The sequence below is a fragment of the Fukomys damarensis genome, unplaced genomic scaffold (genome assembly GCF_012274545.1).
Source record: "Fukomys damarensis isolate Sample0158 unplaced genomic scaffold, DMR_v1.0_HiC HiC_scaffold_4, whole genome shotgun sequence".
In the NCBI taxonomy this organism is placed as follows: Eukaryota; Metazoa; Chordata; class Mammalia; order Rodentia; family Bathyergidae; genus Fukomys; species Fukomys damarensis.
In genome coordinates, this window is record NW_022900916.1 from 52,410,340 (window position 1) to 52,482,428 (window position 72,089).

General features: G+C 36.2%; 2 protein-coding genes across 9 annotated transcripts; both read left to right on the top strand.

Moving 5' to 3' along the window:
- Positions 1–24,807: 24,807 nt before the first annotated feature.
- On the top strand, positions 24,808–26,562 carry Smim30 (small integral membrane protein 30). 2 transcript variants are annotated; one of them, XM_033758218.1, is made up of 3 exons: positions 24,808–24,958; positions 25,293–25,384; positions 25,819–26,562. In XM_033758218.1, the coding sequence occupies exon 3, from the start codon at positions 25,848–25,850 to the stop codon at positions 26,025–26,027; it is 180 nt and encodes a 59-aa protein (XP_033614109.1). In that variant the 5' UTR covers positions 24,808–24,958; positions 25,293–25,384; positions 25,819–25,847; the 3' UTR covers positions 26,028–26,562. The 2 variants fall into 2 exon arrangements, with proteins under 2 accessions (XP_033614109.1, XP_033614111.1); XM_033758220.1 differs by lacking the exon at positions 24,808–24,958 and having other exon boundaries at positions 24,968–25,384.
- An 11,366-nt stretch (positions 26,563–37,928) lies between these two features.
- Gpr85 (G protein-coupled receptor 85) lies at positions 37,929–56,206 on the top strand. Of its 7 annotated transcripts, XM_033758233.1 has the most exons (6): positions 37,929–38,209; positions 39,245–39,377; positions 44,999–45,116; positions 52,417–52,558; positions 53,243–53,315; positions 53,659–56,206. In XM_033758233.1, the coding sequence occupies exon 6, from the start codon at positions 53,829–53,831 to the stop codon at positions 54,939–54,941; it is 1,113 nt and encodes a 370-aa protein (XP_033614124.1). In that variant the 5' UTR covers positions 37,929–38,209; positions 39,245–39,377; positions 44,999–45,116; positions 52,417–52,558; positions 53,243–53,315; positions 53,659–53,828; the 3' UTR covers positions 54,942–56,206. The 7 variants fall into 7 exon arrangements, with proteins under 7 accessions (XP_033614124.1, XP_010601970.1, XP_010601966.1 ...); XM_010603668.2 differs by lacking the exons at positions 37,929–38,209; positions 39,245–39,377; positions 44,999–45,116 and adding an exon at positions 50,942–50,956 and having other exon boundaries at positions 52,441–52,558; XM_010603664.2 differs by lacking the exons at positions 37,929–38,209; positions 39,245–39,377; positions 44,999–45,116 and adding an exon at positions 52,104–52,263.
- Positions 56,207–72,089: the final 15,883 nt, after the last annotated feature.

Here is a 72,089-nt window from a genome sequence, read left to right on the forward strand (position 1 = left end):
ACTCTGAATTAATGAGATACTTTTTCTATACTAGATTTAGCAAATCACAACTCTAATTCAAGGCCAAAATATTTAATTCTGTTATTTAAAAAGCAATCAGTTATCATAAGGTCCTATGTGTTTTGCCACTGCATCTGACAAAAAATATGACTTTAATTTTTATATATTTATATACAGGGCAGGAATATGATTGTAATTATGCTATAAAGCAGAACAGCTCTACTGATACATCCTTAATAAGGGTGGCTATATTGAACAACAGGAAAAATGCTGTGACAGATCATTTTTAAATCCTGTGGTAGACTGGCAAGGAGTTTATTATCATTTATATTAACAAAAAAATGAAATCTGCAGTTGATTTCCATGCCTTGGTTAGACAGAACAAGAATCCAATCTAAATTCTGTCTGCATGAAGCCCAGTGACCACCAACGTTATCATGGAAATTCTTCAGTGCCAGCTCCCATCTGGTCGTAGTGAAGGCTCCAGTTAGTCCAGAAGGTGTATCATTCCCAAATCAGACTCAGGAAACTCCCAGACCAAAGCAGCTACAGTTTTAGATGGAACAGCAGCTTTGGGGGTGGGTTACCAGGGAAAGCACCAAGCTGCCCTAAAAAATACAGCATTTATCATCAAGCTACCATTGGCACATCTTTACCCATTGGAAAATCATCCAAAAATTGCTTTCAATTCCAATGGTTCCTGCCTCGCTCATTCCTCTTGCTGTTTATCTGCTTTCCCATCTTGGGTACATGACTGCATCACTAAGTGATCATTCTGCAGCCCATTTCTGAGCTATTTTACAAACTTTCTGTTGTAAGAAGTTACACAGTATGTCCTCTGGATCTCACAACTGACTCAGGCAGAGTCCAACCAGTCACAGTGAATCTGCTTTGCTCCAAAGTCACTTTTGATGCTATCTTCACACAGACTCTCCATTCACCACACTGCCTTGGGCAGCAGTTGTTCATCCCCATTCCTATCCACACCTCAGCTCTTCCTCTAGGTGACAGAGAAAAAGAGGATGCTTTTTTATGGCTGAGTTTAATTTACTTCTTCTGATTTCCACTCACGGCACTCTGCTCCAAGTAGGAGTGGTTTCAGACATTTTTGCACTCTCAGCAGTCATCCCAACATTTCTGGTTCACCTACACATGCACACCTGATGTCAGCTGAGAGCACATAACACCTTCCAGAAGATTCCTACTCCTGCCAAAATGCTTAGCCATATCTGTCCTGAGTCCTGTTGGTAAAATTAGCATATGATTAAATTTCCTTTTGAACTTTGCTTACATCAGTGACTTTCCATTTGTCTAAAGGTTTTCTAAACTCTCTTGTACTTAAATCGGTGCCGTAATGTTGTAAGTCATTACATCAAAGTAAAACAAACCAACAGCTTTGGGATATTGTTTTGCAAACTCCTATAGGAAAAGGCAAAATCAGTTTCCAGACTGGCCCTCTGGGAGGAATCTGACATCTGGAAGCATGTGTACACTCTCATCCACAATAGCTCCTCTCTGCTGCCACTGCTCCCAACAACATTGCAATGCTGTCTGCTGCCAGGCTTTGCAAACTTGGAGGAGGACTCTGCCTCTCTAGATGTATTATATAGTTTAAATTAATCTAATTTCCTGCTTATGTATCTGAGGAAAATGTATGGGTTTTCCCCCCAAGCTTCTCTTTCCTCATTATCAAAAGTATTCAAACTAAATTATTTTTAAAGGCAACATTTAGTAGTCAATCAAATAATAAGAAGAATGTGTTCTTCCCAGTGGTTTAATAATAATTCTTGCATCATCAACTCTGAATATTCATGTTATGGAAATGTGCCCTACTTCTATAGATTTCATCACTGTCAGCTGTTGCCACAGCAGAACATGAGGACAGTCTTAATACATTCGAGATTTCATCAATTACCAAAATGTCTTCTTTGACTTACTATTAGTAATTAAACTTTTGAGGAATATAATACTGAGACACAGGAGGTTGACCCATACATATTCTGCTGTCCTTAGGAAAACACAGACCTAACCGCACAAAATTGTTATAGCACTTGCCTGAAGTCTTGCTTCAGCTAAAGCTGCATGACATAAAGACAATTGTTTTGTTCAGAGGGAAAATCAAATCAGTCAAGCATGTATTAATCATGCCTTCACCTCAATTCCATTAGTGGTATGACTTTGGTCTCGTCATTTAATCTCTCTAGGATTCAGTTTCTTCATCTGCACAATGAGGAATTCGGCTGAAGTTAGGGTCAAAAACCTTTCTCTGCCAAAGATAAGTATACTAGGTTTTCTGGAACAGATGGTCTCAGTTCTATTTTAATGCAAAAGCAGCCATAGATAATATGAAAATGAATGAGCATGTCCGTGTTGTCATAAAACATTTTTACATAAATGGATAGGTGGCAGAACAGATTTGGTTGTGTGTAGTAGATTGCTGACCTCACTGAAGTCATTTTCAAATCTATGATTCTATATTCTAGATACATTTTTTTAAAGTGCTTGAACACAAGAAAAACAAAGAAACCAAATTCCTCAATTACCTACAAAGAAAGGGGCATAGAAATGCTCCACTATAGAAGAATTCCTGTGAAACTTTTCAAAATAATTCTTACATAAACCAAGTTGATAAAATTAACAAAGATTATTCAGTTCTGGTCAGTTGGCACGCATCTTACCGGTAGCTCCAATATACATATCTAGTCATTTCTGGACCAGGGAAACGTATGATAGGGTTTCACTCCAGGTCTTGTTGCTTTTCAGAGTACTGAAGAAATTAATCTGTACTAATAACAATATATCAACTCACACTGTAGCTCCAAGAGAGAAAAAGAAGAAACATTTTTGCATTCCTATATAGAGTACCTATTTCACTGAGCAGCTAAGATGGAGAAAATTGCAAAAGTGAAAGTCATGTGTTACTCTTTGGGGATGCTCTCTGGAGATCTACAATCTCATTCTGCCTCACTATCTTGGAATATGTACACACAATCATGTACAGAGGAGCCATAGCTAGAGAATGCTAATCTCCAGATACCTAATGAATTACGTGTTGCTAAAAGATGAATCTATTATGTTCAATACAAGTTTGAAATATTCATAGTGGTATTACAACTGCTCAAGAAACACATTCACAATGACAAAGAATCCCAGGAGAATAAAAAGAATGGAGAAGTCACTTGGTTTATAGCAAGGTTTGTCAATCTAAGCACTAATGACATTTGGGCCAGGTGACTCTTCAATGTGAGGAGCTGCTATGCATTGCCAAATATTTAGTAGCATCATGGGTTCCACACACTAGGTGGAGTAACCATAACTCCTCTTCCTCTTCCCTCAGTGCCAACCAACAAAAATGTTTCAGACTTTGTCAAGGGATGAGAAGGTAAATTACACAGTAGGGAATCACTAGATTATAGATACTTCACTGGCCCTAAATCATTATTCATAACTCAGGAGTTAGCTACTACTCCAGACCAAACATTGACAAATATTTAATTATAATGATTTCCTAGGTCCTTTTCAACTAATTCCAACTAATCATTCAAACAACAAGAAGAAAAGCTGAGGGGTTTTTACTTGGAGAATGATTATTACCTTAGTTCTTTGTCCTTAGCAGTTTATAACTCTTTGTCAGTGACATTGTCATGATTTCTACATTTTATACACAGGAAAACTCAGAACTGACTCACTTATAATGTATCTCATGTCACTCCTAAATTATTATCCATTGTTTTCCCCAGTTATTAGTGAAAAGGTCTAAAGTGTCTTAGGTGATAACCATAGCTCAGTAGCCCAGGACCGCTTCAGCCTGCATGAGCTTGAGCTCTTAAATTCCCAAGCTCCAACTATTCCAAGACCCAGGTCTTTTTTTAATCCCTACTCTATATAAATCCTGTCTGGCTTCCTTAGAGAGTTTTCATCAAGAGTACTTCTTTTCTCCAGATCCTACTGCTGGCTCCCTGCTACGACTACCCATATCCCAGAGATAACTTGTAAAAGTTATTGGATCATTTCTTGCTATGTCTTTCCCCACCTACCATGTAGGTAAAACCTTGAGATTCTATTCCATCTCTGTGTTCCAATTATCCCTGTCTTATAGGGTCTCATTTTTGGATTCTGATCCTAAAATCTACTATGTATTGATTCATTTGAAGGAAAGAGTAGTCGTAGAAGAAAGAGGGAGAAGTAGTGGTTACTTCAAAGGTGTCCTTCCTTGAAAACCTTCCTAGTATAACCTGACAACCAGAACTCTGATTATGAAAAAGAAATATCCTCACAGGATATGCTGTTATACTATGTTACTGTAAGTTTTTCTAGCATTCTGAGCCAGGCAAGTACTGTTTTCTAATATTTTAAGTGGGGCAAGCAAAACCAGAAAGACATTAAAGATGTGATGAGCAATAGCTAACGTGACCCATAATTGGTTTGCCTCTGCATGGAAGAAGATAGAGAAGAAGTAGAAGAGAAAAGGTTGGAAGCACATTCCCAGTCAACAGCTCAAAGAGCACAGAATAGAGAAAGGAACAAGAAATGGGAGGTTGACAAGTTCTAGAATGACTGTCAGGCCTCACTCAGACACCCTGGATTTCAGAGGAAAGACTAGAGACAATATCAAGGTGAAACTAAAAATTTTGTACAAAGTTCTGTTTGACCTTGACTTGAGAAACAATAATAATTCATGTTTAATTGCAAATATGGACATGTCTATTAATATATTCTGTCAATTATCACATACTCAGGAAAAGATTATGCATAAAATTGGCCAGGAAAATTTTATTTAAACAGAATACTGAGGTAAGGTCAAGGACCAAGTCTGTTTGCTTGGCTTGTGCTGTATATAATGAGAACCAATGAAAAATACCTGAATTATAAACATCTCAAATCATGCAGTCATAATAATGAGACATATAGGAACTCCCAGACAGGAAGAGTGAAGAAATGATCCACAATCCTAGATGTTCTAAGAATATAGAGTTGGAGCAGATACAGAAGAATCTCACTGATCTGGGAGTCTAGAACTTGTATAAAAATGCTAATCACGAAGACAATCTATCCTAATGTTCAGGGTGAGGTTGATTCCATAAACTTATAAGGTAGTGAGATCCCTTCATCAAGGAGAGGCAATGGTAACATCATTGTCTTAGTTACTTTTCTCATTGCTGAGAAAAAATACCCAACACCTGAAGTTAAAGAGGAAGTTTACTGTAGCTCAGTTTGTAGAAGTTTCAGTTCATAGTTGGCTGGCTCTGAGGAAGGGTACCATGGCAGAAGAGAAACAATTCATGGCAGGCAAAAGGCAGCAAAGTAATGAAGCAGCAAATTATGACAGCAGTCCCTTTCTGTTGCTTATATTCTATCCAGGCTACAGTCCGCCACACCAAGAACTATGGCAAACCAATAATGAGCTAATTTAGTGGACTAATCACACACCCTTAATCCTAGCAACACACATCTAGTTCCAGCCACCTCTGAAAAACCTCACCTATGACTGCATGGCTGCATGAGGCTTTGAGGGAACATCTAGACTCAGGCCATTACAGCCATGGTTTAAAGATGGTCTATCTGGTTGGAAACACATTCCCAGTGAGCAGCTCAAAAAGCACAGAAAAGAGAAAGGAACAAGAAATGGTAGGTTGACAAGTTCTAGAATGACTGCCAGGCCTCACTTAGACACCCTGGATTTCAGTGTATTTAATGTATTCTACCACTATCAACTATGACAAATGTGACTCTCGTACCTTATAAGTGCTAACTGAATAATAAGTGGAGATGATGATGATGATGATGATGATGATGGTGGTGGTGGTAATTACAAGTAGTTATATAAATGTCTCAGACTACAGCCAAGAAACAAAAATCACACAGACTACACAGAAATAAATTAATATAAAAGTGTTAATTCAGTAAACGTTTTTAATTAGATATGAAAAGGCAAATAGAGAATGCTAAAGTACCACAATAGCTACTGCAAGATCTCTGAAAAAGGAAAGCCAGCAACTGGTGCAGACTCTGCCAATGTTGGCAAAATGACAAACTGGGCTCCACTGCTGCTGCTCTTGGAACAAACTCCTGCTGCAGAGGAAAGACATATCGACGAAGTAATGCTCATAAGAAAAGAAAGTCAGTAGAGAAGAAACAGAAGGAAAAGCAGAAATAATAGCAAAACAAGGAGTATGTTCCACACACCTCAGCTTGCTCACAAGGTTCCCTCACACCCCTGAATGACAGAGTTTAATCCACTGGCAAAGCAAAATGTAGACAGGTAGGTGGGAAGCTAAGAGATAATAGTTTAATCATCAACATAGTAATCTTATCATAGTAAAACCATCAAAAGCAAACTCTTTCTCTCTCTGAGACATTGTAAAATAAGGACAATAATACCTACCACCAAAACAAAAATCATTTTAAGAATTAGACAATAATATATATAAAGCAGATCAAGTAGTGCTTGACAAACATGCATTGTTTTGCAACAATTAATGATTTCCTTTCCTGATTCATTCTTCCAAGGACATTTGCCATCCCCAGTGCTTTTCTTAAACCCACATTGTAGAACTCAATTTGGGCTTCATATCTTGCTAGAATACATCTCAGCAGGAAGAATCTATTTATAAGGCCTCAGCCAACAGGGAATTCTTCTAAGTTGAGGGCCATATTTGGATCTTGTATTTTTCACTTTCACTTTCCCCTGTCCTTGAAAATATGGCAAAAAAAAAAAAACTACTCAGATCTCCCTCTGCCCTTTCCACCATCAACTAAATAGGCTAATTAACTGTGGCCCGTAAAGTGACAGTCAAGTTCCTTCTTCCTCCCCTTGACAGTTCTGACAAGATTTCAAACTTGACCAACATCCCTCACCCTAAAAATTTGTCTCACTGTTGGATGAAGGCAACCCCAAAAATGTAGACATAGCAACACAACACTGTTTTTATGTTCTCAATCCAGCAGCTATTTTCCTTTAATACTAGTCCAGCCAGCAGGGACCCTGTCTTAGTCATCTTCCCTATCCTGGAACAAAAATTTGACACCCACAACTTAAGGTAGCAAAGAATTATTTTTGGTTCATGGTTTCAGATGTTTCAGTCCTTGGTTATGGCTACAAGGAAAAAACATCAGAAACATTCCCTGCAGGGCCATGGGAGAGAAAAGCTGTTCACTTGATGGCAGCTGGAAGCACAGAGAAAGTAAGAGAGCCAGACAGAGAAGGAACCAGGGGAAAGAATACTTTCTTCTAGATCATTCCCCTAATTACCCCTCTTCTAATCAAGTCCCACCTTCTAGTAGCACATTTGCTTATGAACTCATCAATGGATTGATCTCCCATGGTTGAGTTACTTTCCAAAAACTCTACCTGTAAACACATAAGCCTTTAAGTGGATATTTTAGATTGAACCAGAATAAATGTCAGAAGGAGAATTTTTAAATAAGAGAAACATCAGGTGCTATATGGGAATTTTTAGAGATAAGAATTAACATGTCCATGAATGACCCCTTAAACCAACTCCTACAAAAAAGAAACATGTAGCTCTTTTGGTGTATAATCCGAAATTTTAGAGTATTAGTCTATTTCCTTTCTGATCCATGTTTCACCAATTCTGTAGTAATTAAAAGTTTGTGGAAAAATCTTCTTAACCTTATTTAATTCCTTATAAAATGACATATCTAATACTACCCCACAGATTTTTAATAGAGATTAGATAAAAGAATGTATTTCCAGGATGAAGGAAAAATGGGGAGTTGTTGTTTATGGGACCTCCATGAATTTCTAATTTCTCTTCCTCTGAACACTGTGGCGACTTAATCACATTCTGTCCAGTTCTGCTCCTTAACTGTCCTGTCTAGTCATGTTTTAATCTTGCCAAGTGGAGTATCAGCTCCTACTGAGAAAGTATGGTACCATATATCTCTTTTATGTTCTCTTCCATGTTCAAAGCAGTATTTACATTAAGTCTTCACTGGGATTCTACTTCAAATAAAATGGATCCTCGCAGATCCAAAGTGTTTTAGTTGCCACTGTAGCTTCTGGGCTCCCACTCATTGTTATCAACCAACATTTATTTATTGATCTGTTACTTCACAAAAAAACTTCTATAAGAAAGGGCAGTGAATTAAAGAGAAAAATAAAAGATAGATAATAAAAACAGGGAAATAGAACTTTTGCAAAAAGGAAGGGACCAAGAGATGGAGGGAGGGAGGAAGTAAGGGAAGGAAAAGGAAAGGGATTAAAACAAAAAGAATTGGTATAGGCTATGTACATGTAGAAAATGCCTCAAGATGAATGTAATCATTATGTACTATAAACATGTACTAACAAAAGCACATAAAGAAAAAGACATATCAGAATGATTATTCTGAAAGTGCACACAACATATTTGCACAAACAACAACACAAGGAAGAGACCACGAGGAAAAAAATGTCCAGAGCCCTTTAGTAAGAAGGACAAGGGTTCAGAAAGCCATGAGTACTTTAGAGAAATTAAACAAGATATTAGCTTTAGAGAAACACTAGAACTAAGTATATTTTCTTTAGAGTTAAAATGTTTCTTTTTTCCATTGTTTATGGGTACATTTAAGATATGCAGTACAGTTACGTTCATCATTGGTATCTTGTACCTTTACATGACCTATCTTGCTTCTTTTATTTCCCCATTCCCCTACCCTCCCTTCAACCCCTCCAACCTTCCCTACTTACAAAGATTTTGTTTCCATTTTTTCCACTTTTCTCATATTTTCTCTTTTCCCTTCTTTACTTTCCTCTATCCCACTCACTTTCCCTATTCTTTAGATGTTTTCTTCCTATGTCCCAATATTAATTATATATTTTGATCCTTATTTACACCTTTACTCTTTCACACCAGAGAAAACTATTGGGTATTTACACATTCGAGCCTATTTAAATTACTTTATGGCCTCTATATGCATCCACTTAGCTATAAATGTCTCTAGTTTCTCATTCTTTATGGCTGAGTAGTACTCCATTTATATAACACACACACACACACACACACACACACACACACACACACATCTTCTGTATCCAGTCAGTCTCCAGCAGATGGGCAATTGGGCTGTTTCCAAGTTTTAGCTATTACAAACTGTACCACTATAAACATGGGTGAGTATATATCACTGTGATAGGATTCTTTTGGGAAGATGCCCAGCAGAGGAATACCTGGGTCAAATGGGACTTCTCTTCCTCACTGTTTGAGGTATCTCTATATTGACTTCCACAGGAGTTGCACCAGTCTGCACTCCTACCAACAATGAAGGGTGTCTTTGTTCCCACAACGCCCCCACTCCCAGCATTTGTTATTGGTTGATTTCTTGATAGCAGCCATTCTTTCTGAGGTGAGGTGGAATCTCAGTGTTGTTTTCATCTGCATCTCTCAAACGACCAGTAATGTTAAACATTTTTTTCATATATTTATTTGCTTCTTTTACTTCTTTGTCTGAGAAATGTCTGTTCATTTCATATGCCCATTTTTAATTAGGTCTTTATATTTGGGGGATCTGATTTTTTGTTTTTTAGTTCTTTATATATTTTAGATAGTAGACCTTTGTCTTAGGAACAGCTGGTAAATTTTTTTCCCCAGATTGTAGGTTTTCTCTTAGTTCTGTTGGTAGTTTCTTTTGCAGTGCAGAAGCTTTTTAATAAGATGAGATCTCCATTGTTGATTCTTTGTGCTAGTTCTCTCATTACTGAAGATTTGTTCATAAAGTCTTTTCCTATGCCAATGTCTTCAAGAATTCTACCTAACTTATCTTCTAGCAAGTTCAGCATTTCTGTTTTAATATTTATATCTTTAATCCACTTGGATTTTAGTTTAGCACATGGTGAGAGATATAGGTCTAGTTTTAATCTCTAGCAAGTTAAAATCCAGTTCTTATCAACACTATTTATTAAAGAGACTATCTTTCCTCCAATGAGGTTAGTTGGCTCCTTTGTCAAAGATAAGGTAGCTCAGGGCCAGGGATTTAGCTCAGTGGTCCTGCCACCTGCTTTGCAAGCACAAGGTTCCAAGTTTGATCCCCAGTACCAAAAAAAACAACAAAAAAAGATGAGATAGTTGAGTACATCTGGAGTTGTTTCTTCATCTTCTAATCTATTCCACTGATTCTCAGTTCTGCTTCTTTCTCAGTATCATGCTGTGTTTATCACAGTGGCTTTGTAGTATAGTTTCAAGTTGGGGATTGCAATACCCCCTGTCATGTGTCTGTTGCCTAGAATGGCTTTTGCTATTCTCGGTTTCTTCTAGCTACAAATGAATTTTTGGATTGTTTTCTCTACTTTTGTGAAATATACTGTTGGGATTTCAAAAGGGATTGCACTGAATCTGTATAGCAGTTTTGGAAGCATGGACTTTTTCAATATATTGGTTCTTCCTACCCTGGAGCAAGGGATGTCTTTCCATTTTCTTATATCCTGTTAGAACTCTTTTTTTCAGAATGTTGTAGTTCTCAAAGTAGAGGTCTTATATAAAATATATATCTGTCTACTAACTCTAAGATAAGATTATTATACATTTTCTCATGAAATGATAATGGATTCCACATAGAAAAAAAAAGAACTATCCCTATTTAGAGATAAACAGTTTTATGAAATTGATCTCCTTGTCTATGGATGCAGAGCTAAGAAGTACTCAATTTGAATCCATCTGGTCCCAAAGCATGGATTCCTCCCATTATACAAGCTGTCCATTCATAAAGTATTTATTGATCACTTATTATAAGCAAGTATAAAACATAATTTCTTCTTTCAGTTTGGTGAGAGGGTAGTTTCATAATGGACAATTCTGCCAAAATGCAATTAATCCAGGAATCTATACCAGAAATTATGCCACAAATAAGAAGGGAATTTAGCATATCCTTGGGAGTTCTACATTTCTTAAAATTCTTTATAAAGTCTTAATGAAAAATATAAACATTAATAGCTTACATGAGCATACTTACAAGGCTGATACTATTGCTGGCCTCACTTAACAAATAAGAAATTTGAGGCTCAGAGAGAGTTTAAAAAGTCAATAAGTAATGGTAGAACCCATGAATGATCATGTTCTTTTAGTCTCTGGAGTATGCTGGACACAGGTGAAAGCTTACTGGAAAGAGAAATGGACTGAATAAAAACATTTTTTGGCAACAGGAAAATTCAGAACAAGGCATAAGATAGAAAATTTCACTATATGAAACTATAAAAATCCAGTATGACTGAAGCAGAAAATAATAGGAGATAAAACTGGAAAATTAGAGGCCAGATCATAAAAGTCCTGTCCTGTGCTAAGAATCATAAAAATTACTCCATAAACTATAGAGGAATATCTTCAGTGTGCACACTGACGAATGAGTATTCACCTATCTATGGGAGATGAATTGGACGGTTGAAACTGGAAAAAAGGAGTCTATTAAGAGCGGTTCCAATAATGCAGCCAACAGAGAGAAGAAGAAACCCAAATGTGGGTAGAGATGATGATGAAAAGCTTGGAAATGAGGCAAATTGGTAGAACTTGGTGATAAATTAGATGCATTTACCTTCCTACCTATCAGACTTTCCTGTTTTAAATAATTTGTTCAGGAAAAGAGAAAATATAAGTATGTGTATGCGTCATTTTAGAAGTGACTAGGCATGGTGCCAGCCAGAAAAGCATTAAGAATGAGCAAGACACAATTGTTATCCTAGAAGGCTCTGCAGTATAGTCTGGGATCTAGGTATAGAATGAGGACAAGTGCAACAAAGGCTATGTGATTGTGAAAGAAGTAGGAACCCAAACACTGAGGTTCCAAGGCAGGAGTGGTTATCCTTAACCAGGGGAAATCAGAGTAGACCACGGAGTTTAATAAAAAAGAAAAGTATTTTATAACAGTCACACACTAAAAAAATATGTATAGCATAAATCTTTTTAGCATGTGGTTATATATATTTCAATTAATGCCAAAGCAAAATAAAAGATGTTAATTATCAAAAGACCAGTTTCAAACTTGAAAAGTACACATTAATGAGAAGAAATTTTAAGGTAATCTAATAAGTACAATAAATGTCACAAGGAAAAAATATTATATTCTCCTTACCCAGGAAAGAAACATTTTCTGGTGACAAAGCCTATCTGACAATATTTTGGTAGTGGCGTTACTTCTGTTGTTTTAGAAATGTTATTATCCTGATGATTTCCTGAAGCATATTATTATTTTGCACTCTATGTAATCTATTCTTTTCTTTTTATATAATAACAGAAAGAAATCAGAAAATTGACTTTTCATAGCTATCCCTCAACACAGGCAATATTATTTCCATTGCTAAAAGTATTAAACATATTCACCTGCATATCTCATGAGTCAAGTGTTCTCTACAAGGCTTTGTCATCAAAGTGAGGTGTTTTCACTAGCAATAGGATTCAAAAGAACTAGTCAGGCCTGCTTTTGTAGGTAGCCCAAACATGATGGGAACTCTCTCTCCCTCTACATTTCAAGTTGATTGCTGCTAATAAGAATAACAACACGGGAGGACAGGGGTATGGGGAAAAAATGAGAACAAAGACCTGTCATGTAAAGGTACAAGATCCAAATGATAAATGCAGTTGTACTGTATGCTTAAAAAGTACCATTAAACTCAATGAGGAGAAAAAAGAATAACAATACTGCCTGCATCTTTTCAGTGTTAAAAGAACCTCCAAATGATTTCAAAAAAATAAGAGCTTTTTTTTTTTTTGTCAATTCTAATCAACCTTCCTTCCTTCCTTCCTTTTTCTTACCTCGCTCTCCCTTTCTTCATTTTTCCAGCTTGCTTGTTTATTTGGCCCATCAGTGAAAAATAAAAAAGATGCTAGTAGGCTAGATAGATTGTGTGTATCTCAATCCCTATCTTATTCCTCATTCTAAGGCCAATGGACAGTCACACAAGACAAACTGTTACCTGTCTACACAACCCAACCCTGACGGAGTAAAAACTGTTCCTATTTCTTATCAATCTGGCTGCCTATTCAAAAGCATAATGACCTCTTTACTTGTCACTACCTTGCATCCAATGGGTTACCAAGACCTGCTACTGATTTCATTTTCTTGCTAAAGCTCTCAAATCTGTGTACTTCTTGATATTTCCATCAAGGTCTTCCATAGCTGAAACATTTCAAAGCTCACCAGATTCTTTTAAAAAAATCATGTAGTCCTCCCAAGTAATACTTTTGTAATTAGATCACAAGCTTACCCCTTAGCCTCCCTTCTCCTTTTTTCTCACAAAACTAGCCTATGTTTTAGCAATCATATAAGCTGTAAACAGGTTAGCTAAGTCCATTATACCCATTTTTCCCTCTTGCCAGAAAACTCTTTGATATATTCCTGCCTTTACACTGATTAATTCTTATATAATTTATAGGATTCACTTCAGATTTTAACCCCTTCAAGATGACTTGCTTCCTTCCTGCCTTGATGCTCACACAGGAACTGATTATCATCAATTTGGTCACTTTTAGCTACCTCAGAAAGAGCTGAGGAAAAAATGAGGCAATCCATATAACTTTCTTGCATGACTGGTTTGGCTGTAACACTTGTGTAGAGAGACCCAAGGTATTACAAGTCAGCTTCACAGGCCACATTTAAGTCTTTGGATACCCATCCAGTCACGCCACTTCACCACAGTCCAGTCTTATAAATACAAAATGGATTCATGTTTTTCTAAAAATCCTAGACATGCATTTGCTAGGAGATCCCTCTATTTTTTATTAATATAAAAATCAGCCTCTATTGTTGCACAGCCCCAGTGACACATAATTGCCTAGCATTGCCTGAAAGCCAATCAACTGCTTCCTTGTCACAGTGATTAGCAAGTGTCTTCATACAGGCAAGTGGAGGATCACACAGCTTTAACATGCTTAATGTTATCTACATTTAAATAGGATAACGAAGTAAATCTAATCAAACGAAAAATAATTATTTTCTTAATGATTAAGACAAAACTAATTATAGGACAAAATAATTTTAGAACCCACTTATGGTAACTCAAGACACAGATGTTCATAATATTAACACTGAATTCTGTTACAAGCCAGCTGGCATCAAATCAAAGCACATAATCTATTCAATTTAGAAGAATTTCGTAAATAAGGAATCTAAGTTTCAACTTTCAAACATGACCTCTGATGGGACATGTGGAGGAAGGGCTAATATGTGAGTGTTCTCTGCATACCCTGGTGTTCCAGAGATGGTAGGTATGGTGAAAACAGTTCTAATATATCTTTCCAGTAGCAGAAGACCATACATACAAGGACTTGCACTCCTGCTGCTAATCTGCTATTCTATTTCTTATATGGTTGACTGCAGAATACTATGCCACCTTTTCAATTATGCTTGGTACCATGATGATCACCCAAATTCTTTCCTCAGGCTTCTGGGAATGCTATCTATCTGATACTAGCTTGCAGAAATTTCCTCATTTATGGTTAACTCCCTCTTAGGGGAGAGCCACAGTCTATGGCCAACTCACATAGAGGAACAGAAGTCAAATTACTTCAATTTAGAACAACTGTAAAGGGACAGACACTCCAGTTCCAAACCACTCTCCAGGTTCTTCTGAGGCCTCAGTTACATGATTATTCTGCTTCTCCCTCTGTCTAACCCTTCTCTCTTTATTTACTTACAAGAACATTTACTGAGAGCTCTTCTTGAAAACCTTTTCCATGAAATTTTTCACTTCAAGAATCTATTTTCAGGTATCTAAATCTAAAATCCAACTGAATAATTGCCTAAAGCAAACATAGGAGCATATAGTAATTTTGCTGACTTAGTAGCTGATATTAGTACCAGTCTTAGCCTTTCATTAAAGATGTAAGCTTATTCATTGACACAGTGACAATATCTAGAAAATAGCCAGGCATGGTGGCGCATGCCTGTAATCCCAACAGTCGGAAGGCTGAGGCAGGAGGATCCCTGTGAGTTCCAGACCACCCTGAGCTACGCAGTGAGTTCCAGGTCAGTCTCAATTACATAGTGAGACCCTGTCGCAAAAAACAAAACAAAACAAAAAATCTAGAAAATAATCAATCAGTACTTTACTCCAGTTCCATTTAACTGAGACAAAACTTAGGAAACACGTTAAAATTTAAAATTATCTCATTTCTACAGTTTATCCTGAATAATTTTGAGTGGTTGGCAAAAATTTTTGGATAATTTTATCATCCTAAGAGGAGTAATTAGAATTTTAAGTGAAATTCAAACTAAAAGAGCACAAAAAGCAAAAGACAATAAAAGTCATTTATCCACAACAGATTGACATGACTAAAAGGTATGGAAAATGCATTTAGTTAAACTTACAGAGATCCAGCAGGAGCTTCTCTGATCAGGATGAATGAGCACAATAGCATCTATTGTTCGTGTGCTTAGTCTCTTAAGATCACATTTGAAGTTAATGTAAGGTTGCCATGGAATCAAGTGAGTATTTATTCCATCTACTTCTACATTCACAGAGTCTCCACAGATCCTAGGTTTGGGTGGGGAGATAGTCGTTGTTGTTGCTGTTCTTGTTTTGACAGAACTATTTTGAAAAGTAGAAATTAAGTCCATTGGTTCACCTGAGGTCTCCTTTGTTTCAGTGCCAAGCTCAGCTTCTTTTCTAGAATGCACAAAGAAAACACAAGTAAACTTATAAATAAATCAAGGCACAGCAAGAAAAAATGATGATTTAAGAAAATTTAATCATTATATTTAAGTTAGTTTCCACACAGAAAAAAACAGAGGTGTGCCCATGAAATGAATCTTACTCCCTGTAAATGAAAAACTCTGTAAAGTAAAAATAAATCATTAAGTTGACAGTGGTTTCCTATAACTGACCCTACTCTTCTTCCGCAAAGGGACAAATGCAAAATGGGGAGGGGACCCACTGGTTTTGTTTCCTGAGCATAGGGACTTTGGCATTAAAGTGAAAGTTAGCTCTAAAGGCAGGCAAATTTTGAACTCCAGCTGTATCTGAAATTACCACGGTAAATCAGCTCCTGATTCACACCAGCCATAAAGAAGCCAGTGGACCTTTTCTCCCTAGATTCCTAACAGTATTCTGTTCATTCTTTACCAAAATTTGTAATCATGACAATCTTTTCTGCCTATTGACAATAGGAGGCGTCCTTTACAAGATGAAAAATATTTCATAAAATTCAACATTGGTGATATTTATTCTTTGACTATGTCTAATTTCAGGTTTTACTTCTCTCGGTAGCAAAGCAAATAGATAATGTGATAACCATTGTCAACATGCTTTAGAACTTTATACCACGCATATTTTGGTACCTATACACTCAAAAATTAAATATCCTTTTATTTACAACATTTAATGAATTTACTATTCCAAAATTAAATCAAAATAGCTAATTTCCTAGAGAACAGAAATATGAAAATCTAGTTTAACCTGATTTAATCATCTAGAAATGTATAGTAAAATGACTTGATTTCCAGGTCTGTTAAGTTCATTGTTACTAATAGTAGAAAACCTTTGATAGATATTCCATAAGAAATCTTTTCTTCAAAGACATATCACCTTCAACAGCTTGATCAACTTTATTTCTTGATCCTCAGATTATATTTTTGCTTATCTAAGTAAAATACACAGGATCCATTTCTTCTATTCAGTTTAGCTAACCAGACTGTTTATTAAATAGCATCAATTACACAGGATAATGGTAAAATATGAAAATATTACTATATCATAAGATATACATATAAATATTTCTGAAATATTAAATGTTTCCTTCCAAAATAAAAAAGGACCATTTGTCCTCCTACTTTGAAATAAATAAAGATATTCATTCTGAAATTCTAAGAATAAAACTTTAGAAAGATAAACAGCAGTGTTCAGATACTCTTGAAAGAAATCTTGTAATGAGCACCAGACAACTAACTTAGGACTTTTGGGTGGGTGAACGGAGGAAAGAGATTCAGAGACTACGAGATTCCCGAGGAATCTTTAAGAACATCTAATTCAACCATCTTTTTCAAGCTGAAATATTTCTACAACATCCCATCAAAGTGTTAATTAAGCCAATTTTCCTGTAGATCAAGAGTTCACTGCTCACCAAGGAAGCAAATTCCTTCTTAGAATATTAGAAAAATTTTCCCTTACATTGGGCTAAAAAAAGTGCCTAATACTTTCACCTGTAGCTAAAAGTAATCTAAACAAGTCTGATTCTTTTCCTTTAGGGTCTCTTCTATAAATGGAGGTTTCAAAAAATAGCAGATTTTTCAACGAGTCTTCTGGTTTATATCCGAGTCTTTCAACTGTATCTGGGCCTGTCCAAAATTGAAAAGAGCAATATTATACTCTATTTCTACATCCGATGATCACACTCACTGTTTTTGTGGTTATGTCAACCTACTGATCCAAAATGACCTCTTAAAACCTTAAACTTTTAGCCTTTAATGTATTCAAGACGTATTTATGGAATGCAAGACGTATTTATGGAATGCCGCTGTGTGGGTGCTACAGAACTAGGAGCACTATGAGGAATCAGTGTGACTTCACAAAAAAAGATAGGGCCCTAGGTTCAGGTCCTCATTTTTCCTAGTTACATCTGTGTGACAAAAACACTTGTTAGAGCTACTCAATTTTCCTAATAGGATAACTATCTTGCTATTTGCTGGTCTTGGTTCCAGAGCATATGGATGCACACTCTGCCAGCAATTTATAAAACACCAACACTCCAAGTCTTCCAGCTCCTTCCAAATACCTACCGAGGGAAGAAATGTTTAGGAAAAATAGGTTCAGTACTTACAAATTCAACCCTTAGTTAATGTTATTACCAGAAAAATAAACACTGGGAAACCACAGCAAAACACCTTTGATCACCTCTATTGAACTGCATTTAATTTTTTTCCTAATCGTTGAGAAAAACTTGTTAAAAGAAGTAACTATATGAAATTCATGACTGTACTGTTACTTTTTAATAACTGAGCATAGTGTCCATTTTGTTATTCAGAATATCTTTCAGTGTTATAGTTTGGTATTCTCTAAGGAATCAGGTATTTGTACCTGTCTAATGATGGAAAACATTACAATGATTTCATATATTTTAAAAATTGTTTTAAAGAGAGAAATGTAAGGCTATAAGAAATAATGAAAAATGTTACTCATGCTTGTACAAATAACATGAAAAACCTACACTTCTCACTTTATCAATAACCGAAAAGGGGTCCTTGAGAGGATTATGGGAAATTGTAATTAGATCTTAAATCACAGTTAATCAAGTTAAAGAACATCATTCCATCCTCTCTTGAGCTCCTATTTCCCAACAATCTGCCCACTAATTAATTTCTTCCCAAATAACAAAGGTTCTAAGTTCATATGAGCTTGAGAACTATCTGGAGAACTTGTTTTAAAGTTGTGTATTTTAAAATATACTTTCCATGTAATTGGGATGCAAGCAAACGACAGAATACACTTGGAAAACAATCTTGCAGAACCAATTTTGGATAACTTCAATCAACTCTGCCACTCCTTCCTGGGTCTCTATATATCCCTTTTGAAAGACTGGTGACAAAAAAGTAAGCAGAACATTTATTAAGGGTCTTACTGACCAGACAAAAACATTCTGTTCCTGCATTATCACGCGTGTTGACAGGCACACTCACAAAAGCAGTGCCTCACTCCAGCTCTCAGAGTGAGGGTGACCACTTGTTGTCACTCTTTTGACAAATGAGAGCTTACAATGCATTAAAGTGGGTCCAAATTGCAATCAAATGAAATTGTGAATAGCATTATATGGAACTTTTCCCTCAATTCAACCACTTGCAATCATTTTTTTTAATCCTCTATTTCACTTTTAAGGAATTTTAAGTGGAAAATCTGATGACCTCCTTATTTTTCCAGAAAGAAAGGTTTTTTTTTTCACATTTATTACTTATGAACAATTTTAATTAATGCAACACTACCTTTAGAAAACAAGGAGTCTGCTGTCATACTAAGCTCAGGGAATAAATGTATAAATAATTAAATATTACATGCAAGAGTGAAAAACTTTATTTTTATGTTTGCTCTCTACCTTACCATTTCATAGATTTAAAAGATAATTCCATGACACAGAAACTGACATTTATACCATAAAATTCTCTCCATGACTTAGCAAAAGCAATGCATTTAGAAATCACTGTAACTGAAATTTACAATAAATATCCACATAAAAGATTCAGATATTCATTCAACTTTCCAAGATCAATTTAAAAGTCATCACTTTGCAGATACTATTTACCTATAAAAACTCGATCCCCAAATACATTCCACCACGTCTAAACTGGCTCTGCAAAAAAGGCATTATCAACTGAACAAGATGAGGTATCCAAAGTGAAAATTCAGCCTTTCAAAAATAAGCAATTTTACTCAGAAAATGGCCAAATTTCAAACGTCTTAAATTTAAGGAAATCAAGGTATGACCACTTGGGGCATGATTCATTTTCTTATGTTATTTGCATTTTCTATCTAGTGTGTTTTTAATTTTATAAACTTCATGCATTCTGTCTCCATGCTCTTTATCGTGATGAACACCTGGTCTATACAGAAAAATTAATATTTCCTTCTGACCTGCACATACCAAATTGTTAATAACCTGTATATATTTTTCCAGTGACTAACTTATGTTTTTAACTTCTAGCAACAATTTTCAAAGGGTCCCTGTGACATTTACTCACTCACCAAACTCAGATCTCAAGGTACTGACTATCCCTTAATGAATCATCATGAATAGGCCTCAAAGAAAAGTACAGTGATGTTTGAGCCTGTCAACATCTTCCACATAACATCATAAAGGCAATGGTTTAAAAATATAGAGATTTTATCATATGTCCTGGATTGATAGCCTGACTCATCACTCACTTGTTATGTGACCTTGTATAAAGTGCTTACCTATGCCCCAATTTTTCATCTGTAACAGAGGATAATATCAATATCTACATCACTGGATTATTACATCTGTTTATATGTAGAGTAGTTCCTGGTGCCTATTAGTTACTATTTTAAGAGGTTTTAAATTATACATATAAACCTATCAATCTTACTGCATGCTATAGTTTGGATATGGTTTGCGTCTCCAGAAGGAGCACTGTGATTAATGGCTTTGTCCCCAGGATGGCACCACTGGGAGATAGTAGAAACTCTGGAAGGTGAGGCCTAATGGGAGGTCCTTGGGTCTTGAATCAAAGGGCATGCCATCAGAAGAGATTATGGGACACTCATCTCTCTTTTTCTTCTTATTTAGCCATATAACCAATTCCACACATGTGCTCCTCTGCCACGATATGACATAGTCAAGAGAGTGATATCCCTCACCAGAACTAAGCCAATGCCAGCTCCACAACCTTGAATCTCCAAATGGAGAGCTATATCAACCCTTTCTGATTTATAAAATAACTTGCCTCGAGTATTGTATTATAATAACTAAAAACCTATATACCACATGCAGCGTGAAACCATGTTTACTAAGCATTTTTTTCCATAGTAAATTTGTTCATGCTCCCATAAAATAAGTTAATCTTGATTTTGTTTCCTGTGCACTACATACTATGTATTATTTGATACCCCTGTTTCTGAAAGTTTCATTCTTTAAGAATCTTTTGTTTTTACTTTTTAAAGAAAAGTTACTTCTACATTTCTGAAACTTTTAGTCTGATACTAGCCACAGGCATCTTACATGTCCCCCCATTTAATCTCCTTATGCAATCCTATGAAGACTAGTAAATCCCTTGAAGACTTCCTAAATATAGATGGGAAAACCCAAGTTTTTAAGTATTGACTTAATACTTTCATCTGGCCTCATTTGAAATGCCTACTATCAGAAAGAAAATATTTAAAATGCTGCTGAGAATACAGAGAAAGGGGAGTTCTTATATCCTGTTGGAAGCTAACAAATCTGATCGCATAAGAGTGAAGAATGGAACAGTGGTCACTAGAGAGAGAAAGGAGAAAGATTCTGAATAATAGGTGCCAAAATACAATTAGATGGCAGAAATTAGCTCCACTATTCTATAGAGTAGCTAAGTAGATGTGGTTTACAACAATTTATTATGCATTTTAAAATAATTTCAAGAGAAGAATCCAAAGGCTGTCAACCCACTGAAGTGATAAATGTTTGAGGAGATACAAATGCTAATTACTGTGGTATAATTATTACAAATTCTATGCATATATCCAGCTATCACAATGTTTTTCATAAATATGTACAAAAGGTGTATCAATAAAAAAATCAAAAAAGTGAAAAGTTAGATAATATGTATAAGTTCATAAAGTTCATAATAAATGGCAGGTGTTAATTTTTGGTCAAATATTGACAGTCTCCAAAGTCTATGTTCATCCAAGCCCATTACCATGGATAAAGTACTAAGTACAGAGATAATCTGCCAACTTTTTAAAACAATGTTTGGCCTATAAGGCATTCCTAATTGACTCCCACAAGCCAAGCAATATAATACTATATTTCTTAAAATAGAGTTCCTTTATCTATCTGGACAATACAGGTTTATGAGTGTAATTGACTCTCACATAACTGAGGTTCATTGGTATGAGTCAGAACCATATCCTCTATGGGCTCTAGATTGTGCCCAGAATCATGCCAAAAATGACTTTTTGCATCTCTCTCACACACTCTGTACAAGTACTAGCATAGAGTTATTTAGCCCCAGTAAGTGTTGGAATTTTTTTTTTTTTTTTAGCAACTGAATAGAACCAGAATGTGTGGTTTATGCTAGTCTATTAGCCTAATGATTAATTAGCCTAACATAATACTCTCAGGGCCAATGTTCTATTATTTGATAGGAAATACTGACTAGCTCCAAAGGACTAGGTCCTTTTTCAGTTGTAAAGCTCCAGTAAAATGTCTCTACTCACTTTGCTTGGCTCAACTGCTAATGAGAAACACTGTGGTTTGTGAATCCTTGACACCTACCAGTTTCTGCAAAACCCTGATGTCAGCCTATACTGCCTCCTTTGATAGAATCCAGGGGTGCCTTCCTTCAGGATCTAGCCCTGACTCACTTCCAACAGTTATAAAATGAGAAGAAGCCATTTCTTTCTGCTTTGAAACCATTTCTAATTTGCAGGAAGTTGAGAAATTTTTCCTTTCATTTCTCAGACAAGTGACTAAAGTAACATTGTCTCTGAGTATCACTGGCTACCAGTTATCTTTATTTTAGTGAAAGATGGTATTAGCTTAGATGTTCTGCAACCAGTTATCTATATTTTAGTGAAAGGTGGTATTAGCTTAGATGTTCTTGACCTGAAAAAACTAAATTCTTGATTTGATCACCCTAATATTTAATGTAGTAGCCCAGGGATCTCAATCAACATTTGTTGTCAAGATTCTAGGGTCACAAGTAGGAAATAGGGAACATTATATCCATGTTTCTAAACAAAGTGCATTCCTTTTTAGATGTCACTGCCACTTATATTTACATAGACATAAATTCTTTCTACAAAAATTGTTATGGAAAAGACATGTGAGATCCAAATTCTGAATAAAGATTCAAAATAACTTCAGTCTAAATATCTTCATAGTTTGGCCCAAAAGCAAATTTTCTTATGTGGTAATTTCTACTATGAACAGTATAACAATGACTAAATATTACACTCTGATCTTACACTAAATATACTCATCCATTATTTCAATAACAAAATATCTACTAAAGTATCTATCATGCTAGAAACTGTTCCAGTAATTGAGAATTCAGTAGTGAACAAGACAGTAGCACTTCTTATCTCTCATGAAATTTTCACTTTAATGTATCTGTATATGTACTAAACACATAAAAATGCTTAATGTAATTTGTTATTAATGGACAGCGTTTGCAAAAGAAAGAGGGGAAACTAAAGAGTTTGTTTTGTTTTTAATGAGATACTCAGAAAAAGGAGGTAAAGTTTCAACTCAACAACGTTGAGAAAAGCAGTCATAACAATGTCCATGGGAAAAGTATTACTGGCACAGAAAATAGCAAGAGCAATGACTATAGAAAAAAATCAGCTTATTAGCATGCTTGAGAAACAAAAAAAATGAGTGTGGTTGGAACAAAATCAGTGGAGCACTGGCATCACAAAGGCAGGCAGAGGCTGGAATATATGGCACCTTGTGAGTCATGGCAAGGAGCTTGGACTTCTGCCTAATGTGATAAAATTGGAGGGTCCTGAGGAAAGGTGTAAATTATAGGATTTTTCTAAAATTACTAGGTAGGGTGTTAAGAACAAAAACCTCAGAGGTATGACCTGACTTGAAAATGAGGACTGTCGTGAGGCACACGAAAGCACATACAGCACTATCTTTGCCCAGGTGCCTGACTGGGCTCAGTATTGATTGGGAAAACTCAAGCAATTTTATTTTAATACTATTTGGGCCCAGAACACCCTTGTACCAACTTCTGCCACTCTTTTACAGATGGCCAAATCATTGACTGATCTCTTAAACACACTAATTGTTTTTTAAAAAAAGCATGTTAACTATCCACAGATTCTTCAAACTGAAAACCAAACCATTACCATCAATGTTGACAAACTCAGAAGTCTTTAACAATACCAACTTTAGTGCACAGACTTTAGCTAACTGAAATAAACAGAGGAAAATAAAATCTCCCAAATGTTAGTATTAAGATATGAGAATATTTTGGGAGACATAAAAATTGTTTCTATTTTTAAAAAATAGTTGATTAGAAAGGTACAAAACCAAATGTAGCACAAGACAACTGAGGTAATTAGTAAGAACTTGTTAGAATGATCAAACTTAAGAGAAGAAATACTGGCATTATTGTGCAGTTATCCTCAGACTTTGAACTTGCTGGACACATTGGTTTATTTTATTTGCCACCTCTTAATCAGTCTTCAATAAAATCTTGCTGGCATATTGATCTAATCAAATTATTAGTTAATGTTACTTACTCAGCACTGATGACTACGTGTTGGGCACCAGGACTAAAAATCTTTGCTATCTAGAGAGACCAAGAATGTATATGAAAAAAGGATCCAACAACAGAAGAATACATGATGATTATGAGAAATGAACTAGATGTACCTGCAATATCTGCAGGACTTTCAAGCAGGGAAGTCAACTTTACCATTAACTTCCACATAATACTCAGTGTGAGGTGTCAAATAGTCGTCTGTAAATTCGAATTAAACTCAAAAGATGACTACAAAGATACAGTAAGGAAGCCACAAATATTAAGACTTGGAGAGAACCCTTAGAATGTGTTAAGATTTAAATAATTCATTATATGGTTTTAAAATAATAATCTGACATTTTATAAATATTTGGGAACATTTGGGAGTGGGAGGGGTTATCTCATTAAAAACAAAATGGTGAAAGAATTACTGAACTGCACTACTGAAAAAAAAATCTCAGAATTCTATAACCTGAGTCCTCAGAAAAGTTCTGCTTACAGAGTTTAAATTTTTTTATTTTTGCTAAAGTTTATGTCTTTTACGCCACAAATATTATTTAATTATTTTCCGAAATGTTTTATTAAAGAGACTATTTTCCTCGCTGGTTAAGTGAATTAACGAATACCCTAAGGCACATTAGAAATCTAGTAACAGGAATTTCCCTACTTCAGAAATGTTTGAAGCCTCTGGTTTAAAGGCATCAGAAACAGATGACTTACTAGGTTTCCCTCTCCGCTTTGTTACGTCTTCGTTTCAGTCAAAGAAAAAGATACAACTCCTTGCGCCTTTAGAACCCCTGAGAAGGGCAAAAAAACACCTCCTATCATTTCTTTACTTTTAGTTGAGCTTTTGGATAAACAACATCACCACTCATTTAACACTAAGAGGTAGGTCCCAGAGAGGAAACCCCGGGAGCGGCCTCAGGCAGCCTAGCAAGAAAGCGACCGTCAAGCCCTCAGCCAGTTACAGCCGAGCGCGCCGGTGCATTGTGGGAGTCATGGTCAGCGGGGATTCTGGGAAATGTAGTCTGGAGACACCGCCCTCATCGCTATTCCTGTAATGGCTGCTTCCCAAAAGGTAATGTACGAACTCAGCTCTGAAGATACTTGGATTGCCCCATGTATTTGTAAAACGGGGCAGATTTGCGCCTCACTGGGCCAAAAGAGGGATTCTTTTTCAAATCTTTGTACCAGGTCCTGGAATGAACTTGCTTCTCGGCTCAGTTTCTTTTATCTTTTCTATGTAGGAAAATTGATCAACTTTCAAATCTAGTTCCCCTCTTGGACAAACTGTTTTCTCTACGCATTACCCATTTCCCTCCTTTCCATATAATTTATCTGCCCTATACTGACTTTGGCTTCCTCTTTAAAACAGTAATTTTTAAATCCTTCTTCCCTCCCAACTGTAATAGGCCGTGTCACGTGTAACTTCTTAGCCACAGCGTCCGGAGACCCAAAAAGAGAATTTCAAATCAGATAGAATTTTACATACATCATTTCTTTGGTAAGTCTTAATTCCTCACAACTTCACAGGGTTATATGTTGTGTGACTTTAGCCAGATTTGTGTCTGTTTCCTAGATGACAGAGACATTAAGAAAATTTGATTTTTACTCACTGGGGATATTTTAAATTTCCGAGTGTTTTGTGCATTTTTTTTTTCCTGTTCTCAATTGCGTTCTGCTTTGTAATTGTTTGTTTTATATGCATATGTTCTTAGCATTCTTTGAATTGCAGGAGCTGAGGTACTGTCTTGAGATTATCTTCAAATGACTGTCTTTTTACTTTCCTCGGTTTTTTCATCTGTAAAATGAGATGTACAGAATCTAAAATGATTCATAAATGTAGAGATTGGGTGGACTGTTATTTGTCGTGTTGTTGTTACTCGGAAAGGTAAGAGTTTTTAATGGATCCTTTTTGTTTCCATGTTTAATTTCTAGGAACCTTCAGTCTCCTGCATCCCAACATCATGACCTCAGTTTCAACACAGTTGTTCTTAGTGGTCATTTCACTACTTCTGATTCTGCCTGTTGTTGAAGCAGTAGAAGCTGGAGATGCAATTGCTCTCTTGTTAGGTGTGGTTCTCAGCATTACCGGCATTTGTGCTTGCTTAGGGGTGTATGCACGAAAGAGAAATGGACAAATGTGACTTTTAAGGGCCTGACTTTTAAGGGCCTGCTGAGTCAAATTTCACCCTGAAAACCTTCGTACTCCTGAGATCCAACCTGAGCTGTGGTCTCTAAAGTTACCAAGAAACAGTAAATAGGGTTTTTCACATTCTTGGTTGTTTCCCACAGAAAGGGAAACAAATCAGTATTCGTTAAGTGTGAAAAAATGTTTTCTTTATAACAAATAATGCACTGAAAAATGCAGCCAGTGGTTTGTTACTTAGAAAGTAGGTCAAAGATTTAACATGGCTTAAAATGGATAAGCAGTATTTTATAATTTCAGAATTACCAGAGCACATGAAATAGGACTAAGGAAGCTTTTGCCCAGAATCTTCCAAATCACTAGTGTTTAGTTCCAGTCACTGCCTACTGAAACGTTTTGTCTTTTTTTTCATGTTTTTGGATTTTTATTTTATTTTGCAAGTTATTATTGTACTTAGATATCAAATAGCCAAAAATTGAAATTTTTATCTCTGGGTGGAGAAAATTTAGAAAAAGTATCCAATACTGGAATGAAGAAAATATTTAATTTTTTTTACAAAGCCCTTTATATTGACAAATGGAAAATTAATTTACTGTAATTTAAAAACCCTTTACTATTGAGATCAGTATTCACTAAGTACAGTACTATATTAAATATAAATCTATTATGTTATAAGTTAATGTGTGGTGTTCATTTCTGTTTATTTTGGGTAATTTTTATGTGTGTACAAACTTCTGTATAATCTAAATAGAGAAGTATGGGTGGCCTTACTTTAACATATCACTAGCTTGAAGAGACCATCAGTGACAAGTGGGTAATATTGAAATAGGAAAGGGCCCTTGTAGAAAATCTACAGATACAGAAGCATGGAATAATTATCTGTACTAATTTGAAAAACCAGCCAAATAAGACATGTTATGTACCTTCTGTGATTAGCTGCTTCTAGAGTCCTCAAACCAGCAACACTGTTTACCTAGGGACTTCATAGAAATGCAGACTTTATGACCTCATATAACTGGGTCATAATAAATTTGTTCAAGAGCCTAAGATAACTTGTATACTGTTACAGGTTCAGTAAGGTTGCTGCAACTTACTAGAACTCAGAAATCATTATAGGCACTTGACAAACTTTTGATTCCCAAAACCTCTCCTGGTTGTATACCAATGGGGTAAAGCCTAGAATTGTGTTTAACAAGGGTCCTTCAGTGATTCATTGAATTCCAACGATGGAGCCAGCGCAAAATAGTTTAAATAAATCAGACTCATTTATGGATTTAAATCTAGCTCTCTAGGTGACATTGAGAGCCTCAGTTTTCATCAGAAAACCACCAGGAGCAAATAAAATCCAATTTGCATTGTGTTTATCCAAGAGTGAGCTGACCTGGTTTGCATGAGAGATATGATAAAAAGTATAAGGATTCAAGAACACCTAATAAAGATAGGGAAGCTAATGTGTGTACAAAATTCATAGTAACATAAATTGGCAGTTACATGTTGTAATTATTAGAGCTTGATTTTGTGTGCTTTTTGCAGGGCAAAAAAAAGGAATGGTGCAAATTGTAAAATCATTTTATCTCCCATACAAGACTGTTGGTACTGATTTAGAGAGGCTGCTGCTTCCTCTCAAGTCTGAACTTTTTCACTGGAATGGGTGAAATCAAATTGAAAGTAAATTTAAATCACAATACAGTAGTCATTCAGTCTCCTGTTTTGTTTTGTTTTTTTTTTTAAATCTTTGATTTAGAACTGCTGCAAACATTCTTTATTGAATGTTTATTTCCAGAAGTTTCTAAGTTGAATTAGAAAACTGCCATTTTCCTATTTTCCCATTAGGGAATTCTGGAGAAGCCTACAAGAATTTCTCATGGATGTGATGGGAATAACATCTTCTAAAAATAGCTTCATTTCTCACCTAAGTTGGATTATATGGTTTTTCCTAAAAATATAAGAAATTCTTAAAACTTTTATAAAGACCAGCTGCCTTAAGAGTCAGAGTTGTACTTTTCCCTAGAAAAGTAGCAATATATGCTAGCATTTTTTAGATTAATTTCAGAGAATTCACAGAGGTGAAGTCCATTCAGGAGTGCTAAATTGGAAATTTATTATATTCCTTTTTTTTTTCTTTCAATGTTTTAGACTTTTTTTTTCCAATTCTAGAATCCCTAGATTTATTTTGATGGGAAATACCTGCTGTGGAGCAGTTACGAGAGCGCAATTACTAAGTGTCCCCCACATATCCAGCACAATTTGTAAATGCATAACAAATGCTCTCTTGTTTATTAAGTTCAGTTAAAAAGGTAGAATATGTAACAGAGGGAATCAACAAATGAAGAATTTAAGATCCTTGACAGGAGTTAATATTTATTTTTTTTTTTATTTTAACTTTCCTTTTCCCCTAATGCCAAAAGTGCTTCATTTCTCTGTGTTCGTGACTTTGTCTTTAGTTTTCACACGTTTGATTAGAATATATCTTGGTGTGATCTTTGTATTTATCCAGTTTGGGGTTTGTTCAGTTTCTTGAATGTGTAGCTTTGTCTTTGCTCAAAGTTAGAAACATTCAGCCATCATTTTTTGAAATATCTTCTCAACCTAACACTCCTCTATTTTTTCCTAGGACTCCAGTGACTCAATGGTAGATCTTTTGTTTTAGACCCAAGCATCCCTAAAACTCCTTTCATTTCCTCAGCCATGTTTCCTTGTTCTTATTGGGTAATTTCTTGTGTTCTATCCTCAACTTCACTAATTCTACTGTTGTATTTTTTTAGTTCAAAATTCATCAGATGATTTCTCTGACCACCTTCTATTTCTTTACTGAAACTATTGTTTTTGTTTTTGTTTTTTTATTTGACTCAAGCATGTTCATGATTGTTCATTGAAATGCCTTTCTGGTGACTGTCAAAATTGCTGTCAGATAGATCCAGGGATTTAACTTAGTGGTGCCACCACCTTCCTCGCAAGCACCAAGTCCTGAGTGCAATCCCCAGTACCAAAAAAGAAAAAGAAAAAATTGTTGTCAGTTAATTGTAACATCTATGCCATTGCCATGTTAAGCACTTAATGAATTGAACCATGAATCTTTGCTAAGTAACATGAAAAAAGTTTAGTCACTGCTCGTATCATTTAAGGAAACTCAGGGAATTTAGTTTTGCCTCTAGGGGAATAACAGATCTGGTCCATAGTCTACCAGAATATTTGCCAAAACTATTCTGACAAATCTTATTAAAGTATAAATCTTATATAGTGTTTGTCTTCTACATAGGTCAGTGGAAAAGAAGCTTGTAGTTTGATTGAATAATTCTAGATAGGATTTTCACACTTAACATGAAAATGATCAAATCAATGAATATTTTCAAAATACTATATTTAATTTCTTCCATATATTAGTAACTTCATTTTCTTAAATGTGTTCTGTGATGAAATCATTCATATGTAACATCTAAGTACAAAACACCAAAAGCAGAAAAGTATGATTAATACAAAAACAAAAAATGTGGTTTAATTTCTCATCGAACTATACTATCAGAGCTATAATACCCCTCTGGTATTTCTGCTGAGTCTTTTATGTATGGATGATTAAAAATTTGAAAATATTAGTACTTCATACTCTGAAATGAAATTAATGAAATTTTATATACAAGAGTGTTAATTATTTGTAAAGCCCTAATCATGTAGCAACTTGTTAAACACTGGGATTAAAAATGCCATATTCCCCAATATTAAGTTAATTGCGCTCTGGATAAGTGTGCATAAATCACTTAACAAAAGAATTTAGAAGCAGGAATGATCAAGAACAGAAACTATATCTTATTTTATTTCAAATAGTCTGTTAGAACAACTTCTTTGTTTCGGCACAAAAATTATCAGGGCATTTTGATAAAGCAGTTGTATGAGTCTTGGTGTGAATGGGTGCCAGCTTTTGCTTTTTAAATCAACTTTGCGAGACATCACCAATGTCAGCTATCAAGAAGTTGACCTTGAGCTAATAATTTAACCTCCATAATTCATCTATCCTCCACAGAGCCTTCCTGAAAATGAGTTAATAATATCACCCTCTAGCATCTATACTGCATTTTTTTAACCTGTGCTATTTTATTTCATCGTTTTGTTTTATGTTTATTTACTTATTATCTCTTTTTGTCACCAGCTCTATTATGCTCCTTTCATTCCAACCCCCTACCTAATGACCTGTATCCCCCCCTTTTTTTTTTTTTTTCAGTGCTGGGGATAGAAGCCAAGGCCATCAAAATGAACTATATCCATATCCCTTTGTGTTTAGTTTTGAGACAGAATCTTGCTAAAATGTGCAGGCTGGGCTCTAACGTGCAATCCTCATTTACCCTCCTAGAGTGCTAGGATTACAAGCTTGTGCCACCACAGCCAGCTCTGTATATCTTAAAAGTCATTTTTAGAAAATCACCTTGTTATTCAAATGTTTAGACCTTTATTAAGTAGTTCTTTTAGAAAATGTGGACTTTATTGATATTACCATTATTCAAAAATATATTTGATTTTCATATTTAGTCTGTGGTATGCTCTTCCAAAGAACCAAGAAAAGGAAGTCTTTATTTTTGAATACTTGGATTTCACAAAGAACTAGAAATAATTCATAGTTGTGCCCTGTGTGTGAGTGAGGTGGATGAGCAGAAGTAGAAAGAGCAAACATTTGGTGAGAGAGTTCTCCAACTGAATGAGCACAGAGCTCACAGCCCCATCTGCAGATGAAGATTCTAAGGCTTGGAGAGATAAGTTTCTTGGAGAGGTAAATTTACATTTTAATAAAATGAATGACTACTAAAAACATTCCTGTAACTAACCCTCACTAATTGGTTATTATATTCTGTCGTGTTTTACTCATAATTAAAAAAATTATACAAAAGTATACACCAATGATGTTTGATAATAAAAGGAGCTATTCCTTACTTCCCCTGTGCAAAATGATTTTCACTTTTCTATACTGCCTTCCACATACATAAATTAAACTGCATTAGACATAACTACTACTTTGTTTTCCAGATTTCTTTTTGTTTAATATATGAGTGTTCCATGGATTTTAAAGCCAAATAATGCTCTGTTCCTTGATTTATTTAAAAACTGCTCCTTTAAAAACACTGGACACAACCATGGTTTCTACCATCTTGCCATTATTAATAACACTAAAAGAAGCAATAGAGTTCTTACCAAGTGCCAAAAGGTGTACACAGCCTTGGAATTTGTGATTATAGCCTACAAATTGACTTTTAAATATTAACTTTTAGATTATAATTTAATAGATACAAATATATACATAAATCTTTTCCTAAAGAGTCTATCATCCCAATCATGTAGAAAAAACATGCTTTCCAAAGTGGACAATGAAATGCTATAGATCTGAGTTTATAAAAGTCTAAATTCTAGGTGTGGAAAGAAAAGTTTTTACCCAAGGAGAGAAGAGAACAAAGCTCTTACTAGAGAAAAAGCCTGGAGTCAGTGTGTACTTGTATAATAGGCAGTTTGGAAGAGTTAAAAAAAAAGAAAAAAGTATCGTGTGTCCTTGAATTGTCATTTTCAAGATGACTCTTGCTTTTTATAATTGAAATTAGGCATTACTTGTCCAGTGGTTCCTGCATTCTTTATTAGGTGTGGTCAGAAGTAATGATAGCTATCAAAATGTTACTAATTTCATCCTTATGATAATAAGCACCAAGCCACACATTGAAGAGTTTTCTTTCCTCGGTGCTGTTGCTAGGTGACAAAAGTTTACAGCTAAGAGGCTGTATGATATAATCAAAGGAACACTAAGTGAGAATTCAAGGTGAGAAGGATCCTAGTTTTGACCACACTGCAGAGAGACCCTAGGGCACTGGACAAGTCACTTACCAGTTAGCATGTGCCTCAGTTTCTTAAAGGAAACTGTAAATGAATAGAAATGGTCTACTGAAAACACCTGTTCTACTGCCAGGCACTTAAAACAAGAATTCCTTCTTGAAGCTTGTGGGTTGTAAAGAAAAGCTTTGGCAAATAGATTATTCAGAAGTGGAACCAGCTTTGAAAAAAATTAGCCGGGCATGGTGGTGCACACCTGTAATCCTAGCACTCTAGAGGCTGAGGCAGGAGGATCGCTGTGAGTGCGAGACCAGCCTGGGCTACATAGTGAGTTCCAGGTCAGTCTCAACTACATAGTGAGACCCTGTCTCAAAACAGAATAGCAATTTGTTTTATTTAATTTCTTATTGCTAAGATCAAATAACTGACACACAAAGTTAAGCAGGAAAGGTTTATTTCAGCTCACAGTTTGTAGAGGTTTTAGTCCATAGTCAGCTGGTGGCAAGGCAGAGGGGCATCACAGATGAGAAACAATTTATAGTAGGTAGAAAACAGCAAAGTAGCAGAGGAACAGTGACCTTATTGTCCCATATTTTTTATACAGGTTCCCCACCTGGGTGAGTAGCACTCACACCTTTACTCCTAGCATCACACTAAATCAGTCCCAGCATCATATCCTTAATCTCAGCATCACCCACTGTAGATACAACCACTTCCAGAAAGCTCCATCTGTGACCACATGAGACTTTGGGGACATCTAGACCTGAGCCATAACATAGCTCCTTCATGAATAAGATTTAAAGAAAACCAGCAAGAAACACCCTAAACCCGAGTACCTCTGAATACTCTCGTACTTCTGTGAAACCTCTAATTCTACCATTAACAGTGCCACTTATAAGTCTTGAAACCTAGAATCTGTGTTCTGACCCCTCCTGGGTGCTGGCATTCCTTTGGATTCTATACTGTAAACTAGAATTAAGAACCTCCAAGTGTAACTTTTAATTGGGATTGGATTTCTGACATTGGGGCTAGAGAGGAGAGTGAAGGATAAAGCTACCAGATGTGGGAAGAGCGGGGTCTGAAGTGGCCAAGGCACCAAAGTATGTAATTGTGCTGGATTGAAGATTGGTCCTACTTAACAGAAGGTTAAAGCTTTGCTTTATAATCCATTAAAGTAATGATGACAGCCTAATAGCAATAATCTTAAAAGCAAACATGCATTTTTGGTCTTGCATTATTCTCGAATATTCGAGATAAACTAACAATAGATAATGAGTATCTGATTCAAGAACTCTGTCCCTAGAGAAAGCCCAAATGGTTTAAATAGCAAGGATTTCATAGGAAAAAAATAAATAATCTTCTATAGCATAACATAGCTCCAGGTTGTGTATGTGTTATTTTTCTACATAATGCTTATATAAAATTATTGCTATAGGTTTTTTTTTTTTAAGTAAATGTCAACACTTATACTCCAAAGAAGAGGCTCTCCTCCCCTTGTGGACCTCAATGTTCTCAAATGACAGTACTCTAACAAATGAAGGTGTGTGTTACGGTTTTGGCCTGCATCCTCCCCAAAGCCTCATTCGGTCAAAGGTAGCTGAATCTGGAATGTGTGATGCTGTGATTCAGGGCATGTGATTACTGAACCACCATGTGTGAGTGAATGGTTTAGCACCACCCTAATCCTGGTAGTCCCGATGGGATAAAAGAGTGAGAAAGGCAAGGTGAAGCTCTTGCTGCCTCTCCTACCTTGTGCACACCACATCGTTTCTCCTCTGCAGTGGCTGTTTGCCATCCCTACCTTGGACTGAAAACTCTAGGAACTGTGAGCCAAACAAAGCCCTTCACGTCTAACTTTGGGTGTTGAGTATTTTGTCTCAGCAATGACAGAAAAATAACACACATTTGCTGAAACAAAATTCCCAACACCTAGGTTACAGGAGGAAAGGTTTATTTAGTTCACCCTATGTAGAAGTCTCAGTCCATAATCACCTGGCTCCATGGCAGGGTGGCACATGGCAGAGGGGCAGCACTTCATGGCAGCAGAAGATGGCAAACTGCAAGGGAGAAGACAAGGGCCTTTCTGTCCCTTATATTGTATTGAGGCTACTAGGATTAGGGCAGTGGCAGACCAATCAGTGAACAGATTTAGCAATCACACACCCTTAATCTCAGCATCAGACACTCTAGATTTAGGCCCAAACCATAACAGAAGGAAAGAAAGGAGGAAAAGAAAGGAGGGAAGAAGGGAGCTATTATTTTATTAAAGAGAATCTCCAGTCATTGTCAAGATATTTTACTACAATAAAGAATTACATAGATGAAGTGAACTTTCACTTTTGCTCTTATTTGTGGTTAAAAACAAGAAAAAAACAAACAAACAAACAAAAGCTGTACTATGTCCAGTTAAACCCCATCCATGCCAGCTTTAACGTGCCGCCTACCTAATCCTTTCAAAATTTACCTAACGTATCTCCTTTGAGACTAACAATTCCCCCTCTCTCTTCAATGCCTCAACTCCTATCCTCAATAAGTTAGTTCATTTAAATAAGAATTTATGGGGCACGATAAAGTTTTACTGAAATTAAGAGTCAAGTGGGGACAGAATAGGTCTAAAGGTAAAATAAGACCTGTCTCCTTCCCTGCTTGGAATGAGAGACGCTGCCTAAGGCTTGCTGTTCTCTACCTTTAACTTCTGAAATAGTCCCACACTTCCCGGAAGGATATTCCCTTCCACACCTGGAACCCTTGATCTGGACTAAATGTTCATTTTCTCCTGAAATTCATAAAGATGGAGTCTTTGTGAATGTGATTAGAATCCTTATAGAAAGCAAAGACAGCATCATTTTTGTGCTCTCTCTCCCCCCACTCCCTGTCCTTTCTATTTCTCCCTCTCCTCTCCCTCCTCTCTTTCCCTCTCTCCCCCCTTAACCTTTCGTCTATCCCCCCACCTCCTCTCCTCTCTACCATGTGGGAACACAAGAGGACCTCTATAAATTAGGAAGAAGATCCCCTGCATCCTGATCTTGGACTTCTTAGTCTATACAACTATGAGAGATAAATGCTTGTTGTTTAAGCCATCCCTGCTATGATATTCTGTTGTAAGACCACTATCTTATGTCATTCAGAACTTTGTTAGCCCACCTTCCTCAACCTCACAGTTCCAAAATACACACACTCACACAGAAGAGTTTTTCTGATTTTGTGATGATAATAACATTTCTGGGACATTTATTAGGTAAAAACATTGTGCCGTGATGTATAAACAATTCTCTCTCTCCCTCTCTCTCTCTCTCTCTCTCTTTTAATTTTTTGAGACAGGGTCTCACTGTATAGTTGAGACTGACCAGGAACTCATTATGTAGCCCAGGCTGGTCTCAACTCACAGCAATCCTCCTGCCTCAGCCTCCCAAGGGCTGGATTATTACAAGCTAGTTGGAACCACGCCCGGCCACAATTTTCTCTTTTAATCCCTATCATAAACTAGTGAGTTAGGTACTACTTTTCTCCACGGTATCTATGGAAAATGCAAGCACAAAGAAGATGTAATTTCTTCCATTATGACATAGCTAATATTTTTGGAGCTAGATTGAAAGCAAGGCTGTCTCCACAGCCTGTGGATCCTTCTCTTTCTTATATGCATAAGCTTGGGAAGAGCAAAGGACATTCATTACTTCTCCTATCATCCAGTTAAGCCATTTTCCAGTTTTCTTTCCTTTAACTGTGCTATACCCACATTTTTTACATTTACTACTGTGTTAGTTCTTTTTCTCTGGACACCCAAAGCTAAAGGGGAAGGAGTTTATTTGGCTTGCGGTTCATAGAGGTTTCCGTCCATAGTCGGATGGTGCCAACACAAAGATGGCAAACGGACATCGCAGAGGAGAAACAACATGGTGTGCACAAGGTAGTAAACTCAACAAGGGACTTTAACAGCATCTTTCTGCCCCTTTTATCTTATTCAGACTACCAGGATTAGGGTGGTGACAAACTAATCACTCGTGTCATGATTTAGTAATCACACATTGCAGATTCAACTACCTCTGAAAAAGAAAGTCCCACCTCATCCCCATGAGGCTTTGGGGGCCATCTAAACACAAACCATAATACTATTCATCCGTTCTCTTTCCTTTTACTTCATTCATCCTTACTCATTTATTTAGCTTTGTTACTGTACTAAATGAGGATACAGATACAAAAGTCACAATACAGTTTTCCAGGTACTTACTGTATAGAAGGAAAAATGTATTCATGAATACAAAAAGTGTGATATATTATTTGTCATTGAAAGTACAGGAACACATCTAGGGAATTACTGAGAAACAAATGTGAATAAATCCGAAACACTACTGCCTTTTTCTGTTAAAAGAATGTTGGTGACCTAAAGTCCACTCAAATGGCCTTTCCCTAATTCATTTCCTTTGCGGTCTTTCTCAAGTGTTTGACTCTTGATTACCTTCGTGGAACCACGTGCTCCTTTTGTCTTTACTATTACATCCTCTTACTCATTTTCACAATGTGTATCTATTAAGTGCCTATTCAATGTCAAACTTCCATATGTGTGGGCAAGACATTTGTTTAAAAAATAACGTGATGATTAATAGTGATACTGAGACCAATAAAGTGCCATAAAAAAACAGGAAGGGATGGGTGTGAAGGGATGCTTTTTTACACACGGTGCTCAGAGAGGTGGTATGATCAGGTGATACATGCAGAGAGATCTATGTGTTTAGCTAAAGGAAGCACGTACACACAGAGAAGAACAGGTCCTGAAATAGTCTATGCTTAATGTGTGAAAAGAGCAGTGAATAGTAAGGAAGCTACTGATGTAGATCAGTTCGGAATGTTACCCAAAGACCAGATTGGGAAAATCATGGCAAAGACTTTAACTATTTTGAGAATCCTGAGAAGCTTCAGACAAAATTTGCTCTAATTTGATGTTTTAAATGAATCATCGTGCTTTGTAGGGTAATCTACAGATTGGCAAGGATACTAGACAGAGACCCATTCAGAGGCTACAGCAGTGGCTTTAGGGAAAGATGGTGGTGGTTTTGTCAAAGGAGTTTTTTTTTAAAGGAGTTTTGTTAAAGGGAAATGACTGAGGATGTTTGGATTATTTTCCTTCTACTTCTCTACTAATTCTTTATTTTCTGTGTAACTGGTTTTTCTTGCTTTTGTGATGATTTAAAGTTAATTCAATCCTCAAATCTTGGACTTTGACCTTCTCTTACTCCCATACTCTCTCTCTTAGAGAATTTATATGTCTCTAAACTACTCTTCTAATAATGTGATTCTAGCCCTTCCACTATGAAACACTTCTATACGCCAGTTGTGACTTTTTCCAAATTTGCATTTAAGATCAGCTAGTCCTTGTAGATGATGCTATGTGAATGACTGGTTCTTCACTCATATTATTTGCTAAAATTAAACTTATCTTTTGTCAAAATTAAACTCCTTGTCAGATTTCTTTGTGTGTGACCATCAAACTCCTAGCCAACCAACCTTAAACTTGTTCTAACACAAAACCCAGCCTGCAATTCTGACCTCCCTTGGTTCCTTCTCTGTACAGTAATTATTTCATTGACTGTTCTTTAGTACTCATGCCGGGACAAATTCTTATATGCTCAGGTGTCTCAGAGTTATGAAAGTCTCTGGCTATCATCAACCTGGAAAGGAGAACAAACCACAGGTACTAAATCAGTGTTTTACAACTGTGATAATTAGATACCTCAGTTCTGTAGAGAAACCTCAGCAGCTACCAAATGAAACAATAAAAGATCAAAAGACCTTGGCTCTAGCCCCCACCTCCGTTTCTCCTTCAGTCCCAGCAGCTCCAGTGTTACTTGTTTTATATGTAATTTCAAAATATTATCAGTCTGCAGAAAAGACTGTGCTACCTTAAACATTTTTTCAAAAAACAGTTAGATAAGATACTTATCCTGTGAGATACTTCCTGCTCTAAAATTCAAATTCTATATACTCTAGCAACACTGTTATAAACATAATATTAAAGAAAGAAATTCTTAAATTAGACTTCTACTTAAATGCATCGTACATCAATTCTGGTTGTAGCAATGTGAAGGGTTTCAATGAATCTAAGGTAAAAACTTAGGAATTATTCTGAGTTTTCTGAAAGGCAACAGGAGGATAAACCTATAAGGATCCAGAGTTTCTGTAATGCAGTTGGAGAATGTTCAGACGTTTGTAGGATCCCAACCTTCTTACCAAACTAAAACACGGTATGGTAATTTGCTTTCTGCAGCCCTTTTGTAGGTCAACACAGAAAATCTACAAATGGTGAGAGTTTCTGGGCTTCTGTGTTCCCTAGCATTTTGAACACTTTGGCTTTTTCTTCATATTTCATGCAACACGGCAAAAGTAAGTAAACACATAGTTTTAATGTTTATTCCAATTACAAGTGAAACTAGTGGCTTTGGTCTTTGTAGTGCAAAAGATGCAACGCAGGGCAGTGAGTTGTGGACAGGTCTGGAGGGGACAGGCTGGTGAGAAGAGCCACGCCTGACAGAGCAGGCCTGCTGTGAACTTAACCCAGGCTCCGGACTTGGAAGCTTATTTTTCTCTTCAAGTCTGGTAACCAACTTCACTTTCATGCAGCTGCTTTATTCCAGACTGCAGCCATTTACTTCCTAGATCATATTATTCTTATCTATACCCAAAAAACTTCAGACTTGATGGTATAGAGTTGGTTTGAGAATTGGAAATGTAGTTAGTTTGAATGAAAATGCGTTATAAATCTCATAAAAGGCACACTGGATTTTAAAGACCTAGTAAAAATATCTCTTTAATACTTTCATACTGATTATATATTGGCATGATAAAAATTTCATTACATCGGTTCAAGTAAAATATGTTAAATTACTTTTATCCATTTCAATGTTTGTATTACAATGTCAAATTTTGTATTCAATTATAGTATTTAAAATTACATACATGGTTCATGTTAAATATCTACCAACAGCACTGGGTCAGATCCTATAAGCACTATGGCATACTGGAAGTACAAACGATCTATTTCAGATAAACTTAAATCAAGATCTGGTTTACCACCTTTTAGCCGCTTAGCACAAATCCCAAATTTCCCATCCATCTTAGCAAATCACTACATCTCTCTGTACCTCAAGTAAAATGGATTTTCTCATCGATAAAACGGAATCATGGAACATAACTTACAAGGTTTCCTACAAACCAAATATTTTCATGAATGCAAAAAACAAAACTTGTCACATTGTTGGCACTGTGTAACAACAAGAACTCCACAACTTACAGTGGAAATACATCATGATAAACCATTCAAATATTGAAAATATTGTTTTGAATATATCCGAATATTGAAATGAAAATATTTGAATTATTGTAAATAAAAATTTAGTAATCCACCTACCATTCTGATAGAGTGCTGTGCACTCGAGACCATCATTTGCTTACTCTGATGACCGCATGACTGACTAGGAGCTGCAGCTCACTGGTACCACCCAGCATCTCAACAGTCACCCATGACCAGCCCAGGGGAAGATCAAAATTCAAGGTATAATTTCTACTGAATGTATATTACTTTTGTACCTCCATAAAATCAAAAAATCGTGAGTCAAACTACCATAAATCAGGGACTCTTCTTTATTAATACATAGTTTTCAACTTGGTTTTTATTAAACTGAAAGCTTAGTTATGCTTATTTCATAGGATAGGGTTCGAATACAAAGAAGTAATACCTAAAATTAATTTATAAGTCATAAAAGCTAGGCAAATATTATCTTTGGCCCTGAAATTTACTAATTCTAGTCAACCCTGATGATCATTACAAAGTTCAATTCATGCCAGAAAAAATAGAGGTTCAGCTTTCACATCCCTTCACCCTAAAGTGTCAGTAGGTTACAGACCATATTCACAGTGAAGTTTCAGTAAAAAGCCAGAAAAGCTGAAGATGGATGCCAATTTCATGCATGCACATGGGTATGAGATTTTATGTCTCAACAATTTAATACTAAGTTTTATGTTGAGAGGGCTTTCTGTAATATATTTTATTTTAGAAATTTTTATACATATTATAAGAAAATTATTTTAGCCATAATAGGTGATACAATTCCTGGGAGGAGGAAGTTATCCCTTATTTTATTTTCAAAATACTATATACATGTGAAGATAAATTAGGAAAAACAGATGTGAAACAATATTTTAATTATTAATTGAGTTGATTAAAACAATGCAAGCATTAATTCACTTATTCCACTATTACTGAGTGCCCACCATGTGCAAGACACTATTCTAGGCACAAGTGACACAATCTGTAGATAAAGTTCTTGCCTACATGGGGCTGTGCAATATCGTAATTATTCAGAGAGCAAGTTAAATGTTGAGCGTATGCATATGTATGTACTTTGAAGATGACGTTGGTATGCAACTTTCTTGAGTTTTTACTAAATCATCACTGAGGTGTAAAATCAAAAATTCAGTCCATTGGCCAAATGCCAATTTTTATATGCTCTTCTATAGTACAGTAGTAAGACTACATGAAACCCAGAAAGAATCTCATGTATTTGATGCCAGGTGGCACAAGAAACAATCCATTTATAGAGTGGATTACAAATAGACTACATAGAAAAGTGCTGTCTCTGCAGGATACCTAGTCTTTCAACCAAGTGTCAAGGATTTATGTGCATAGTTCCCATTAGAATTTACAATTAACAGTGCATGAATGGGGGGGTGCTCTTAACTGGAAAGTGAAGTCCTAAAGAGCCCCAATCTAAAATTGTGATTTTTTAACATATATTTTTCATAAGGTTATTGTAAAATCAAACTTTAGAACTTACTAAATTTTAAGGGGTTGAATAGATTAGGTGATGTGCCATTTTGTTTCGGTGGAAGAGACTGAACGTTAAAGTGCCTGCAGGTATAGTAGAAACACTCCCTATGCTAGTCAATGGATCAACCCAGCTTTTGTCTGCTGATAAATATTTTGAGTGTAAAAGTCAATGTATGTTAAGGTGTTTTATATAATGCTGAGCAGTATGTACATCTGTACTGCATTCAAGGTATACTTGAGCTAGTGAATGCCTGATTGAGAAGGAATTTTTACTTTTATATGATTGAGTAACTGCTTTTAATTAACTGATTATATCTACTATGAAAGAAATTCAAGAGACCTGTGGATCCCTTAGTAGTAACGTGTTAGAAAAGATTTGGAGCTTACAAAGACTCACAGTTTTCTACAAGTAGAACACAATAATATTAATCATGGAAATGCATCCACAATCCCATAGGGCCTAAAGAAGTGCTACTCAGCAATAAAGAATGATAAATTAGAAACAGTTATAGCTGAACAGATGCACAATGAGGCCATACTCTTAAATGAAATAAATTGCACACTCATAGATAAATATCGAATTGTTTCTCTGGTGTGAGAAACTGAAAGTGTAAATGAGGACCAAAATGTTCAATAGAAAATGTAAAGTAGGAAGAAAAGGTTCAAAGAGGAAGAAGTAGGGAAGGAGTGTGGGGAAAAGGAAAGAAGAGAAAGAAAAAATAATGAGAAAAGAAGGAAAAGAAGGAAACAAAGCTTTTGTAAATAGAGAGGGGTGGAGGGGTGGAAGAGGGGAAAAGGGGAGTGGGAAAAAACAAGAACCAAAATATAACATGTACAGGTACAAATTCCCAATGATGAACGTATACATATACGTAAGATGTACCAAAAAATTTAATGGAAAGAAAAAAGCAAAACAAAACATAATAGGTGATACAATTCCTGGGAGGAGGAAGTTATCCCTTATTTTATTTTCAAAATACTATATACATGTGAAGATAAATTAGGAAAAACAGATGTGAAACAATATTTTAATTATTAATTGAGTTGATTAAAACAATGCAAGCATTAATTCACTTATTCCACTATTACTGAGTGCCCACCATGTGCAAGACACTATTCTAGGCACAAGTGACACAATCTGTAGATAAAGTTCTTGCCTACATGGGGCTGTGCAATATCGTAATTATTCAGAGAGCAAGTTAAATGTTGAGCGTATGCATATGTATGTACTTTGAAGATGACGTTGGTATGCAACTTTCTTGAGTTTTTACTAAATCATCACTGAGGTGTAAAATCAAAAATTCAGTCCATTGGCCAAATGCCAATTTTTATATGCTCTTCTATAGTACAGTAGTAAGACTACATGAAACCCAGAAAGAATCTCATGTATTTGATGCCAGGTGGCACAAGAAACAATCCATTTATAGAGTGGATTACAAATAGACTACATAGAAAAGTGCTGTCTCTGCAGGATACCTAGTCTTTCAACCAAGTGTCAAGGATTTATGTGCATAGTTCCCATTAGAATTTACAATTAACAGTGCATGAATGGGGGGGTGCTCTTAACTGGAAAGTGAAGTCCTAAAGAGCCCCAATCTAAAATTGTGATTTTTTAACATATATTTTTCATAAGGTTATTGTAAAATCAAACTTTAGAACTTACTAAATTTTAAGGGGTTGAATAGATTAGGTGATGTGCCATTTTGTTTCGGTGGAAGAGACTGAACGTTAAAGTGCCTGCAGGTATAGTAGAAACACTCCCTATGCTAGTCAATGGATCAACCCAGCTTTTGTCTGCTGATAAATATTTTGAGTGTAAAAGTCAATGTATGTTAAGGTGTTTTATATAATGCTGAGCAGTATGTACATCTGTACTGCATTCAAGGTATACTTGAGCTAGTGAATGCCTGATTGAGAAGGAATTTTTACTTTTATATGATTGAGTAACTGCTTTTAATTAACTGATTATATCTACTATGAAAGAAATTCAAGAGACCTGTGGATCCCTTAGTAGTAACGTGTTAGAAAAGATTTGGAGCTTACAAAGACTCACAGTTTTCTACAAGTAGAACACAATAATATTAATCATGGAAATGCATCCACAATCCCATAGGGCCTAAAGAAGTGCTACTCAGCAATAAAGAATGATAAATTAGAAACAGTTATAGCTGAACAGATGCACAATGAGGCCATACTCTTAAATGAAATAAATTGCACACTCATAGATAAATATCGAATTGTTTCTCTGGTGTGAGAAACTGAAAGTGTAAATGAGGACCAAAATGTTCAATAGAAAATGTAAAGTAGGAAGAAAAGGTTCAAAGAGGAAGAAGTAGGGAAGGAGTGTGGGGAAAAGGAAAGAAGAGAAAGAAAAAATAATGAGAAAAGAAGGAAAAGAAGGAAACAAAGCTTTTGTAAATAGAGAGGGGTGGAGGGGTGGAAGAGGGGAAAAGGGGAGTGGGAAAAAACAAGAACCAATATATAACATGTACAGGTACAAATTCCCAATGATGAACGTATACATATACGTAAGATGTACCAAAAAATTTAATGGAAAGAAAAAAGCAAAACAAAACAGAAATTTCCCCAATCACAATGCTTACCAGAGGAAATTGTTTACCTGTTTTTCCCCTTGTCCCTGCCCTCCTTTCATCCCCTCCTCCCCTCCCCATTTACAAACACTTTATTGCCATTTTTGCATTCCTATTTTTGTCTTTTCCCTTATTTCCTTTCCCCTACCCTTCCCACTTTCCCTACACCTTTAGCCCCTTTCTTCCTATTTAACATTGTCAATTATATTATTAGGATCTTATGTACAATTATAATTTTTCACACCAGAGAGACTACTTGGTATTTACACATGTGTGACTTATTTATTTCACTTAGGAGTATATCCTCAATATGTACCCATTTTCCTATGAATGAATCTAATTTCTCATTCTTTATGGCTGAGTAGTATTCCATTTTATAGAAAAATCACATCTTTATCCAGTCTCCAACTGATGGGCAAATGGGCTGTTTCCAAGTTTTAGCTATTACGAACTGAGCCACTATAAACTTAGGTGTGCACATATGACTGTGATATGATTCTTTTAATTCTTTTGGAAAGATGCCCAGCAGAGGGATGGCTGGGTCAAATGGAACCTCTAATCCCAGCTCTTTGAGGTATCTCCATACTGATTTCCATAGTGGTTGCACCAGTCTGCACTCCTACCTACAATGGAGAAGGGTTCCTTTCTCCCCACAACCCCACCAACATTTGTTATTCGTTGATTTCTTGATAGCAGCCATTCTTTGTGGGGTGCGGTGGAATCTTAGTGTGGGATCTTATCTTATTAAGACGCTTCTGCACTACAAAAGAAACCATCAACAGAACTAGACAACCTACAATGTGGGAAAAAATTTTTACCAGCTGCTCCTCAGACAAAGGACTATTATCTAGAATATATAAAGAACTCCAAACTATCACCCCCCCAATATCAAGACTCAATTCAAAAATGGACATCTGAAATGAACAGACATTTCTCAAAGAAGTAAAAGCAGCAAGTAAATATATGAAAAAATGTTCCACATCACTGGTCATTCGAGAGATGTATGTCTAATATTGATCTGTACTCCAACTTTCCTTGATTGTTTGTTCTAACAACAAGAAAGTAGTTCTGAAAACATTAGAATAATAGCTCTATTCTATAGTCTTCATTGGGATTAAATGTTAGGAAAATCATAGGCAAAAAATGCTTTAAATATCAGAACTCTAAGCATATGACCATTCCTACTTCCACCTCCTAAACCTGTTCATCTTGCCACTCCTGCAGTACAGAGACATCCACAAAGCGACTAACACCTAGGAATACAGATAGTACAGTTTATGAATGCAAGACATTTAATATTTTGAATCTCTATAAATAAGAGACATTTTTCATAATGCATGCAGCAGTATTCCTTATACCCCATAGAAATGATTAATGACCCATTAACTATAGCTATGCCAGAAAACAGCTACTATAAATCATAAGCAAACTGTCAATAAAGGATTCTGTGGTTCTAGCTCAAATAAAGGGAAAAGGCAATCCCAACCAAATTCTATGCAGTGAAAAAATAAATCCCAGCCCTAGTTGTTATAACATTTAAAAATGAGTCGCTTCTTTGTGTTTGAATTGTTGGAAATGTGTCCTATGCATCCTTGCTCAGAGATTATGAACTTTACCATGAGCTCTGGCCTTAGTTCAAGCCAGGAAAACTTAAAGAGTGATTTGGCTGGTAGATTTTTATTGTACTCAGTTAAGAAGATGAATCAGCACTATTTTATAGACGAACTTCTTACATTAAGCTCTCATTTATGCCAGGTAAAGAAGGAAAAAGAATCTTTTAAAAAGAAGGCAGAAATTGCAAGAGAGAATTATTCTGATTATCATTTAAGAATATTATCATCTTTCAAAAGTCTTTTTTCCAACAGGCTAAATGGTAAGTTTCCATTTCAATACTTCTTTTGTCCTATAGATAATTATGAATAATCTACATCTATGGGCAAAATCAGAGCAGAAAGTATTATTAGCAAAACATTTTACAAAAATTAAATTTAGAAGAGTTTAAGCGAAGAACAGTTTGTGAATTGGGCAATAGTAGCAACCAGAACAGGTTCAGAGAGCTCCACCCAACAATTTAGGTTGGTAGTTTTTATAGCGAGAAAAAAGGAACTGTTTGGCAGAAATAGTTTGACTGGTTAAACCTCGATCTGCTCCCGTATTTGGCTATTTAAGGATGGCCTGATGAGGCATTTGCCAGACATAGGTGTGGGCTGGTCAGCTGGCAGCCTGTGATTGACCAAAGCTCAGCTGCAGTCTTTAAGACTTAGTAACTTGTTACAAGAAGATATTTATGGGTTAGGTTTGCTTATACACAGTACCAAGTCAGATTACATGCTATGTTACAGAAGCAGCTTTAGGTCAATTTGAACAGTTATTCATCGTTAAATGTTTTTATATCATTGAGCTTGTTACATTAATATATATATTAGTATATATTGGATTTTTAGTTGTTTTATAGATGACACTAGCATCTTGTCATTAAAAAATTAATAATGATAAGTCCAAAGTCAGATAAAGGCCAATGTTGTTCTGTCATGTATTTGAACACTAAGTTAGGAACTCAAATCATAAATATCTGCTCGGCTCATAATCTACATGAGACATCAACTTATTTAAAATGCCTTAAAACTATGAAGTAGCAAGGCAAATAAGAAATCATGTAAATGCTAATTTAATAAAGCTGAAAAGCAGACAAAACTCCCCTAAATCCAAAGTAAATCCTTGGCCAAGAAAATTTTTTGCCCACACTACAAATAATTATCCCAACATTTTTTAATTTTAAAAAATGCAGAGTCTGTGTAGAATCTGTATCAGTGTCGTTTTTCCTTCTCTTATATCCTCCCCAGTGCTCCCCGTACAATTAACCTTTTTTGTAGTAAGATCATAATCACCCATTCAACAAGATTGTGCTAAGCATTTTCTATGTGCCAGGTTTTGCTTTGGCACTAGGGGAAAAACCGTGACAAAATAATAGGACTCGAATTCTTGTGGAGACTAGTCCATTTGTTGGATAAATGAAATAATGCTACCCAGATGACTTAGTTTTCATAAAGTTCTTCTTAATGCCAAATTAAGCAGCAGAGGAGAAGACATTTCCATTTCAACCAAATGCTAGCCAGGTTTAAGTCGTAACCATATTTATGAGAGGTATAAATGTTGGTTTTATCTTTGCTTCTAATTTATAAAGTTATAACACTGTAAAGGGAAAATTATAAAATTTAGAAAATTAAGAGAAGTGAAGGTAGAAGAACTATTAAGAAAATCAGAATTCAGCTCTGAACCATCAAAGTGAGAGGCTCTTCAATTAGAGTCTAAGGTAACAGTCTTTACTTTCAGCTATGTTTTAATTGTACTCATTTGTCAAAAAGCTGAACACCACAAGATCTTAAATAACCATAATCTGTTCATATTGTCATATAACTGGTACTTATAATAATGTACTTAATACACTGTAAGATTTAGATGAGTTCTGAGTAATCAATGGGTAAACACCTTATACTTCTAGAACTCTTAAAATACACTGAACTTTTATATTTTGAAAATGTGTAATCTATGTAAGATAAGCATGGCTCTCCATTAAGCTGAATATTAAATTGATTTCTCAATCCTTAATCATTTTACCAAACCTAGTTTTTCCCTCCCCCTACCTATTAATACACAAATGCATACACATACTCACACCACATCACACTCGCATAAAGGTCATCTTGTTTTTCCTGGCTTAGACTAACTGCATTTTAAAAATGGGGAAAACGGTAAATGAACAATTTAGGATATTTTTACAGACCAAGTGTGGGGGACCGCCCTATTCATTATCTCCAAAGCAGGCTGTAAAGGAGTTAACCCTGTAATTGGCATATTTTAAGAAGTGAGTCCAACCAAAGCTTATGTGACTCACAGGGGCGCTGTGATTGGCACACAGGCCTATATCAGTCCCTCCGGCCCCCACTAATGGCCATGGAAAAAACCAGAGAAATGGTCTGTGAAGCTGTGGGGCTTAATATGAGATAACACACAGCCGAGGTCAGAGTGACTCACATCCAAATTCTGTTCTCCAAATTAAAACCTTCTTAATTAGGAAGACAAGGTTATTTGTTAACCACAAACTATAGTTTGTTTGTGCTGTTCCTAATTCAACAATGCTTTGTCTCTTCTTTTACAAGCCTTGTGTGCATAAACAGCCTTTGTGGTCATCGAATTATGATGTCACCAATAAATATCAATGGCTTTGGCTGGCCAGGGCCTTTGCTCGCTCAGCACTGGTCATCCTGGCTCCCTGCGTTTCTCCTTTTAACCCTGTCCTTGAGTCTTCCTTCTTGCCACGCACCATAGCACTGAGCAGAAAATCAGGATCCGCTGGGGGGCGGTCCTCCAATAACCAAGGGCTTTTTACTATACTCTAAAGTTTTACCAGGTATTAGTAGGAAACTTGTAGGCGCTCTCCTCATTCACAATATCACATTCATATAATGGGTAGTAGAAGAAGAGTTTTTAAAACTTCCAGAAGAAGGAATGCTTTATTTATTGAAATGTCATTTTGTTCGTAAAATAACAAGATAATTCATTAAAATTGTTATCAGCAAGACAGCACTACCATTAACAGCAAAACAGTTTCTTAGCCTAATCTTATAAGCTGTTACGACATTGTCCTTCCCTTGTTCTTTTAGTGTCTCACAGTCCCACTTGCTGTCTGAATCTGCCTTCTGAAACCTTGCTCATCTGCTCATCACCAAATCCAGCGATATCTTCTCGACCTTCTTGCTTCACAGTTCGCACTGATGACCACTCCTCCTTGAAATTTTCTTCCTTAGAACTTGTGACATAAGGGTGCCCCCTCCATTTCAGCATCTCTGGTTCTTTCATAATCTCTCCTGCTTTGTAAACGTAAGCGGCTCATAGGGTGTCGCTGTTGCTGTTGTATGTGCTGATGGAGTGGAATGGCACTTTTTTTAAAACTTCGATCTTCTTTTCTCTCAACAATCTTTTAGTAATAACATCTGTCACTGCCCCTGGGTCCACCATTATCCATAGGTACTTTCTTAATTGGTTCTTTTCTTTATATGAGGAAGCTACCTCATATAATATCTCAACATCTGAAAATCCTACCAGTATTTTATACTCAGTAATCTAAAATTTACTCATTGTTTTGCTTGCCAAATAACCTCCTTCGAAAATCTTTGCTATCTCCAGTTAATGGTGTCTTCTGTCTCCTACTTATCCAACTTGAAGTCAATTCTTAATATTTAATCTCGTTTGCTTCCCTTCCCTTTCTAACCACTTGATAAGAAATGTGGCTCCTTATACCTTTTTTTTTTTTTTTTTTTTTTTTTTTTGGTTTCATTTCATCCCCTCTACTTCTACCAGTGAAAAATTTTCCCACATAGATGGAACTGAGTGTAAACTAGTCTCACCCTTTGATTTTTCGTTTCTTGTGAGATCTAGTATTGCACCTCCCATAGTATAAGGGTTCAACAAATATTTAGAAAATTAATTAAATAAGGCAATGAGTTTTTAAATTTTCAGCAAGAAGGAAACTGCATAAAAGTCACAGCAAAGAAAACACTGAGTTTTCAAAAGCCTAGAACTTAAATTGAGAAGGAAGATCTTAGAGATGCTAAATTTAAAATTAAAAGTTAATTATATTAACATTTTAAAACCTATTTTGTGCAGAGAGAGAGAAAAAAATCTGACAAATGGACATTTTAGCATTTTGAAAAAGAACATGCCAGATTTTAAATTTTTAAAAACTTATTAAAATTCTGTTGAAATCCCACTGTTTAGGATGTTCACAATTATCATTAATCCCTGATCCCAAGGTATGATTTTTAAATCCAGTGGTAATTAGTTCTTTAAATTCATTATATTTTTTCACCAGTATGATACCCAGAAATTTTCTTACTTTTGTGTCATTTAAAAACAGATGCTTTTTGCAGCAAGTAAAATGTGGAAAACATTATCAAATGTATACGTATAATCTCCTTTCCTATGGTTACTTACCCCAGATTAGTGATTTTCTTTGAACAAGCTATAAGAAAAGGTTTCCATGTAAAAGTGGTCAACTGGAGTCTTTTCTACCAAAATAGCTTCCAAACACTTATGAAAGTCTCTCTTCTATAGCTTTAGATATAAGTAAGTGTTGAGGCCTCCAAAGAGACATGTCTTTAAAGCTTTAAAACAAGCTTTTGATAGGAGAAAATGCATTTTAAATGAATAATTAAAGTGCTGGTAAACCTAACACACAGGAGGCCGAGGTAGGAGGATCACTGTGAGTTTGAGGCCAGCCTATACTACAAACAAAAGAAAAGAAAAACAAACAAAAAAAGGTGGCTGATTTAAAAAATAATATGTATTTATTACAAAAATAAGCAAATTACATCAGTCTTCCTAATAGACTCATCAAAAGAGTAAATGTAATATGCCAAGATCTTAAAAATCCTTCAAACCCAAGTATTAGGACAAAAAGGACTTCATTATATTTGTTTTGTTGCTTTATTTGAAACCTGATAATCAATTTTTCTGTGTTTGGTGATATAAAGACTCAAAAAGGAAATTAACTATGGTATGAACCCTATGATGTAAACAATTTGAAACTGCAGGTTTAAATTTGAGAAGTGGCAGATAATATGAAACTTTTGTCAGCTATTCAATATAGTTTTTTAAATCCCTGTTGAAGGAAGATGCAGATTCCAACGTTTTTCTCCAGTACAGTTAATGATGTAAATGCAAAAAAACTCATTAATTTTGTGAGCCCCCTCATGAGGTATGAAAATGACATTCTCATCTAACAGCTGGAAAGGCTGAAGAACTAGTGTGTATAACTATGCTCGACTGCAAAGGGAAAAACACCTAGAAAGTACTCTAAGATGTGGGTATGAATGTTTCATACATAAACCTTCTCTTCTTTTTAAGGAATCAATATCTACTTCTTAAAGCATAAGGCTGGTTAAACCCTTGGATCTTAGCCCTATACCTTTTGGCAGAGCAAATTATTGCTTCATGGCCCAGCAGTGCAGTCACCCTTTTAATTTACTTTTAAATGGCTTTTTTCTTAACCCATACAATCTAACATCTGGCTAATAATGTATCTTCAGCAAACTTATTTTTGTCTCTCATTCTGTAGATTGTTTTTAAGTGTAGAAATTCAGTACATAATAGATCTTTGTAAAATACATTGGAACACTCATTGGGAATTTTTAAAAAAAGAACAAATTGATTTGTAGTTCCATAAAAATGAATTTGCCATTTCACAAAGAAGTTGAAAACTTTATACAGTTTGGAGTTTTTCTAAGTTCATTTGTTTTACAAAAAGGGAATTGTTTTATTTGGATGAAAGTGTCCTCAAGTTACTTCAAGTATATTGCTGCCTGATTGATTTTTTTTTTTTTTTAGGTTAAAAGAATGCAAAGTTAAGTCCCTATGTATATTCCTTTTTCTCTCGTCCCCCTCCTTCTATTTTAACAAATTATCCATTCTTAATGGGCAAAGAAAATCCAATATCAAAGGAGGGAAATTTAACATTAGTTCAGTATTACTAACGTTGGGCTTTGTGTAAGGACTGTGACATCAGGACACAAGCATTCATTGTGGAGCTTTAACAGAGAAAGCTCTACCTTGGTGTCTCCAATAGAAATACAATATGTAAATTAACCTATATTATCTGTATGCTGATTGGCTTGAGTTCCCCTGAATGTCACAATCTCACCACCCAGCAATGAGGTATTTTACTGCTGTCTCAAGCTCAAATCATTACTGTAAAAAGGTTTTTCTTTATTCTGTTTCATTAATAGATTATTATGAAGCAATAAGATTGCAGGAAAAGAAGCGCTTTACATAGGAAATTAATGAAAGCATGTCTGCTCGCTTTGGGGTGTGGGGAGCTGGTGGTGTTTGTTGAAAATCTTGTACCACCTTCACAGACAAAACTCTTCGGAGATGGTAAAATGAGAAAATATATAATTCCAAAGACATCTCTAAGCATCCAGGTGTTAGGCTATGTGGTGTTTGTGATATCATCTTATCTTTTGGACTGGTGTAACTTTTGTGTATCTGCTCGTTGCTGGTATTTTCCCCCATCTGTAATAACAAAGCTTGGGGGAAAGGAAACTCGCACACAACTGCTTTGACATCACCAGCCTATGGGTCAGCCGAACTCAGAAGAAGGGAACAAGAGCTGTTGCTTGCTGGGGTGGAATGCGAGGAATGGCCACTTAGATTTTTTGTACCCGTCTATTTAGTCCTATCCGTTAGGGCAGAATGAATGTAAAACACGTTTGAAGTTGTCCTCTGAACTCACCCCCCACACACACGCACTGAAACGCAGATTTGCGTGCATTCGACAACAGATGGTGACCAACAAAGGCAGGGCTGCCCTAGCCTGCTTTCCTTCTTTCCCATTGACAAGATTTCTTACCGTTTTTTGGTTTTTGGGTTTTTTTTTTTTTTTTTTGGTCTTTTCTTTTCTCTCCCCCTCCCCCAACTAACCTGCAAATTCAAAGGTAGGGAAATCATTAAGGAAGAATTCTGAACGAAGCTTCCCATACTTCGGACTATCCTAAAAGAGAAAGGAAGCCCATGTTCCAGGAAGATGAGGGTTCCGGGAAGCCGGGGAGGGGCGGGCGATCGGGTTCGGCGGCTTCTCCGGGTGCTGCCCTAGGGAAGAGGATGGGCCTGGGGCCGTGAACGAGGCTTTCTGAGCCCCCGTTCCAAAAGCGGGGAGGGAAAAGTTCAGAAGCAGCCACAAGGGACGAAAGCCTAATCCGGCCGGGGCATCCAGACGGGCCAGCCAGCGCCGGTGCCGGGAAGGGGCTCCTGCTGGCACCAAGGAGGCTGAAGCAGCCCCTGCCGCCGCCCTGGGAGACTGTGCCGCTGCGACAGGGGAGGACGCGGCTGGGGCTCAAGGAGCCGCCAGCGCGCAGGCGCCGCCGAGCCCTGCCTGGATGCTCAGTCAAGGCACTAAGGGAAAAAAAATCAGCAATTTATAGAAAGAAGAAGCTATAGTCTGTCGGGATATCCAACACCAACAGGTAGGAGACTATACTCTCGGTTAAGTTTGGGGGAGGGGGCTTGCGCAGTGTGGATGAAACTGCAGCTTCGCCCGGAGAGAGCCCTCCTTGAAGTGGTGAGGGTTTTTTTTTTGTTTTTGTTTTTTGTTTTTACAATAAACTGCATAATGGAAGTACATTCAGACAATGCATCTTCAGTAAGGCTTATGGAGAGCTCCGTTTCTGGAAACCCTTGCAAGACTGAGGAATCTGAGACTGCGAGTCGTCGGGAACCCTTCCCTTGCAGCACAGAAGCAATCTCTCTCCCCATCTTCGCGTATGTAATGCATGTCTCTCTCCCCCTCCCCCTCCCCTCACCCCCATTATAAATCCAAGGGTGGCGGATTTCGGGTTTCGTAATGTTGTTGCATGACGGTGGGTATTTACCCGGGGATGTACCGGTGGGCAAATTAAAATCATCGAACGCAGTTTTGCCTGGGCTTCCATCTGCATATTCCCGGCAAGTGAGAAGTGGCAGAGGAACCCCGCTTGGTGGTAATAACGGAGGAAGCCGGTTCCCCTGGTGTGGCTCCTGGGCATCTAGGAGACAATGTGCATTTCGTTTTAAAATGAAGCCACTTGTGATTTGCAACAAAGATTAGCAGTGTATAAATGGGAAAAGCTTAATTGCCCAAGAAATACAGGTTGCTGTTATATTCATTTGCATCCAGGCAGCCACAGCTTACAAATGGAAGTGCATTATTCCTCTGGGTGTGTTTCCCTGACCAATATTTACATTAACCACTTCTAATAATCATGTGGGCTTAAAAGAGGCAAGATTTGCCAAAAGTGGGGGATGGGGTTGGGAGGGAAAGACAAAAGATTAAATCACGTCAAATCTTGGGACAAGTTCCTATTAATTTCGAAGTCTAATGTTGAGATTATGTTTTAAGATGAATCAACAAATACTCTTATGCAGCATGAACAGCGGCCCTTGAGTTAAAAGACATGTATTTTGCAGGGGTCCCTTGGAGCCATATGGACAGAGAAGCTGCCTATAAAACACTGACAGTACTAACAGACCTCACATAAATGTAGGTAGCCTCCTCTGTCTCCTGTCAGCAATCGGGTAGATTCCTTTGCAATACTAGTGATTAATTCTTGGGCTGGCATAGCTTACAACTGTGGAACATTTTATTCATTCTGTTCTAAAGGTACCCAATCAAGTGTATGTTCTCTAGAAAGGGGACATTTTTTAATTCTTCTAGCTGAGAAGACTAGCCAATTCTCTGAATTATCAGGCAAAGATACTTACTAAGGCAAGTAATAGTATTCAAAATTAAAACTTTATTTGTTTCTCCATAAATGAGCAGCTTTATGTTAGCACTGACATCATTGCTTGTTAACTTAAGAACTGATAGCTCATTTTTTTTCCAGATATTTGGATGGCAAATCAAATGGAAGAAAAGAGGAAGCATGACTGCAGATCGGATCAGTTCTCTTTGTGGATTACATTTTCAGTAAAATGTATGGATCTATCTTTTCCTTGTTCTTATATCTAGATCATGAGACTTGACTGAGGCTGTACCCTTATCCTCCATCCATCTATGGCGAACTATAGCCATGCAGCTGACAACATTTTGCAAAATCTCTCGCCTCTAACAGCCTTTCTGAAACTGACTTCCTTGGGTTTCATAATAGGAGTCAGCGTGGTGGGCAACCTTCTGATCTCCATTTTGCTAGTGAAAGATAAAACCTTGCATAGAGCACCTTACTACTTCCTGCTGGATCTTTGCTGCTCAGATATCCTCAGATCTGCAATTTGTTTTCCATTTGTATTCAACTCTGTCAAAAATGGCTCTACATGGACTTATGGGACTCTGACTTGCAAAGTGATTGCCTTTCTGGGGGTTTTGTCCTGTTTCCACACTGCTTTCATGCTCTTCTGCATCAGTGTCACAAGATACTTAGCTATCGCCCATCACCGCTTCTATACAAAAAGACTGACCTTTTGGACGTGTCTGGCTGTGATCTGCATGGTGTGGACTCTGTCTGTGGCCATGGCTTTCCCCCCGGTTTTAGATGTGGGCACTTACTCGTTCATTAGGGAAGAAGATCAGTGCACCTTCCAACACCGCTCCTTCAGGGCTAACGATTCCTTAGGATTTATGCTGCTCCTTGCCCTCATCCTCCTAGCCACACAGCTTGTCTACCTCAAGCTGATATTTTTTGTCCATGATCGAAGGAAAATGAAGCCAGTCCAGTTTGTAGCAGCAGTCAGCCAGAACTGGACTTTCCATGGTCCTGGAGCCAGTGGCCAGGCAGCTGCCAATTGGCTAGCAGGATTTGGAAGGGGTCCCACACCACCCACCTTACTGGGCATCAGGCAAAATGCAAACACCACAGGCAGAAGAAGGCTGCTGGTCTTAGACGAGTTCAAAATGGAGAAAAGAATCAGCAGAATGTTCTATATAATGACTTTTCTCTTCCTAACCTTGTGGGGCCCCTACCTGGTGGCCTGTTATTGGAGAGTTTTTGCAAGAGGGCCTGTAGTACCAGGGGGATTTCTAACAGCCGCTGTCTGGATGAGTTTTGCCCAAGCAGGAATCAATCCTTTTGTCTGCATTTTCTCCAACAGGGAGCTGAGGCGCTGTTTCAGCACAACCCTTCTTTACTGCAGAAAATCCAGGTTACCAAGGGAACCTTACTGTGTTATATGAGGGAGCATCTGTAAATCTTTAGCCTTGTGAAACACTAACCTTCTCTGCTAAGCAATTGTGGCCTGTAGCCATATTTTGAGAAGAAATTCAAGAATGGGATCAGCAGTTGTAAGGATTTGGGCAACATTCTGCAGTCTTTGCAATAGTTCACCTATAATCCTATTTTAAATCTCAGAGTGATCCTGCTGACTGCCGGCGAAGGTTTGTAATTAAGAAAGGACTGAACCACTGCCCTAAGTTTCTTTCTGTGGTTGAAAACTAGATAATGAAAGTAGCAGGTGCTAAGTATCAGTGCTAAATGCTGTGTATATCACTACTTATGAAAAAACATCAGAGAAACCAATTAGCATTGGACATCTTAATAAATTAAGTTGACATGAGGTAAATGTGTTGATAAAAACTAATTTTAGAAGTTTGAAGACTTTAAAACATTTCATACTATTTTTCTTTTGCAAAGACTAAACTATTTGGGGACTTAAAGTACTGTAATCCACTAAGGACGTGCCATGAATTATTGGAATATCACTTTAAAAATCGCCTTGTAAGTTTGGGGGAGCATTCCAAAGCAGTATATTGGTTCCAATTAGAGTTTACTTTTTTGTATTAATACATTGCTATTTCTAAATACCACTTTTCCTTAATTACCAGTGAAATTGCTAGCATTGGACTGTATTCTGTGGTTTTTGTTGATTTAGTATAAAGATTTTCCAATTCACTTATATTTTACAAATGCTAGATACTGGTCTGGGAGGCAACATTAATGGTACCAGCTGGTCACAACTGAGCAGTTCTAATAATGCAGAATAAACACATGTTGCCTTAAAGGGTTATCTAGTATCCTTCATCTTATTTAGCATTGGAGCAAATAGTCAAGGGACATCAAATCAGTCATGGTCATTCATCTGAAAGTGCATGGAAGATCATTTGGTACTCTTTTTCCTTTTTCCTCACATGGTTCGAAAAGTAAGGTGCACATCACTGGAACAAGGAGATTTTCTTCTGAGGTGTGCTACCCATTCTAGAGTGTTCTGAGAAGTTGGCAGTTGAAGTATGTTTATATTTTAAGTCAGCTGTCAAAAGGAGACCACAGCCTTAGTATGACATCCTGCACAATTTGTGAAGCATTTATTCTATGGAAGGCACAGTCTTGTTTATATTTTCTGCACATTCAGTGTATTGGTAGTTTAAATTATTTGAGTTTTAACTTGTGAAAGCTTATACTATGATTTCAGGTATTTTAGAAATACATTAGATTCTGTGAGTCTCATTCTTTAAGATACAGATGTGTGAACTTCAATATAAAGTTGCATTTGCCAAAATTTATTCGTGTAGCCTGTTAATTTTCTTAAAATAAATTTTACATTTTTGGCATATAACAATCACTTTTTTTTAAATCTGGGAGGCAAGCACAAATTAGGGAAACTTGCTTTATTGTAATTTTGGTTTTGATTTTTTTATTTTTGTACTTACTATCTTTTGGAATTGGAAACATATTAATGATAATGAGCTGATAAACTGGCATAATATTAACTAAAAAAGCATTACTGGTAGCTTTTCATAATCATCCCTCTATTCTTACATGCAAGTAGCATTTTAAAATGTATACTTGCTTAATAGGTTGGTTCAGAATTTTAAAATAATTAATTTGTGGATAGCAGAAAGTTGCTGTTCTAAATATATATCTCATAAGATGAATGTTTTACCATAATATGGAAAAGAGAGAGCAAGTTAGTTTTGGTTTGATTTTCATAGTTTTATTTATGGGGCTTTTGTATTTGAAACACAAGTTTAGGAATCTAGTTTAACAGAATTTCTCATTGATACATTACTTCTATAAACAGAGTATCAATTTAAATAAGATAACTGAAATGTTTCAGTGACATTTGAAATTGCTCAGTTTTGCTCATATAAGGACGGCTCAAGCCATGAAGTATTGAGCATTCTGGGCTCAGTTTTACTCCACCAAAGTTGACTGGATCTGAGACAAAGTTAAATGCACAGCAATGAGTTTGATCTAGCAATAAAGGCTCTAGTTTCTATTAAAACCGTTATCTGGAACACAATACAGAAGATGTTATTAAGAGATGTTCTGATAACATTATGTTTCCAACAAAAAGATTTAGAGGAAAGTTATAATTACAATCATTATCATTGTGGAGAATTTTTCTTAGAGGTTCAAGTATCACCAGCAATCAATAAAAAATTCAGCAATAACTTGAAACAAGAGAGACAGGTTTTACCAATACTCAGTTCTATTTTATAGAAAAGAAAACTGAAGTGTGGATTAACAGTAGGAGCCCAAGGAATCAGAGCAAGAGCCAAGTGAGGCTGCATGTCTCTAGATAGCTATGTGGAGTAACAGATTCAGATTCATTTTGGGTTAAGGGACTAGCCCCAGCGACCACTGATACAGCTGAACTGTAGCAACTGTCATGTAAGCCTGCTCTTGATTAACTTGGCACTTGCAGGTCAAGGGGGAAGCAGTAGATGAGATACATCCCTAGTTAATCAATGCTATTTATAAGTCAACGAATAATCGTGGTAATCATACAATATAAAAGCCTAGGTTAGTGTCTTTATGACCAAACCACATTCTATTTTTGATATCCATTCCAATATTCAATATTTAAAACAGTTGGTAACTAATTGAACTTGAAAATGTTACTGCTCTTAAACACATTTCCACTGAGGAATCCAACCTCCTCTGAAAAAGACTCATTGCAAGTAATAATGTGTCCCTCTTGGACTAATTACACATTGGAGCTTAACTGTCTTAAATTGTTTTCCATCAGATGTGTTTGCATGGATGCATCTATACCATCTCATCTGGTTCCTTTTGTGTGTAACAATTTTATGTTCAAGATACTGGGCAGGAGCCAGGCATTCTCTCTGTTAATGTAGAATCCCATGAGGATGTTAACTAGGTCAGAAGTAGGGGAGGAACTTGCCCAATTTCACACGCAGGCCCCACTTAGATAGTACAAAATTAATCATAGTGGTTGGATGAAAGACATTGAAGAAAAAACAATCTACTGAATGAATTGTCTTCTTTAGATTTTACATGATTGGATTTCAACATAAGCATTTTCCCCATAAACTTTAACTGATTTGTTATTGCTGACTTATGGAAGTGGCCACTTCCCATTTATCTCTCCTCGCATGAGGGCTGGATGAATTATGTATTCAGATATTCTTTCATTCAAAAAATCACCTGCTGGGTCCTGGGCTTGATTCTGTGGGCAAAGTGAAAATTTGCCAAATCAAACATGGAGATTTCTTAGTCTAGTGGCAAAGAAACAACTAATATGTAATAAAATAAGTTGTGAACGTTAAAGTAGCAAATATTCCTAAGATGAAATAGGTTTCAATGGCCATAAATTAGATGCTTTCCATTTTCACTCCAGTGCCTTATCTTTTCTTTTTGCCCAGTGTTCCTTGAGATCTCTCATGTATCGTAATCCCTCAATTCACAGGGAACCCCTATTCTACTGTAAGTATCAGGGCCATTTCTCCCACACTTAGATGAATCACCGTGCCCTGCTTTGGAACCAATTCCTATGTTGTTCATTCTATATATAAAGTCACAGCAAAAATCTAAATGCCAAATCCCGCCCCATGTCCTGCCACTTCCACAAGAGAAATTTCAGTTCCGTCACGAAACATGGAGATGAGCGTTTCCTGCTGTTCTTGTACTTCCTCCAGACTAGTATGAGATTGCCTGTGTGAAGTGCAGTCTAATGAAGGAGTTGTTTGCTTTCATTTTAGGATTCTCAGGGGCCCTCGTTGGTGTCCAATAGTAATGGGGATGATACACGAAACTCGGCGTTAATTTTCATTGAGGGCATGCTACCCCCTCAACACTTTTTATTGCTGCTTATTGAGGAAATAATAAATCCCCCATCTGCTGAAAAGTTGGTTTGAGCCCTAAAACTTATCTATGTTGCAAACACATAAAACATATAACCATATAGACATAACTTTTCAGCCAAGCCATATACTAACGAGTGTGTTGTAACTGAGTTTACTGTGGGATAGATGCAAATAGAACCCAAACTCTTCACTCTGTGCTCTCCATGTGCAGCATAGACTGTGTGTTATTACACACACATGAACCCAAACCCCAGGCTTTGTAATTCCATATTACAAAGGAAAGGAAAGAGCTAGGATGATGAATGTTCATGTCTCAGATACTAGCTAAAGACATTAATCAAGATAGATGGGTACCAGTGTTGTGGATTATTTATGATTCCCCTATCTTGTTTGTTTTTTTATGCAAAGATACATTACTTTCCTGTCTGTTAGTATTTTCTTATAAATGTTTTGAACTGAAATTGCAGATAATTGTTTGTTGCTGAAAAATTTTTGTTCCTATTCTCAACTTTGGGCACAGCAGTATTCTGTGACATTCCCATCCCCTCAAAAATTTTAACTATACCACACGAAAGTAATAGAATTGCTGAATGTTGAGACACAAATTCATAATAGTCTTCATAGTGTTTAGAATGAAGATGTTATTTATACATGGGTGGATTACTTTTTGCCAGTAATTAAAATAGTCACCTAAGTTAAAGGGATATTGAAAAATGGAACAAGTAGTTGGTTGGAGGACAGGGTATGAAAAACTCTTGGCCTTATGCTGCAGTGTAACAGGCTCTAAACAATATAATAAAACCAAAAGGCTTTAACTTTATAAAATATTACATAAACTTGATGGGTTTTAAAATGAGGAAGGAACATTTACATTGCCTTTTTCCCCCCTAAGAGGATAATGTCCATTAGCTGCTTGAACCCTCTGGGTTAAAAGGCTTTTAAAGTCAGCTTTTCTTTCACCATTCTAAAGAGTTAATACAAGTAGTGGAACCTAAAAAGCCCCCAGAAGAAAGCCAGTGAATGTATTTCCTTCTGAGTCTTGATAGATAAAAGGTCCACCAAGAGCCGCAGGTGTTTGAAGCTTGGAACTATTCAAACCTGGCCCTCACAACCAGCCCCTAGCTCTTTCTGGTGCTGCAGGACATTTTCAGAAAGACAGGCCTCAGAGTTTGTCTTAAAAGCAGATGCAGGGCTGGTTATTTAGCTCAGTGGTGCCTGCTCCTGCCTCGCAAGCACAAGGTCCTCAGTTTGATCTCTGGTACCAAAACAAACAAACAAACAAACAAACAAAAAAACAAAGCAGATGCAGTTTCTTTTCCTCCAGCCGAATTTAGCAAATAATAAGTTCTTGCCACAAATATTAAAGCTGATGCTGTGATGTGTGTCTTGGTTTATGGCATTTTGAAAAGGCAGTAAAATACTTTAATATTTAACATAGGTGGGTATTCAAGATCATAGGATAGGATAGCAAATCATTTATTATAATACATAGAAAGTGATTATAATATTAAAGTGTAAAAACTGAATTGGTACTTGAGCTTGAACTAGTTAAAGTTCATTACTTGCTTATTTTCATAGCTTTAAGAAAGAAAAACTCTGACTAAATAGATGAAAGAGAAGTTTGTTCTTTTCTCCGTCCTCCAAAACCATGGACAAAGTTCATTTTCTCCAGTGAGAAGAGCAATTTTTGGTTATGTTTAGTAAGAACTTTTATTTAGATGGAGTTTAATTCAATAATCACCTACTTTGTGCCTATCGCGTATAGGTTCTAGAAAATTAACCTCTCTATGCCTCATCAATAAAAAAGGAAAGAAATAGTATATACCAGTGATGGCAAACCTTTTAGAGCTTTCAGTGATGAGAAACTGCTGGTGCACGCATGCCATAGGTTCAGCAGCACTGCTGTATACCTGTGTCCTAGAGTTACTGAGAAGACATATTGAGTGCATACTGGTGGTACCCTCAGCAGAGTCTGGTATCTTAAAAACAAACAAACTTCACTTTAACTGTAACAAAGTTCACATCTAGCAGTGGAGACATAAACACATTATGAGACAATGTGATAAGTGCTGTAAGTGAGACGTGAGATAAGTGTTAAGGGAACACAGACAAGCAATTAACTCTGCGAAGCGGGGAGGAGAAAGGTGAGCTAGGACAGGTGACAACTGAACCAAGTCTTGAAGGATAATTTGAAGTTCTTGTGCTTGACAAAGGCAAACTATTTCAGACAGACTACCAAGACGAACACAAAACAAAATCATTTGAGAGCTCAGTGTGTTTCAGTGTATCCCACGCAAGGCTCCTTTAGTCGGAGAGCTGTGGATGGCGGTATTGGTATTGCAGCGTGAGTACAGAGAGCGGGGAGCCAGCGTGATGTAGTTGTTAAAGGGCATACGATTTGGAAGCTGAAGTCCTTATTATAATGTCCCTTATTAACTCCATGGTTTTGAACAAGACAATATAACTCTGAAACTCAATTTGCTTATCTATAGATTGGAGAATAGGAAGTAGCGACAATTAAAGATTTGCTTTGGCGATTCAAAGAGATAAATAATAACTATTAAGTACTAACTATGTAGCAAGCACTATTCCAAACTTTTCATATTAACTCATTTTATTTTCACAAACAGGTGCTATTATTGTCCATACATATTTAAAAGCTGAAACCAGGAGGCAACTTGCACAGATTAGTATTATGTAAAGCACTTACTATAATTCCCAGCCCAGAGTAGGCACTCATAAATGTTGGCTATTGTTGTTATTGCTGCTGCTGCTGTTAAACATAACAAAATAATTGAAGAAGGTTAGAAACTAAAGAGAATAAATAAAAGGAAGAGAGCACAAAGAGAACTCCAGGCCTTTAAAATTCAATTCCACCTTGCTGTCTGCCCTCTGCCCTTCTTACCCACTGAAAATCTGAAGGAACCAAAGAATAGTAGTAGGCTACAATATCCCTCACCGCTTTCATGTAGGATCCTGTTACTGAAGGAAGAGGAGAACCCATCTGATTTTTCAAATGATTTTTTAGAAGGACATTGCTCAGAGTTTAGAAGTGGGTTACACAACTCACCCCAGGTGGACAGTGTTACCTAGCTGTGCTCTTATTCTTTAGTACTACATCAGTGTTGTCACATTTATAAAGGGGAGAGATGAATTAGATGACTTTTGCAAGATGCGTAAGAACTTCTCACCAAGTCTCTCAAGTCTCCCTTTAAAGTTCCACCTTCCAGGGGCACCATTCCTAATGAGTGCACCAACTAATTAACGTGGCCCCCTACTCTGGTGTCTCTCCATAGTCTTTGATAACAGTAGTGTTTAGATCTATACACACTAGTAAATAGATTATTCACAGTGATTATGAGAATTAACCCGCAAGTACTGTTCATTGTGTATTAATCCATCCACATAGTACTCACACTTCTCCATTAATTGCCTTATGGGCAGTTATTTACATACCTGGCTGCCCCTTCACTGCATTGTTAAGCTGTTGTTTTGGCTTTGATTTCATGTAAACTGAGCATCGTTCTTGCTTGACCTCTTACTTTGCCAGTCACTGTATGAAGGTTAGCCAGTCTTCTAAGATTGCTGCTCTCTTCCTGGCTCCGGGATGGCAGGATCTACGGTCGCAGGATGTTGGCTAGGTATTAGGATCTTGTTTGCTGATCAGCTACAAGCCATGGTCAACTCACTTGACCTTTAGTATGCTCTCTGTATAATAAAATTCTTCTGGATTGGACAAATCTATAGTTTGTTTATTTGGGTCATAGATGCTTCCAGAATATTAATGACATGGTTATTCCTAACCAACACAGCTTCCCACAAAGGACAGTGGTTCACTGAGAGTCACACCTATGCACAATATTATAACTAACTATCCTCCTTTCTAAGCACTTGTGGGCCCAAGCTGATTCCAACTTGTTGGTTGTGACCCTGGAGAATATCTCTATATAGCACGTTAAAGTACTCTTTCTCTGGGCTTTTGCTTTATTCATGGGCTAGCTTCATAATAGCACTTTTAATTTTAATCAGGCAGACTTGATGCTCTGCTCCCATTGCAAATGACCAAATTATGGATATTTGTGCACTGTTATTCCATTTTATGTTCTGTCCTCAATTATAAATAATTCATAGATTTCTTTTAGAGGGAACCAAATCTGCTTTAAGTTTCTAGATCAAATATATAAAACATAAAGTATAAAAGGATGCTTTAGTACCTTTTTACTTCATTTTCAGAATGATCCACTTTTGAACAGACACTTAATAAGCACCTACTCTGCCTAATGTATAGAGTGCTTAATAAATCCTTTCATTAAATATGATATTGGATTAGATTTTAGTCCTTAAGACTTGTAAAATGAGCATAAACCTACTTTTCGTAGTTGTTTTTGCTGTGCATTGTGTGCATGAAAAAAGATACTTTTAAATGCAAAACCATTTCCTTAATATTTTTAATCATATTCAAGAACCTAGATTTAAATGGCTAGAATTAATGGTGCATTTTAAATTTACAGTCTGATTTACAGCAATAAAATGACTTGCTTATTATTAACATCCCATTTTATATATTGAGTCTTCTGGCTTGTTGACTTTTAAGGAAATGAACAAGGTAAGATATTATTCTTATCATGGTAGTAACTTTTTAACTACCAATAAAGAATGTGTTACAAAGCACAGGAAAATATTTATACATCCTGAAATACATGATTCAAACAGACAAATGTTCCTAGTTTTACATGATCTTGATATACCTGCAGTGAATTGAAAATTCTGTTCAATTATTGCATCAATGCCTCTAGATACGATGCTACTCAGTGCCCCGGTGCAGAAAGAACCTGTTTTCTTCTCTGTGGTGCTATTATTTGTTATGCCTGGAAGGTCTTAAGCATTTTCTGCAGTGCCTGAGTTCCAGTGATTTGTATTTCCATCCTAAGCATGGAAAACTGTCATTTTCAGGAAGAAAAAACAAGAAGGGAGAGACATTTTCTACTGTATTGAGTTTTGCTAAGGAAACTTTGCCCTCTCTTATAATCGTCAGATCAATTTAAATTTTATGCACATTACAAAATACTTTCTCATAAATGCTCAACCAAAAACTATTCTATTTTCAGCCAACTAAAACTATACTTTCAAACTATGGTCAAGTATAGCATGTTCATTATAAAGAATGAGGGAGACCATACAGGAAACTGGAAATTTAACTTACTGCCTTTGATACTTCTCTATGGCAGGAGACAAAAAAGTACACTTAAATAAGTTTCATTATTAGCAGGAGAAATTAGAATGTGGCATATAACTAATCATAAGGAGAAGTCTCATAAGAAATGAGAGAGAATGGTTGGGTTGCTTCAGTTATGGGAACTAGTGACACTAAAAAAACAAAAAACAAAGAAGCAAACAAACATTTGCAAATAGGATAGTTTGAAAGTACCAGGAAAAAAAGGGGACAAATTTTTAAGTGGCTCAAAATGTGATATCACTATTTTAGGAAACTTCAGTGTCTATTTGTACATGAGACCAAATTCAAAATTCAAGACCTGTTATGATATAGCTGTTTTCATCTACCCAGATTCTTCTCTCATTCTTTCTTATATTTCATTTTTATCACGACCCAATAAACACACACACACACACACACACACACACACCTCCCAGCATATTGGAACACACTTCTCCCTAAGACAATCCAGTCAAGTTTCACCTTTGATCACTTTGACCCACATAGATTTTCAGTTCTCCACATGCCTAGGTTGTATGCAATCTTTTTGTAATTTTATAAAATGTAATAGTGTTCTTTGATTAATTCCAATTTTTTTCTTTAGAAATGAAATCGAAATTCATTCCTAGAAGATCAAAAACTGTAAGCTCATGAGCCTTATTTTCTGCTTATTTTCTATTTCATAAAGTACCAAAACTTAATACTAGGCAATAAATAAATGCTTAGCAAGCAGAAATATTATTTACATACAGGAACAGAAGAACAAAAATATTAATTTTAGAATATTTTCCACCTATTACCTTTTTTTTAAACCAGCACTCTTTGTCCCAGTTGAGATGTTAATTCAGATATTATTTCCAAAGTAAATAGGCCTGGGGTGGAATACAAGAGGCAGAGAGAAAGAAAAAGAATCTGTAAACAAAATTTGAATAATTATGCCATCTTCTGTTTCAATGAATATGCTAATCTTTTGATGGAAAATGGATTTAAAAGTTTTATTTAATGGTGAACATTTTAGAACCATTCACTTTTTCATTTGGTTCCCTTGTGACTGATTTTGAACAAATGGCCTAAATAAAAAGAAAGACTATATGACACTTTATAATAAGTGCAGTTTTCATACAAACATGCTAAACAATTTTGAAGCAGTATGTTCAAATTTTTAAACATATGTTTTTATTTTGTTTTATTTCTTCACATTGGGCAGTATTCACAGGTGGGCAGATCCTTGTTTTAATCAGGGATATCTCTTAAATCTGTGCTTCAATGAAGACCTGTTTTAGATTCTAACAGATTATTCATCATGACATTAAAAATGTCATAATTTAGAAGTCAATTAAACTGCAGCAGAAGTTTTTTAAAGCGCACACATTAGCACATATTTAATTTAAAGAACAAGATTGAGAATGACTTAAGTTTATCAAATATAAATATTGTCTTAACATCTATATATTCTATATAATAATTAAAATTATAAGTTATGGTCTAGAATAGCACAATTTTTATCAGTTGGTTCAAATGCAACAGTTGAGAAATCCCTCTGAAATATCGTGGAGTAGCTATAATTTCATATTCCATCTTTTGTATGTCAAGAATACTAGTCTAGTAGCAATTGAATTTTAATGTATTCAAGTATTTTTTAGAATATTTTTGTTTTGCTTCACATAATTTATAAATGTTGTTGAGTTTGGTGTATGAGGGTACTTATTATTTTATTACATGTCAGTTGGGCATAAAAGTAAGAATGACCTATAATCTTACTTTGCCAGATAAATGAACTCTGAGTTATTGTCAGTGGTAAATAAAACTGGATGAGGATTTTACAATTATTCTTTAAAAAGAAAAATTTGGGCCTATGTAGATATAAGCCCATTTTTATAGCTAAATACTTTTTTTAACACTAAAACCTTCAGTTTGAAAGTTCTCCTGAGATTTAAATAATGGAAAGAGTTCTGGACAAATGCTTATAAAAATATAAATACCTGTAAAAATACAAAATTTTATTTTTCTAACTCAAGAAAACTGAAAGTATTTTATTTATTCAGCTTACTGAACTTGGCTGTTGTTTATTTTTGATGGAATCATAAAGAAGATTGTGTAATTATTGTAAATCACTTTTCATGTATTCATCCCTTCAACATATTTATGCAATACCTCTACATACAATCATTACACAGTAATATTCCATTATATTTAGCATAAATGATACCATAGTGAATAAAATACAAACACCATATCTGATTCATTCAGAACTGTTTGTGAGATATAAATAAGTTTTATTATATATTTCATTAATCAGGAAAGTTGATGACCTCAACTCTGAAAATAGAATTTTATCATTTAAAAATTACCACCATAATGAATGTTCTCACCCTTGCTTTTAGATGTCATTCATTAAAGACGATGTATAAGAAAATCAACCCCCTTCATTCCTGAAACAGTTTATTTTCCAAATCAGGTGAGCAAGTGCTGCATCCAACCAATTGAATTCTAAGTACCTTGACTTCGATAAAATATGAATTAGGTCATGAAACTGCATTTCACAGACAGCAGGCACTGCTGGGGAAATGAGACCATTAGCTTCTAAGCTATAGGGGCTCCCAGAAAGGTGGGTGTGTGGTGTTGTGCACTGATTCAGTAAAGTTGATCACTGGCCAATTCCTCAAGTGTCCTGGTAAAAGTCAAGTATCAGTGGTATGGCAAAAATTTTCCTCATTAGGGCTGTGTGATTTATTATATTCTGTATTTAGTAAGAAGGAAATGAATTGTTGATTTAATTGACTTTTTTTTTCAGTTGCAAGAAAATGTGCCTCAAAATAAAGGCAAGCATGGCTTTCTTTTTTAGTTTAGAAATACCTACCCTGAAGCCATCTTTCCCATAAATACAGGCAGCACTGGACAAGCATGACAGAGGGGCAGACATGTAGCTGGTGTAGATTATGGTGTGGTCACTGTGCCTAGTCCTGGCTCTGAGAGGGCTGAGAGTAGCTTTGTCGCTATTCAATAGCCAAGTAAATTTTAATTTCTGAAATTTAACAAACCAACATTAAAGTGGGGATAAGACGAGGAGCAAAGGAGCCTTTTGGAAAGCAGAAAAACTGCATAAAATCGGTTATTTTTCTGTGGCTAGCTAGCTGTATCTTTCTGCTCCCCAATTCACCTGCCATCCTATAAAGAAAGGGCCAATAGCCAATATCAGTTTGACTGCATTAAGTCGATGCCAAATACACCAGCAATCATAAGACCGTCTTATGAGCCAAGAGATTCAAATGACTATTTTGAATGACAAGCATTTATCCACTGATTTTGCTTTTAAAAAAATGTTTCTATCTTGCACAAATCTGTATTGTTTTCATTTTGCATTTTTGCTTTACAACTTTTAGTGAGCATTTTTTTTTTTTTAGAATCCTATTGCAATCACTTTAAAATAAGGCTGACCAAAAATTCAATTGCCTGTTCTCTTTCTTTGTCATTATCACAGACTCCAAATTGTTAGGAGCCTCTTCTTTATAAGATACAATTAATATTTCCAAGGCTACTGTGGTATGAAACATTTAAATAAATCCATATAGGGATGCTGACAGAAGAGAGATCAGGGCCACAAGGCTGAGGCTATTCACCCCACATGACCCCCAGGAGCGCAGTGATGTGACCTCTCACACCAAGCAAAGTAATAACAGAGAAAACACAAAGCAAAGATTGTCATTCCTGTTGATAAAAAAAATGGCACTGTGGGATGAATAATACAAACAGCTGTTTTAAGACTATGGAACTAAAAAAAAACATTTCTAAGGCACAAATGCCACATTACAGATAAGTTCATAGAAAATGGAGTCTGAAAGGCCCTGAAGAGAATAGACCTAATCGTGTCTAAGCCTATGAGTCTGATGAATATTCCTACGCAATAATATCAGAACAGATTGAATTCTTATTATAGCACATCACATTGTTTCACTGAAATAAAAGGAATTAAAAAGTTATTGGATACAGTGAAATTTCAAAGGAACAAGAAGTGTTTTCTTGGCTATCTCAAGAGCCTTCTCCAAAAAATATTTATGCCTCCATTTCTGTATGTTACCACCTGACATGAGTTACTTTGGTTTGTTTATTAGCAAGGAGAAAAAACAAAAAAAGATAGAAAACAGTCAAGATACTAATAGGTATTGTGTGGTCAAAATATATATGTATTATTATATTTTTAAATTTAAAATGGATTATACTGGCATATTTTAGAAATGTCTTCTCTGTATCAGAATAGGACAAAAAATGCAGTTCTATCCAAGGATCAAAAGATTTGAATGCTAATTCTGATGCTGCCATTAATCCACTAGTCACCTAGTGATCCATTACTCAGCCAATTCCTTCTAATCTTTCTGGATCTCCATTTCATCATTCTTAAAACAAACTTTCAAAAACAGCCTTTTTCTATGCTGACATTCAGCAAGTTTCTTCCACTGTTTCAAGTATGTTTTTTAAATACTGTAGAAGACTATGATTGTGTTTTCATTCATAATTATATTATTTCTTTCAACTAGATTAAAGTGTACTTGTATAACAATAATAAACCTTACTTTCAGAAATAGTACCTAGGGCCGGGGATTTAGCTCAGTTGTTTCACTGCCTGCCTCACAAGCACAAGGACCCGAGTTCGATCCCTGGTACCAGAAAATATCTAAATAAATAAAATAAAATAAATAAATAGTACTCAAATGGACTGAAAGAAATGAGGGAAATTCTAAATGTGTGTAAGGAATATATCATTATATACAAGAAGCTTTCAGTTTGTAGAAAAGAACCTTAAACCAGTTTAGATGCATGTACATAAACCTGTCCTGAAAGTCATCCAAGCTATAAAACGACTAAGGAGAAAACATTTTTGTTGTTGTGAAGAAAGATAATGAATCATGTCCTTGATGCTTTTCATAAGGTATGTAGAAAATGACTAAAGTAACCAATTAGATGGGTGGAAAGGTGACATATGCAGATTGATTTCCTTTGGGGTTTAGGAAGAAGAAGCCAATAATTATTTTATTTGTGACTATAGGAACCAATGTCAGAAATTAACCAAATTCAAAGAAAGATCAAGAAAAATTTTGATAACTTAGAAATAATTATAGCACTATAATTAAATCATGGCTTACAGTCAGTCATCTGTAGCAAAAACCTGTGCTATTGATCTGGGTTGGAGAGAGCCAAACTGTTGCAGAAAGGGGTCGGGTTGTCACATGGACAGCTGCTGATGAAGGCTAAACTAACAAAGAGGGCCTACCAGATTATTTCCTCCAAAGTAATTTTTCCTCTTAGCTGACTTGAAATTCCTGGTCTGCAAGAGGGGTCATCCAGAAGGATACTGTTAAATTATACACGTATAATGTTAGTGATTTGAGGAGAAAGTTCATATCCCATCCCATCTTCTGCCAAACTTCTGAGACCCTGCTCTATGGATCTCTCTCACCCTGCTCCTGGAATGTGAGTGCTTTCTTATGATTTTCGCTTTATTGTATTCAGCATTTAAATATGTCCATGGCTTTCTTGCCCTAAAGAGGGATAAAGCCCACAAAACCATTCTACATCTCCCTCCCTTTAATCACACTTGCTCAACTATTCATAGTCAAGCATCATCATCTCTCCACTCCTCCCTCCTCACCACTTCCATTTCCTCCACCAGTATACACCGAAGGCCATCAAGAACATTCACGGGTTGCTTGGTTTTGCTGTACTATTCCACTCAACTTAGCACTCCTCCTTGTGAAATTCACTTCCTTTAGCTTCCCCAGTTCGTGTGAGCATCTGATATTCCTCCTTTGAAAATTTCCCTTCTTTTTAAAATATTGTTATAAAGCCAGTGTTACAAACACCGCTACTATAACCCATTGATATTATATCTCTTCTTTATGGCTCTCCTTGGGAAATCTAATATATTTCGCATTGATAATCGACTGTATTGGGACCACTGCTAACTATTTTTGCCACTTTTGTAAAAACTACAAAAAGATACTCCCCATTTCCTTGTCATCTTTGAGGCAGTTGTTAGGATAAATATGTATTACTTATAATATCAATGATGTCAGCCTTAGATGTGAGACTTTCTGCAGTGCCCAACTGACACAAGCAGTATGATTACCAAATATGCAATAGCTAAAACTTATTTAAGACTTACTATGTGTCAAGAATAATTCTAAGCACTTAATATCTAGTAACTCATTTAATCCTCACCACAACCCAAGGTAGGGACTATTATTATTATTATTATTATTATTATTTTTAGTTTATTGGTACATTTTAGGCATACAGTCCAGTTACATTCATTATTGGGATCTTATACCTTTACATGACAGGTCTTGGTTCTCTTTTTTCCCCTTGTCCCTGCCCTCCCTTTACCCTTCCTCCTATCATTATCCCCACTGCAAGATAAGAACATTGAAGTACAAGAAGGTAATTTGTTGAAAATAATGGAACTTAGAATCATGCTTTGAACCTAGGCAATATGCAGGCAGGTCCCAGGTACCCAATCATCATACAATATGGAGGAGTTCTTGTCTGACCTCTCTTGGGACCTCCAACTCAGCATGCACAATTATTGAGCTCATCACTCCTTGCCAAACTTGCTCTCCATCCTCAATTATCTGGATATTGGTCTCTCATATTTCTCACTATGGACTATCAATCTCTCTCCAATACTTTATCATTTCCTGTCTTAATTCCTGATACTCATGAATCAGAAGAATAGACAGGAAGCTCTCCACTAAAATTCAAGCTGTCTGACTTAGAGAAATTTATCTTTTCCATTAGTACATCTTCCATACAATGAAGGGGTCTTGACACATTGTAAGTTTTAATAAATATTTGTGAAATAATGAATTCAGATCTCAGCTCAACTTTTTGTTTTTTCACTTCCCTTTCAGTTAAATCCTCCAAGTTTTCACCTGATCTCTGCCCCGTAGTACTTCAGTGCATGGTCTAAACATGTGTTACAACCAGTCAGAGTTTCCCACTAGAGCTTGGGACCCTGTCTTTTCCATTTATAATTTAAGCTCTGAAACACAATACAGTGTCTGGCACAGTGTCAGTATGTATTTACTGCATGAATTCATAAATGGATGTATAAAGGATTGCAGATTTCCTCCACTTCCCTGGCTCAAGCCATTCCATTGTTCACCTGAATCACTGCACAACTTTCTAACTGAATGGCCTGCATCCAGTAATGCCCTCCTTCCAAATCATTTTCTGAACATATGCCAAAATTAGCTTTCTAAAACCAAACTTGATGATGTCTCTGCCCTATTTAAAACCCTTGAACAGTTCCCTAAAGCTCTTTGGATAAAATCTAAATTCCTTGATGTTGCTTATAAAGCCACGAGTACCATTATCCCTGTGAATTCCTATCACCTAATCTATTTTCAATCCCTGTTTACTCTCTAGCCATGCTGACTGCTTCTTGTTGCCCTGAAGACATTGTGACCTCTCTCTGCTCTGATCTTTTGTATTTGTTTTGGCCTGGAACTAATTTCCACCTACCCCTTTCTCTTGGTTAAAGTCTTACTTCTTCCAGGAAGTCATCCCTGACTCATCAAGTCTGCACTGGGTGCACCTCCTGTGCCATAAACGTCAGCAAACAGTGTTTTAATTATCTCTTTAATTTTCCACCCTCCTTTTTGACTGTAAGATCTACAGAGACAAATATTCCTTCAAACACTCCACTGATTTCCACAAAACCTTCTACAGTGCTTTGGTAGGTCCTTAGAATGTATCGGTTGGATGAGCTCTTTTTTCCCAGCAGCTCAGATAGTTCAAGTTCAGCTGGGATAGTTCTAGAATCTGAATCTGAAAGAAGGAAATAAGAGAGAAATAACTTTGGAGGGATAGAGTTTCAGCTTAAAAGTAAGCAGCTCTGGGTTGAAATAAGAATGGATTAGGTACAAGTGAGAATAAGCTGAGGGGGTCAATGGCCATGGCAGAACCAGGAAGAGAGAGTTGCTGAAAACTTGCACTTAGCTTCTCTGGTTAGAGGCAGACAGGCCTGGCTGTCAGTTCTGAGAGGAAGTCCAACACACAGAGGTCAC

Bases quoted from the DNA above. Each gene is read 5' to 3' on its own strand.
- Smim30 (XM_033758218.1), top strand. From the start codon at position 25,848: ATGACCTCAGTTTCAACACAGTTGTTCTTAGTGGTCATTTCACTACTT.
- Gpr85 (XM_033758233.1), top strand. From the start codon at position 53,829: ATGGCGAACTATAGCCATGCAGCTGACAACATTTTGCAAAATCTCTCG.